Source organism: Ruditapes philippinarum, unplaced genomic scaffold (assembly GCF_026571515.1).
Source record: "Ruditapes philippinarum isolate M1 unplaced genomic scaffold, ASM2657151v2 ctg381_1_1_1_1, whole genome shotgun sequence".
In the NCBI taxonomy this organism is placed as follows: domain Eukaryota; kingdom Metazoa; phylum Mollusca; class Bivalvia; order Venerida; family Veneridae; genus Ruditapes; species Ruditapes philippinarum.
In genome coordinates, this window is record NW_026864809.1 from 160,220 (window position 1) to 232,308 (window position 72,089).

Sequence of the window (72,089 nt, forward strand, 5' to 3'; positions counted from 1 at the left end):
GCGTGCTCGCATCTATCTATCTTAACTCTGTTTTAAACTAACTAACATAAAACAGACTTACTTCGCTATGTTCTGAAAATGTTGTAATTATCCTTCATTTTTGTATCATATTAAAAAAATAATGATAGTTTACGGTTGCGTCATACAAACGTTAAATGCATTACATTTGTGAAAGTGTCAAAAGAATAATAATCAACTTTAAATAATATGAATCATAATATCGGTTAGGATTTTGATCAGTTTTGTTACCTGCGAAAATTATCAAATATTTAGAAAAAGTACTTTATATCACATTTACATTCGATAAACGTAATATCTAAGTAATGCATAACAAAATATCAAATTTTTAACAATTCAGTGTTAAACTATATTGATTTCTTTGTAAGTTGTATAAGATAAGTATTAAATAACCTTGAAACTACCGAATGTGTAATAAAACACTTAGATAGGCGACTTACAACATATTTTTAGATGAAATTGGCATTTGACGGAGCCGCAACAGATACGATCCGAGAAGTGTTTAATAAAATACGTGTAAACATTGTTAAGGATATATCAAATGGTTGTTATTCTCTTTGATGAAAGCAATATACCCATCTTAATTCATACCAGGGAGTGCCGACACTAGCTTCATTATAGAAAAGCGCTATTCATAACTTCTTCTTGAGTATTAAAATTAATAATGATATGTGTTGAAACTGGGATATGATAATTTATTGCATATTTAACGTTTATTTTGGTATTTCCTTTTCATTTTTATACTTTGATATCCAAGTAACTACTATTGCTCTCTTCAAAGACGAAAAGATGTTAACATTATCTGTATTCATATATTTAAAAATGCATTACACTTGGCATCATTTGAATGATACACCCTGAAGAAAATATAACAATTTCATATCATAATAGCGTTCACCTACCCCGTCCGACGTCTTGTTTATATGCAAGGACCTCTGTCTAATATTATACATATAGCAATCCGCACATGGATGACCAACTTCGTTCCTGTATGCTAGAATAATTTCCATAAACTCAATGGTGAAGAAAAATGCAATCAATATTTTATCCATCTTTTGTTTGTGTGCCATCATATTTAAAACGTTTTTTTTTTCTTCTGATTTTTGTTTAATTGAAAGAAGTCAATATTAATGGATCTTATGTTAGATCATCAATCGCAACTTAAATACAGAACACATGATTCATGTTATAGTACTTTAAAACACTATGTTACAGTAATTAAGTGTCATCAAATCGTGTTTCATTGATTACTTTCCAACATAACTTCAAACTGTAATTTAAAAGTATGTCACAGTTTTAACCATTTAGTAGCCGCAACAATAATGCTTTGCTTTTCATGTGTCATCCAAACTAAATAATAGGTTACTTTCTTCAACGATATCTAATAGAATCTGCAATACATGTAACTAATTTTAATTCAGAGCATATATAGAGAAAACGTGTTTCTTTATACATAATCCTTACTAAGTATAACCTTAACTAGCTTTGAGTGATCATTTAGATTCAATGACCTTTTTTGTTCAACAATCGAAAATTTCTATTCATTTAGAGCCCATTTCTCTGGTATCATTGAATCAGATAGTTTCAAGTTCTTACTTCCTTACTATAGCAAGGATTGCTATTCGATATTTGTATCTGGTCCAAATCACACATTACTAGATTGCTCTGATTCTGTGTACAAGCTTCTACCACTCTAGTTATACATGCCGCTTTATTTGTTAGAATATTATACAACTTATAGGAGTTTCACTATAATTGTTATCAGATGTTTAGAAATTATAAATTGTTTTTCCCCCAAGTTTTTGGAATGTTTGACAGTGGTTCAAACAATGTCTTAGCTTTGTAATAATCAACAAATAATAATTGTGTTTTTTATAGAAATCAAAGATATATGTGTTTGAACTTAAATATTTTAACTATATGTTTGAAAAAAAAACAACATTAATTAATACAATATTAATAGTTACACCAAGAATATGGCAATAACAAGGACGCCTTATTGCTGGATATAGAGGTGTTTCTTGATATCCCAGTATCAAAAATAGTGCATATATTATTATCCTCATATATTATGTACATAGCAGCTTGACTTGTAAAATTATATATGTTGTGTTTTTTTCGTGCAAAATAAGTTAACATAAACAATCATTAGTTCGTAAAAGTTCACAAAAAATATAGACTTTTATTGCCTTATGCTTTAATACATTTAAAGTCAGTCTTTGTTAGCATAGACACTGTTTCCTAAAAGGTATTTGTTTAGGGTATAATCAGATTAATTTTTATTGCATTTTCTTTTTATTTATAACATAATTTTTTACTTATTCACTTATTTATTTATTTATGTATTTTATTTTCTATTTTTTTATAAATCTCCAATTTTAATATTTTACCATGTCAAAAACATGAATCATAGTTATGCAACAATTTTTACATTACGTCATTGTGTAATAAATAAATATAATTCCAAACATGTGAATACAAATGTCAATAATAAGCACATATACATAGTATGTTGATTCGCATTACCAAAGTTTACCGACTTTTTTAAATATTTGATTTATACTCACAACAGCAGATGTCAAGTGTTGTGTTGATGCTGTAAAAGGATGCCCAGGACTTCACTTCAGTGTTGTTATGTTTTTTTATGCTATGGTCCTTCGGTATCATTTATTCCAATACTTAATTGTGTTGTAGATTGCATACTTCCCAAGCCGTTGCTATGGGTGGTGACGTGGGTGATGTTGCTGTTTTTGTTTCTGTCGTGAACAGACTCAATCAAACTGAGTCTGTATTGTTTCCCTATAAAACTTTGCTTCAGAGGAATTCACGTATTCTAGACTTATATTTTTTTAATTCAATATAATATATAAAAACGAGAAGGTTGTAGGTTTAAGTTCAAATATTGTTTTATATACAGACGTGCCAAAATACATATCGATATCAGATGATCTATAATGTACTTGTATATGATGTACCTACTTGATTCTGATTAAATGAATTATTTACAGAGACCACATTATCATTAACTTTCACGCAATGCTCCCTTGACGTGTCAAATACACGTATATTGAAATAGTAACTAATCAAAACCATGCAACCTTTAGATTAAGTCTGATTTAATTTGAATAAGATATTATTTCGTAGAAAAGATTGAATAAGAAATAGTTATGTACATTGAAAAAAGTATGTCTTTAAGAATTTCTCTTACATCACTACTAACTCAGATAAACACTTTATACATTTAATTCATATCACTGGACGGGATAGATAATTAATGAACCCTTTTAGGCTGCTAACACTCATTTAAATTATTCAGGGTGCCACAATAAAACTGTTATGCTTTTGGAACAGATTCCCATGCTGATTCACCTTTGTTTTAACTTTCTTTTTAAGAAAATATAGTGTTTACTCTAGTTGAATATTTCTATTTGGCGTCCGCGCCGAAGCGCGACGCCCTTTAAGGAATGAGAAAGGGCAATTGCAACTTCTCGGGCCTTTTCGTCTTTTTTAATAGCCGACCATTAGGAAAAACAGCGAACTGGAGAATGCAAACAATTAATTGCACTCTATATAAATCTATAGAAAAAAATTTTAAAAAGGCCATTTTTTACGAATTTTTATGTCATAGTATTATCATTTTGAAATTGTAGGTCTCTCCGATTTTGATTGCAATTATGACATTTTTACCGTATATATTTAAATAGACATAGTTCATAATTTTAAATGTCGCTTTTATTTTGACGTTGTGTGACATTTAACAGGTCTGACAGTAGTATACTATTAAACCTATTCGCTGTTCAAGTCTCTTGTTGTTTGAAGGCAATCGATTTTATGGTAGTTTGAGTGGAATGTTCATTTGCCGAATATTGTGACATTTTAACAACAGAAACGTTCGTACACTTTTAACATGAGTTGTTATGGGTTAATTGATAGGAATGTAAACACATTGGTGGGTCAGACGAGGTTTTGAAATACCACATGAACTTGAAATTCTATCAAATAACCAATATTAATGATAATATCCAAAAAACCCTCTATATAATATAAATAAATTTATACCATATAGATCTAGTGGCATATATTTCGGATATTATAGACCTGTATATTTTGAATATTATCGTTAATATTGATAGAACTTCCAGTTCCTGTGGAAAAAACATTCAATATTCTAATCTCTAGCATGCCTACCAAAGTTCATGATGAACAATGTCTTTTGTCTGCCCATTCATAAATGATATACAATTCCGGTAAAAACCAATTAACCATTGAAAAGTTTATAAGAATATCTGGTCATCAGATGTCTACTCGTTCATCACCACTTGCTGCATTTCTTGCTTGGACGCCAATTTGATGCTTTGCATCAATGCTTTTCTTGTTCTGAATACTTTGAGTAGACTATCATAGTCATTTTATGTTAAAATATATGTGTGCGCTAGTTCATTATATTTTATCACTATAGTACATTAAAAGTAGTATATATATTATATTATATAATATAATATCATATTAGTATTTATATTATATAAGTATTTATATTATATTACATTAGTATTTATATTATACTATATTACATTAGTATTCATATTATATTATATTACATTATCATTTCATATCATATTATATTAAAATGTTTTATATAATTTTGTATATCTTAGGCAGTTTTTATATTCTTTATCCTGAACATTTTCATCAATGATCGGTCATTCGCCACTATGATAGTCATTCTTTTCACATACTTTGTAAATACAAGTCAACTTGACAGCGAACAGGATATGCATAACTTCACTTTAAGCATATGTTACAAATTTTGTGACGGGTGTTATTATGATATCTTCATTGTAAGCAATTTATCAGTTTGGGTATATATTTGTATACCCATATTTATATAAATATATTGACTAAGAAATTTACACATTTTTCTGAACAAACCTTACAAAAAGAAAACACTTTTTCCAAGAATGCCTTGAAAGTTTCGATTTATTGTGATTCTTAAGTACAGGGAATTATGAGTCGGTACCATAAAATAGACAATTTCCATGGCTTTAACTTCCTTTTTATAAAGACATTTTGATATCGGACTAGAATACAAAAATAATGAAGACGAAACTCCGTCATGGGAAGGTGGTATGCTTGTTTTCCAATCCATATATACTCGTATTGTGATCTAAAATGATATGTTTATTAAATATGATAAAACTAAATTAATACAAATCATAGTTTTTTATGTCTTTGTTTCCTATATATCTCATCATTTAATACATCATGAATAATACTATATCTGACAAGTGTCTGTTCTTACAGACTTGAAAAACGTCGTTTTCAATTGGTATTTCAATCAATCAAAACGAATTTCCGCTTTCACTTTACTCAACGAATGAATCGAGTAATGGTGTTTGAACATCGTGTTTATGTTGGTGATATGTCAATAATGCTTTGCAACAATCAATTCTTTGTATTCCCAAACGAAACATATTTTGTTAAAAAAAATCTTTTCCTAACATTTAAAGGGGATTTGAAATATAAAATATCGTTACAAACTTTGTTTGTATAGACAAAAAGCATCATGAGATAATTTTCCATTAAAGCAAACATGCCAATTAGTATTTCTGTTATGGCAGTTTTTTCATTTAAACCAACAATATTGTTTTATAATATAAAAAATAATTTAAATTAACCTATGTGCATTTTCGAGCGTCTAGAAAGATATCAATAAGCACACCATAACAAAAGAAAATAATCATTTCAATATAATAAACAATTCGGCAATTTATTGAAATGTAATGCTCAAATCTGGTAAAAAGATCCTGAAAGCTGTAACCTAATAGTTCTTTATTATTTGTAAGCGGCACATGATAAATCTATTGATATATGTTTTATTATAGATATATTTGTTTTGCAATTTGCGTACATGTAAATGTTTATCATTGTTGTTAAATAGACTAGTATTTTAGGATTTCAAATCCATGAGGCAAAGATATTTGAAGCGAGTCGTATGTTATAATGCATATCATATAAAGAAAACGCATTGAATGCCATCCTTCCTTGTTGATCATGTTTTTCATATTCCACTCAGATTAAAGGGACAAATAGAGAAAATGCGAATTCGTCAACAAGACTGTTTTCAAAAACTGCAGCGCAATGAATATATTTAACTTGTTGATATACAAGCGGATATATTAATGAAATATTGACGATATTTGAACTGTATCTCGTGTTCCATTTCAGAAACTTACAAGGTCGTAGAACACGGCAAAATTAAAATGTTGTGAGGTCGCTTTGATTGCGCTTGTTTATGGCTGTTAAGATTAAAGTTTAATGCAGGATAAGGTCCAAGCTCCTAGAACCGTCTTAAGTAAGATCCAGGCTTTCATACTATAATATGTGGCACAGTCATGAACTGGTGAACAAATAAGGGCGAATATCATGACTCCTCCAATTTATCTTCCGTGTTAACCTATGAAGTGCCGCACATGGTCCACAGTCATGAAAAATTGTCCGCAAAAAAAAACACTAGAAATAATGAACAATTCTATCATTGATAAAATGAAACGTAATACACGTATTTGGGTTGTTGTGGGGGAGGGGTGTTGACAAGGGTTGACAAAAATGAGGCGATCAATTATGTTTTCATAGTGTATAACTTTATTTGTAGGTTATAAAAAGCCCTGATAAATTCATTCAAAAGTATGGAATATATTAAGGTTTTCAATGTAATAATAAAATCCTGATAAAAATATTAAGACCTAACAACAGTAAAACAGAGACATGCTGTCCACTATCTAGAATAAAACTCAAGATCCCATTGTATATGAAACTTATTATGCCAAACACCGATTAAGATGATCGAACGTTATACAATATGTGTTACTATCCCTTCTGTGGAAAGTTACGAAAAGACCAAATCGTTTGACAACGTGTTTAATGCGTTTCTCCTCAACCGACATACAGCTATACATAATTTAGAGGACCCATAGGGCATCCAATCTGAAATGAGTCGTGATATATTATTGAAATTATCATTATGTGGCTGTTGCTCTTCTAGCAATGTCTTAATTATTCATGTCTCATTGAATTAGTCTGCATTAATGAATACAGTTTACTCTGCATTATAAGTAATGTATTACAACACCGTGTATATCCAAGAACGCAGGAATGTGCAAAAAACACGCAACACTGTGTCATTAGGTTGCTTAAACCAGCATCAAGTAAAGTAAATTATACAAATTGTTTAATTGCGCTTCAAATTGAAAAAAAAATGCATTAGCGCATACGATTGCTAAGATATTTTTAAACATCATTAAAAAATATTTCCATTAAAGTGTTTATTTTTCAAGATCATTCGTGAGAACGACGACTTACAAGCATATTGATGGCAACTTTAGTGTTTTGTCAATATCTTTAATTACAATAACTTATACTTTACATTATGTTGTTTTTATATTATGTGTACCTGAGACATTTGCCAAACTATTCGTGTGATATTACACTTTAATTCGTAGATAAAATGTGACTAAGACTATTTTACGAGGTAACGCCGAAGTCGTGAATGATGCACTGGAGCAACGCTGGTTCCATCATAAAAAGTAGCTGAATCTTATTTTACCTGCTTCCTTCTAGTGTAAAACAACAAAAGTAGTTCGGCAGATTCTGAGGATATTCTGATACTGAATAATGCTTTAATATACTTATCAATTTCGACAAAACACAAGATGTCGCCTTCAAAACGGTAGTCAGTTTGTCTTCTCCGCTAATAATCTAAAAAAAAGGTAAACTTATGCCTGGGAAAATGTGTATTGCTGGTTTAAGTATAATGCCATACCGCCGTATGCGCTTATTCATATTTTATTTGAGGCCCGGTTTCACCGCAAGAACTTTGCTGGAGCGTTCCTTGAACGGTAAGGACAGGGACAGAATTTCGGCAACGCTCGTCACCGCACACAAAATTGGAAAATAAATCGAAAACACGGCGTTGCCTTTGCGGTGCACCGCTGAAGCCGGTGTTGCAAAAGCATGGCTTAACGGTAGCAAGCGGTGGCGAGCGTTGGTTTAGCGGTGACGCAAGCATTGATAGAGCGGTGTTCTGCGCTCGCGGGCGTTGGCTCGGCGGGGGTTTAAAGTTGGTTCAGTGGCATACTGCTTTTGACTACGGAGCTGAATGAATCGCTTTGCTCATTCCTCAGATCCACCATCAACTTGTCATACAGTCCATGTTCAGGCCGTCTCAGTATCCACTGTCGGACCCACATATCACTGTCTCTCCTTCTTCTCTATCAACAGCTTATGGCGATCTGAGGAGATTCTGATTCTGCTGCTAGACTAGTGCACCAATCATAGCAAGTCTCTCAGCATCCATGATAGTACAGTTTTACAGTAACTTTGAGATAATTTGATGTAAATGAGGTCTGCACTCAACGGCAGCTCGATTCATTATGGGCTATTGGTCCAATTCTCTTCGTAATTATACATGTAGTTAAATTCTGGCCTGCTCCGACAGCTCCTTACCAACGCCAAACCAAAGTTCATCACCGCAATGGATCGCTGCTTCAACGCCCAACACCATTCAGCAATCCAGTGTTCGCTCGTTAAACGCTAACAACCCAACCGCTCCACCATAGTGTGTGCAACGTTTAATCATCGCTCGTGCAAAGCTGGCGAAGCAGCGGTGGTCCAGCGTTCAAGATTTCTGCGTTTGCCTCGCGGACCAAAGCGTCCACGAAATTGCGTCTAGCGGTACCAAACTTTGACTGGGCGTTGTTGGAGCGGTGGTGAACTTTGTCGGAGCTGAAAATGTCCCGCTCTTCACTGCTCGCAATATTTTGTGCAGCTCTAAACTTTCGGAGCGATAGGAGGGACCATATGCGGTGACCGAGTGTATACGACGTTGCATTATCGGAGGCCAACTTCTGATGAACTTTAAGGAGCGGTGATGAATTCTTTTCAGAGCTCCAGAGACGCTCCAGCAAAGTTATTGCGGTGTGACCGGGCCTTAAAATAAAATAAAGCGTTGCACTGATTCCGCGTAACTTTTGCGTTATTTACCCACTGTGTGTAAGCACCATTGTTATTACAATGTACTGGAAAGGAAAAAAGGACTGTCTTGTGAAAAAACAATGTTCTTTTTTAAATTGTCGATGAGAAGCCTCTGCATATTAATTTTGTATATAAATAGATCAATTACTTCACCGTTTACATCTGTGGAGAAAGTTACCTAAAACATGTCATATTAATGGTCATTGAAATTACATACCCAAATTATTCCGGCAACTTTGGTAAAAATGGAAAATTGAGCAGAATAGTTTTAAGAATGTGACTTTTCATAAATTGAGACTTGCTGTTACTTTATGGTGTAAGTTATTTAAAAAACTACTTAATGTCTTAGATATTGTCTACATCTCAAATTATTGACATTTTTTCATATAACGTTTATATTTTTGAGCTTCCATGGGCAATCCTAGTTTTTTTTTATAAATTGTGTTGGTTTTGTACCTATTTCAATTCACAATGAAGATGCAATTTGTTTCTATAAGGTTGAAGTTGTTCTGCTCCCTTCTATGTAACATTCGCAAACAACAGGTATGATTTGCCTGTACATATTGTTGTTGAGGAAAATGTTTAATAAAAAATTAACAGAGTATTTTATTCTTTAATTGAAAAACTACTAAAATATGATTAATAACATAACGTTTCATAATTTTTATGTGACACGATAAGCATCAGTATTGTTACTCACGCATTAAGTGGCTAGTATAAATCATAGGACACAGCAAAACAGATGATACACTCAAGTGTCTTATTCTCGTAGAGTTCATTTTCCTGTTCTCAAATTGGGAAATATAAAACAGAGGCATGGTAATGCAAACAGACATGCCAAATATTTTAACGATAGGTGCTCAGACAAATTATACTAAATGAATTACAAAGTCGCTGACTCTATATATCTCATGAGGCTGTTTTCAACATTTTGGTGACATAACTAATTTACCACGCAATATCCCATGGGACATATGACACGGCTTATTTAGAGACGTTCAGAAAATTTCAGAATATTTATATTGGTAAACTGTGTTGATGTTATACGAGGGATGATCAAAAATAAACCGGACTGTGACTGGCAATTGAAGAATTTTCATCCTATCACTTATTGTTATATATAACACTTAATCGGAAAACAATACCTGTAAACTGATACTATATCTAATCTGATAACGCAAATAGCTTGTCCGTAACAGCGAATTCAAAAACCATGGTAACGCACACCCGGTGCAGTGCGTAAATTCGCCTTGACATGAGGCGCTTTATGCTGTGTGTATTTTACAATATGGCACATTTAGATTTCAAAATATGCCAAAACGTCATGTACCATATCTTTGAGGTTGTCAGTAAAAATGACTTCATTTAATTAAACCATATTTATATTTACAATCACAATTCAAACGCCACATGTTAATGAAATACTCGCGTTAAAACTATGTCGTCGGAATGTCTCGAAAATCGATCAATAGGAAAAATTTGTCAAATGTAAGACGAGAAACTGTTTAAAACGTAGAAAAAGATTATGGCTATCAAGGGAAAAGTTCCAGAAAGCCACAGCATATTTTTTGATTAGCTTAAAAGATTAAGAAAGGATAATAGAGAAATAGAAACAAGTAAGGGAGAGACAGAAAAAAAAGACATTTTCAAGGACGTTGGTGACGTCAATCGCCAAGACGTTGCAAAATGACAGTCGATTGACTGCGGACATTGTCAACGATGTTCGACAGTAACTACGGGACGGTGCAGTCAACTCTGAGGATCTTAAAATGATTTAGGTAATGCATTAATGACATGTATTGTATTCTTGGTTTACAATTGTATCAATTATTTTCTTATTTTACGCAGAAGTCTTATGGAGAAATTGTGTCAACAATTTAACAGCCACTGTTCAAATTGGCTATGCGTTTTATTTATTTTAAAATAATGACAATTTTGATCATTGTTGTATTATTCTGTTATTTTTTCGTACGTATGATACATTATCATTCAGCAACATTATTTTACATTACTTGTAATACATAATATAGTTAATTGCATGTGCGATGTTTTCAACAATCAAGTTACAGAAGGAAATAACGGAAGTTTGCGTCATTTCAGGAGCTCTTTATCACCATTCATTCTATTACAATACAATATGATACCCACTTGTACAGAAATATATATAGGCAGGGGATCCGCCGCATCAATAACATGACTGTACCACATATTGGCCTACTCCGTGAATGAGTAAACATCTGCTCCGTTAAGGACAATACGCTTGTGACGTCGTTAACGTCAATTTTAAAGTTATACCGTGCGCCGCATTGCTTTACAATTTTCACAATGATAGAATTTAGGCGGTTAACAAACCTTTTAACAAATTAGGATACTTTAATGCAGGCTTGCTGAGATATCAAGATAAGTCATTCTGTTTTAACTAACCTAAATGCATCATTCAGGAGAACTATTGAAACATTTATTCTCTTTGCAATAGAAACTTTAAGTGTTTATACATCGGCTTTGTCTGTTCAACGACCAACTTTTATTGCGTTATTCTCTCAAGAAATATCAATGATTTGTCACTCTAAGACAATAAACAATAGCAGCATTGTTTGGACTTACAAACGACAAACTCGATTCTCTGTTCCTTAATTGATTGCATTGGCGAGTTATGAGGCATGTTGCTCTTGCAATAACAAAATGAAGCACTTTTTATAGTAGAACAGAGAAAGTGCTAAGTGTTTCGTTTGAAGACGGCCTGTGGAAAAATGATATTTAGGAAAACGGTACATTACAGACTTTTCAAAATATAGTTATAAGATTTCAAAACAAGTATTATTTTTCATATTACTGAAACATGTGTAGGTTAAATTAAAAGTTAAAATGTCGCTGACTTCGTTTATCTCTTGATAATATTTTCAAATATTTTACGACATAACTAATTTATCATATAGATCCCAGTGGAAATGAGACACAACTCATTGACTTTTAGAACATTTCAAGACAGGATCAAAGAAATATTCAAAAGGTTAAAAAAAATTATTTCTTTCAAAAAAGATATGATTACGGTGTCTGTGTGAAGTAAATGTGCATTTAAAATGCATGCATCATACATACTTTTATGGTTCTGCTTAAAATAAAGTATGAATATACTTGACAGCGGTGTATCTGGAAAAAAAACGTGCCGAGGTAAAAAAAAAAACAGAAAATAAATCAATGTTCATAGTAAACTATAAAAAAAAAACTTAACAGTGATAAATGCTTGTATGGGACCTATTTGTGTAGTTTCTTATAACGGAGTTTACGCTATAGGATAGTATACTTTGATCATGAGATACAGAAGAAAAATAAAAGAGACCAAAAGGAAGTGTTCCTTAAAACTGAGTTTACGTTATAGAGTGGACCAATGTAGAGTGTGTTGCATTTGTATTCAACATAATTAAATATTTTCCCTAAAATTTCAATTCCATTTTAATTAGATGTGATAGTATTGCTTTTAATCTTTATTATCAACCGAAATTGTTTATGAATTGTTACAGTAAGGGAACTTCGTCTCTAATAGCTACATTCTTAAATCATTTTTGTCTTAAAAGCAACTTTTATATATGAAAAACATGTATATCTCCTTCTGTAATACGCAATTTTTCTGACGTCTGACGAGTGTTTGTTCTTACAGACAGGAAACACGTTATTCAAAATTTTAAAAAAAATCAATAAAAACGAATTTCCGTTTTCCGTTTATTCTACGAATGAATCGAGTAATGGTGTTTCAAGGGCATGATCTTCCAGCTTTACATCATTATTGTATATATGTAATAGAAAATGCATTGAAACACGAGGCTATCTGATTTGTACGAGGGGCGTAGCCGATTGTTTTGATGTTCTTTCTCTTTTGTATCATAGTCAAACATAAAAACACGTTCCCTGTTGCAACAATATTATTCCCCAGAATCCCAGAAAAAAAGTATCCAATGAACGAGTATCTGAATATGATATTTCTATCTCTTTCCTTTTCTCTGCCGTCACAATAAGTGAACCAGGAAAAATGAGCCAATCAATGGGCATGCTCTGGAATGCGGGTAACTAATACCTGCACTCCAGTTAACGCACTGCCCATGTATATGTATACGTATTCTATTTAACTCTGACACATTTTCAACAGAAAGGTCCCCAAACTATGATACAACATTTAAAATTATCCGATTGGCGCGAGTATATAGTAAGAAATATCTGAGAAGACATTTTCAACAGATTTGTGTATTGAACACCATCTACCAAACATGTCTGCTAGACAAAATATAAACAAAACATACTATAGATAGAAAAATGTTTAAGTATATATACATAGATACATTTTAGAAATGAAATTATGTACAATTATACTAATTAGTTCCAGGGAACGGACCCAACAGTTGTTCCAATAAACTTTGATTATTTTTTTTTCACTAACATTTTAATAAACATTCCAGGAATACAGATTTTTCACACAACAGCAGAGACAAATTAAAAAATTCTCAAGAGTGATTGTATATTATTCAAGTAAATATATGTCATGAATATATTTGTCATGAATTAGAGTTTACTATTTCATGAAATATTGCAGATCTTATTACGTGAATTTTCAAAAGTCGCAAAAAAACATGGAAAATTGAAATTCTGAAGTTTCCGTTTAATGGACGGCAATGGTAAATTCATACAAGCACACTCCACGCCCCACTATAGTCACGGCTTTAGCATAATTCATATTTAATCATTTCATATGGTACAATAACGTATCTATATATGATTTTAAAAAAACTCACTACAGTACCTATAAGCATTTGCAGATACAACAGTAGTTATAATGGTACAACACATGTGACACTCCCGAACCTTTCAACAAAAGTCGGTGTTTGGTACCAAATAAATAATAATTGCTATCTTCTTTTTATAAAACATTCATCAATTTACAGAGAAAAATAAAAAACTGTTTCCTACTAGTGAAATGACACGCTGCATTTTTTTTTTTGACAACGATTGCTCTTAATGGGTTAAAAAAATAAGCGCTTCATTTGCACCAATCATAATGAAACAAAGCATGGCTAGATCTATATGTTGTTCATTATAATTATTTGGTATTTACGCGCGATAAATTATGATCGAAGGGAAGTAAATGCTTATGCCTGTTAAAATATATTTATCACAGTTATTCGTCATTTTACATTTCTGTCATTGCACTGTCTAGTAAACCGTTATTTCAGGGTTGTTGTTTCAACAGAAACAACGCCGAACGAAAAAAAGCATTTCTCCGCATTCGCTTTATGTTAAAAGTGTTACAATTGATATTAATAATCCAAATTAGGTTAACCGATAAAACCAAAGCCAATACCGCTTTAAAGAAACCTAAAGCTAACATAACATCGTATTCTGGATCTGAAATTACGGTTCTTTGTATAGTAAAACTGTCCTGAAGATACAATAAATGTATCAAAAATTGTAGAATTTTATACTATGTAAGAGCATATACAAGCCCCTACTTCTTGCAATGATGCATTGATTGATTTTAGATTAAAAAATCCAAATGAATAAAGATCTGTTTAACATGGCTACCTCAATGTATTCCATGGTATTGAGAAATTACCTGATGCTTGCACGATCAAAATATATCACAACTATTCCCCTCTAGATCAACCTCCCCGACATTGTGCCAGTCTCCCTTCGAAGGAACTTAATGCTATGAAAAAAGCTGGCATTATAGAAAAGGTCACCACACCAACATATTGGGTGAATATTATGGTCGTAGTCAATAAGTCACATTCAGATAAGGTTCGAATTGTAATTGACCCCAAAACCATATCCAAAGGTCACACTATCCCTTAAAAGCTGTAGATGATAATTTCCGCAGTTGAATTCTGCATTTTTTTCACAAAACTTGACTGCACATCAGGTTAATTACTGGTCAGTTGTTTTAGATGTCAAATCATCACATCTTACCACCTTCAAGACACCCTCAATGACGTTATATGCATTTAAGATGTCCCATGTGATTAAAATAATAAAATGCAGTCAAGCTATCTTTAAACAAAAGATGCATGATTGTTTAGAAGGCTTATTTGGTTGTTGTGGTATACGACACTCTAGTTTATGGCTCATCTCAAGAATATCGTGACATAAATCTAAGAAACTTACTTGATAGATGTTCGCGAAAAGCTCATAAGGTTAATGGCAGGGATTTTTTTCCAGGATTTTGGGAACATGACCCATACCCATGGAATTGGAAATTTCAGCGGTGTTGTTTGTTTTTTTTTTAATTGGGAAAAAATGCATGACTGAAATTTTACATTGATAAAATCGATGCAAAGAAAAACTGTCTAGGATGGCATCTTCAAACATTTAAGCAATATTACAGTGAAGAAGCCCTTGTTTTCAAAGATTTTAGAATTTTTATTCAATATTTTTATTTTGTAACTTTCAAATGGGATTTTTTTCCTGTGATTTGGAAAATAATATACTATTTTCAATTGGGAAAATGACTCAATAACGGCAATAGAATAAGCCAAAAAATCCCTGAATGGGGACAAACTTGTTGATGGTGTCTCAGAAGAAAAGTATTTCGGTCACATCCTTTCAGCAGATGGATTGAAATCAGACCCAGACCACTTTTAGAAATACGCGCTATCCTACTTCTGACACCATGCTACATGTATATATGAGCCGCATCACGACAAAACCAACATAATGGGTTTGCGACCAGCATGGATCCAGACTAGCCTGTGCATGCGCGCAGTCTTATCAGGATCCATGATGTTCTACTTGTAATAGAGTTGGTAAGCGAACAGCATGGATCCTGATCAGACTGCGCGGATGCGCATGCTGGTCGTAAACGCACTATGTTGGTTTTGTCGTGACGCGGCTCATATTATATTACATGTTGTAAGATGAAAACAAGATAATTGCGCTAAATAAATATTATATTTTTCTATTATTTGTAAAAACAGCTATTGTTAAGATCAGAGATGATATATACTATATACTAGTAGCTAGGGGCCTACTATAGCAGTTTATAACACAATTTAACTAGTTAGAAATGTTACCAAATAAGTTATATTTCTTGATACAATATCCTGACAAGATTACATCTCAGATAATGTACATTGATGAATTAGCCTAAAAATAATCTCAATTTTCTCCGTCGTTCAAGACCATGAAGACATGAATCAGGGAATAGCAGAATCAAACAACTTGAATCAAACAACGTAACTGCTCATCAATTTGATCAAATTTATATGTTTTGACAAAAGCGTTTTTGTCAAATCAGAGATAAACTAGATCTATTAATATAATGGTATAGAAGTTCAGATCTACGCCAATTTAAGGGCAACTTACAAGATTGCCACGACACTACTGTACGAGTATGACACTATGGAGGGCGTTTGTTGCCAAAATTCCATACATGTAAAGTGTTCGGTACATGTCTATGGAAGGCGTTTGTTGCCAAAATTCCAGACATGTAAAGTATTCCTTTTGAAAACTACTTTTGAAAATGCAAACGTGCATGTCTAGTTTTTTTTTATTGTATTCGTGCACAGCAAATAATATGCCTCTTAATCCAATCTTTTAATTGAAGGCACCTGCTTTAAATAACAAGTTTACATGTAGATCTTAACAACTGACTTAACAATAAATTTACAAGTTCGTATCTTCCATTGCATATAATACATAAGCATGTTTGCACGCTTATCATGCTTATATATATATCTAACCGTATCTAAGACATATATAAATGAAATGTAAAACTCGAATACAGAAAATAGAGTTTAAGAAAACGTGTTTCCAGTTGTAGAACTGCAACAGTACGTTTACACTGTAACATGTTTAAAATAACAAAATTAGATTTACAAGTAGAGTTTTTGATGCTAAAGCATCAAGTCGCCGGATAGAAATATGATTGTATTATCGAAAATAAAAGAAAATATCAGTTTAATGGAAAAGAGGAACAATATTATAAGTTGAGTAATGTTTATTCATAAACATGTTTTCATGTACTTGTCACAATTATATATTTCTTGCTATAAAATTTGTAAAAGAGTTTTATGCAATAAATTTATGTTATGTTCTAACAAAACATCATATTTGAAGCAAACATGCTTAGCAATTTTGTCAAAAAAACTGTTATCATTGTTAAATGAGCAAGTATTGTTTGGCAATATTTACACGAGACTAATTAATTTTCGGGTGGTGTTTCGTTAGCTTTCATAACTTATTATGATAAATATTATGGTAAGTATAATTACATGAATATAACAATTAATTGAGTGACGAAGTTGTAACCTAGTAGGCGCAAATTCGAATCTTGGACAAATCCTGTTTGTAGTTTTCATAAATTGATTTTATTATATCTTTCAACTATATGAAACATAAGTTGATAAATCGTGTGTTTCATTTCTATAGCACTTTTTTATTTCATAATTTTGATAAATGGTCAAATTTTGAAAAAAAAAACAATATCATAAAAGAAAACATAAAAATCACTTATCGAACCTACAGTCTTCAATTTGAAACTAACAATAAAACTAACACCTTGTCATCGAGGCTTGTAAAGCAAGTGATATGCTTGTAATTCTACTTGTAATTAGATACTTTATACATATACCGTTGTACTTCAGAATCCGATAATTACCGATCATCGAATATTTGGAAAGTGACTATGAAAATATATATGCTTAATTATTGCATGAAACAATGCAATTCTACTGTAAAAGTGGTGTGTGCATAAAAAAATGTTCTTATGCGCTATCGAATAAATATATAATTTAGTTGAAATCAATATTCCCGTCGTTGCATACGATATAGTTAACGTTTAATTGTCTTTCAGTGCGATAAACTATCAACACAAAGATAATTTATTAGTTTTCTCTGTGTATCCAATACGATTCCGGCCCCCTACCGTCATACCGAGATTTTGCAATTATTCATATCAAATTACTTTGATTTGCACTTTATTTGTCGCCGGTAGAAACCGGCGACTATATTTGTAACAGTTTAATATAATATCTATTTGTAGGAGAAGGCCTTAAAATCTGAATATAAAAGCAAATCAATTACTAAACAATTAAGGACCACAATTATTTTTCATAATCTTAAAAATTCAAATACAAAGTAACGTTGCTAAATGAAATGAAATATACAAATATTGACATCTTAAAAAGCAACATTACAATTTTCATAAAATGAATTAATAACGTATCCCTATGGACCAGTCATTGAATTTATGGATACTTTTACTTTTTTTCTAAGTGTCATTCGTTGCTATTTTATGATTGATAAATCATGAATGATATTTGAAATGACACATTTAAATTATTTGGTTGTTTATATCTTATGAGACCTATTATATTTCATTATTTTATCTAATTATAAACAGATTCTCCCTGAATCACGTGACTACACGTTGTGTGTTATCGTTATAAAATCTATTAATAGTAACAGATTGCTGATAAGACATACAGGTAACTTGTGAATAGTTGAAAAGGTATGGCGGCTGATTAGATGCAAATGTATAAATAATTACAAAGTTATCTTTCATTAATCAGTTTCATATTTTATATCCTTAGAAAGGTCTGTATACTCATACTCATAATTTACACATTCAAGAATAAGTTTTCAAAACCGTTTCGTTTTTTCTTGGTAGAGGGTTAAACTTGGCCCTTTCTGTCAACGTGCAATACTTTAGTTTAGGTTGAACATCACAAAATAGATTTATGCTAAAGAGGCACATTAGTGGTAATCGTCGTCTTCGTTATATTCCGTCGATTTCCGTCGCGCTGGTTCCCAAAAGGTGTCGGCCTGGTGATTTTTCGTATTCTTGATTCTATAGTAAATCAGTCACATTTGAGGCTTAATTCTGGATTCCACTGTTCTTGATGAATTATATACTGTCTTCAACTTTAAACATCAACACTATCTGAGTCAAATGAGGCCCAAAATATAATAGGTTAGCCATCTCCTTTTTTCAGAAATCTTCATTCTGTTGTAACACAGTTTAAATTCACCACTTTAAAAACTCCTGACTGCTGGTGGGTGGTACATCTTTAATCCTTCCGCCAACAAATGAGTTCCTGGAGAATACACAAAAAAACTACTTTTAAACTCATCATATAACACACAAAAACTACACACATGCAATAAATACACTTAAATTATGACCAATAGAGATGACTTAAATTGGGCCACTTCAAAATTTTAAAGAACTACTTTCTAGACTACAATGAGCTGGGTCTAATTCCGTACCGGGTTGAGACCAAAACGGTATGACGGTAGGGATCCGGAATCGTATTAGATACATAATAAAGAAAACTAATAAAATATCTTTTTGTTAATATTTTATCGAACTGAAAGGCAATTAAACGTTAACTACATCGTATGTAACGACAGGAATATTGATTTCAACTAAATAATTTATTTTTTCGATAGCGCATAAAAATATTTTTTATGCAGATACAACTTTTACGGTGGAATTGCATTGTTTCATGCAATAATTAAAACATATATATTTTCAAATATTCGATGACCGTTAATTATTTGGCGGTAATTATCAGATTCTGAAGTATACAATACGGATTTCGATGTCTGGTATAACGTAGAATTACAAGTAGAATTACAAGAATATCACTCGCCTTACAAAATTAATTAAAATTATCAAATAAAAAAAATGCTAGAAATGAAACACGATTTATCAACTTATGTTTCATATAGTTAAAAGAAATAATAAAAAAATAGTTTTATGAAAACTGCAACAGGGATTTTCAAAGATTCAAACTTGGCCTACTAGGTCACAACTTCGTCATACTTACCACCACTAGGCCATCAAGCAATATTAATTGATTTAATATCTTTACTATCAATAAAATCTTTAGCATTAATCATAATAAGTTACGTACTAAACTAACGAAACACCTCCCGAAAATTAATGAGTCTCAGCAGGTCAATATTGCCAGACAATACTTGCTTATTTAATAATCATAGCAGTTCCTTGACAATATTGCTAAGCAAGTTTGCTTCATATAATTATGATGTTTTATTGTGAATGAATAGTTACTCAACATATTGTTCCTCTTTTCTTTATACTTGAACCATTAATTAAACTGATATGTTCTTATATTAATGATAATACAATCATTTTCTATCCGGCGACTTGATGCTTTAGCATCAAAATCTCAGAATACAAGTTACCTGTATGTCTGTCTCAACAGCCATTTGTTACTAATAATAGATTTTATAACAATAACATACAACGTGTAGTCACGTGATTCTTACAAAATAAACAGGGAGAAATAGTTTATAACTAAATAAAATAAAAAATAGAATAGGTCTCATAAGATAAAAACAACCAGATAATTTAAAGTGTCATTTCAAATATCATGCATAATTTATTTATCATAAAATAGCAAGGCTTGACACTTTGAAATAAGTAAAAGTATCCCTAAATTCAATGACTTATCCATAGGGATACATCATTAATTCATTTTATAAAAATTGTATTGTTGCTTTTTAAGATGTCAATATTTGAATATTTCATTTCATTGAGCAACTTTGTATGTTTGAATTTTTGAGATTACTGAAAACAATTGTAGTCATTAATTGTTCAGTAATTGATATGCTTTTATTTACAGATTTTAAGGCCTTCTCCTACGCAACGGGATAGCGGGGGCGTTATTGTGTATTTCAAAGAAATTTACCGTAACGCCGTCGAGTTAGTGTCATTAAATGTAAACGGTATTCTTTGTATTAAAAAAATAGATAGATATTCTTTATTTCCTCCATTTAGAAGAGCATATTGATCATATGTACAAATATAATATAATCGTGACATATTTACAAATATTACAGTTACATATATAACAGTTTTATATGATATTAACATTGTTTCAAACATATTCATACATCCTGTAATCGTATATGGTTTTAGAAGCGGATATTTACAACCATTACAAACAAATTTGAACAATTTTCAAGTGATGTAGCTAGAGATAAAACTTTTGTAACAAATGCGAAGAATGCGGCGTGTTTCCTTCAGTTTTATTTAGAAATATGGGAGAGACGCCTGTCCGCAAAAGTTCGTAAGTACTAAAGAGGGGCGGGGCGTCATGCATGATGTCTGGAATTTTGGCAACGAACGCCCTCCATACATGTCTAGCATTTTTGATTGTACATACAAACTTGTAAATTTTTTGTTGTATTCCATGTTAAGTAAACGATCTATATGTAAACTTTGTTATATAAAGACGGGAACCCTCAATTACAGGCATATTATGTGCTATGCACGGGTACAATAAAAAATGGTAGGCATACAAGTTGGAATACTTTACATGTCTGGAATTTTGACAACAAACGCCCTCCATATGACACCATGGGTCAATTTTAAACGGGGTCAAAATTTTATATTCCGGCCCTGCCCATGTGTTAGTGCATTCTCAAAGAAAGCTATACCATTAGATGCGGAATTAATTTTGGAAAAAAAAACATAAAGCTCAACAACCGTGCGATTATTACGCGACACCAGTCAATGAACTAATAAATGACTAATGTATGCTGACGACACATTGCATTGTGGGTAATTCACTGTTCAGAACGAGGTAAAGTAGGGCAGTGTGTATTGGAAGAGGAAATTGACAACGTCACATTTCTAAATTATTTTGCATCTCATGTGTTTACATGTACAAAACAATGGATGACAATGCCATGGGTATGTACATCTTAAATAATTATATTATAATTTAGTCTTTGATTAGATGTTCATTGTCGTTTAGAGAAGCAAACTTAGATTTTACTCAAAATTCCCCGATGTTTGTGGTCGCCATTTTGGATCGGATTGAAACGAAATTTTCTATCGGCAGACTCTTGCTTACACATATAATATGGCTAGGTAGAATGTTACGATCATCATATTATTGTATTTGTAACATGTGCAGTTTGTGCTAATTGGATTATTTATGCATGCTTGCGGTCAAGACAAAAAACTTCGTGGGTCAACAGAGGTCATGTTTTGGTTCGAGTTGCCCTCGGTATGAACCGTTGAACTTATGAACTCTAAATTGTTGTGATTCGATTACGCAATATATATCGCCACAATGCAAATTTTATATGTGTACTGAGGTAAAAAGGAATTTCAACTTTTTTGCAATGAGTTTTATTTCAAAATAGATACATCTTTTTAATTCTTAATATATAGATCTAGATACATCAAGAACAAATAATATGGTGCTAAATTATAGTATAGTATACAAGCATTAGTTAGTATCTTGGTGCAACCATACCTTCCATTCAACTTGACTTTAATGGGGTTACTCGACAATATCCACCAGGTAGACATCCACGTCGAGTAGGTGAGGACTGTACATCGGTGTAGAGTGGTGTGTTCCGACATAAATTTTAAAACTATATTACACAATTCTATCTGGAGTTAGTGTACCAGGTTTTGTAAAATAAGAAAATCATTTCACTCATCTTAATTGATATTCAATCCATCTTCCATTGAGTCAAAACACTGCTGGAGACCGGTAAAGAATCAACTCGGCCCTATAGGCTATACCAAAATGGCTAAGGTTAACTCGGCCCACTTAAGAAAAAAACATATTTAATGTGTTAACTCTTTCTAATGTCTTGGATGGTTTCAAGGCAAACTGATTTTAATGAAAAATAAGAGATATCTGGTATATCATTATATAATTGTACATTGTACTTCTGCAGAATTTTAGTATATTAAGAAGAAATTTGTTACGTTTATTCTTGCAGATTCGTTAAAAATAACTATAATACAAATGTGTTCCCTTTGATGCTTTTTTGTTTGTAAAGTTATCTACATTAAAATATGAAATAAAAACGTGTTTACTTATTATCATAAGCTTCTTATTAGGCCATAGAAAATTAATCTTTAGACTCTCATCCAGGTTCAAGAAATAATTGGGGCGGGTGGGCGGAATTTATAATTTATAATTTATTTTATCCATCACTTTTAAGACCTGAAAAAAAAACAGAAATGTATGAATATATTGATGAATGTCGCATCATTTCCACCCAGATTTTGATCAAAACTAAACCCAAACCAATCACAAACAGTTTTCTTGTTTTACTGAATCATATATTTCACATATGACGAACATTTTGACAATTTTACTGATCGAAAACGAACGTATTTAAAATCTTGATCACTAGACGCTGTAAACCTCAGTCTGAGTTTTATGTGTTCGTCCCGCGAATATTCAACCACGATTTTCGGACGAATTTTCGTCCACAGACGTCTGCAAAATCATGCAGGGTTCCCGCTGTCGATCGCCAATGGCTTCAAATGCGACAAAATATTAATTCTGGCGCATAAAATCTTTAAATTTGCGAATTTAACTGGCGCCAACGTAAGATAAAAGCATCCGACAACTAGTACACTTAAATGTCATAAGCGGCCGCGTCAATTACATAAGCAGCCCAAATGTGAAAGGTCACGCACTATTAGTTTGTTTATCAAACTGTATAATCGGGTACCGTATTCAATTGTGTGACACTTCGGGAACATGTGAAGATGAAACTAATTTTGACCCAGAGGGAACCCTGGAAATGAACAATTTTTTTTTATGAAAATAAATTATTTTGGGGCGGAAAGATTTTGATACGGGCGGGCGGGGATGAGAGTCTAAAGATTAATTTTCTGTGGCCTTAGTTGCAGGTGGTCATTAATCAAATTTGAATAATAACAATTAACATGCAACTTATTTTGCAATGCCACAAGGATGGCTTGTAATAAGGTTTTATTACCCAAATCATTGAAAACTCTTTCATTACCAAAAATGTTATCATAATTTAAGAAAACATCTTTCCACGTCTAAAAAGTCTATATATAAATCATATAGTTCCAACAATAAGGAGTGTATAAAACAAACCAATAAATTAATAAATTAAAAAAGTGGACCGAGTTGACCCGTACCGAGTTGGAATAGGACCGAGCTGACACTGGCGCCGAGTATTTTTTAAGGCCGAGCTGACCCTTATTCCTAGGGACTAGACTGCATGTTATTGTTAAGACGGATAAAACAGGTATAAAAGCAGAATCAAATTTTTAAAACATAAAAGAAGGGTTGTTGTGTCTAGGGTGAGACATGTTCAATCAGGGTAACAGCCATACTGAGTATAGAGAACATTTACTAGCAAGGAAAACATACTTTTTGTGTTGCCTTTACAAAGTAGTGGTGACATAAAGGAATCACTTCTCCATCGTCTGACCGTCACAAAACTGGTCAGGACTACTCCTCAAAAACTTATTGTGCAATTTCATCCAAACTTTACAGGACTGATCAGTACCAAGTCTAGTTGTGCATATCATTGACATTTTCCGGTTCAATGATTTTGCCAGAGTTATAGATTTTTATTGTCCAGATTAAGTTTGTACTTTTATTCCACTAGCGCAATTTCAATGAAACTTTGCAGAATTGATTGGTAGCTCAAGTACTTGTGCATATTAACCCTTTCCCCCATGAGCATATTGTGAAAAATGGCCGTTTTCACTGAAAAGCCTCCTGTTACAAGTTCAAACTGCTATGAAACTATGAAAAATGCTTCAATACTAATCAAACTTGGCACAAATGTTGACTGGACCATTGCCTTTGTAACGACATGCTCAGTCTTAAATTTCCTGTTACCATGGCAACGAGGGGTCATCTCAAAATTGCCAAAAATCACTATTTTGCCTCGATTTTTTCCATCAAAATTTATTTCAAAGTGCTGCAACTTCTCAAGGGATTGAGATAGAGTCAAAGGCTTTTCAGCGTTTGTTACACGTTACATTATGATCAACCTGGGGTCATTTTTAGCCTCTCACAAGTCCAAAATTTTCTTGGTGATGAGGGGGACTCCGCCCCCCTTCAAACCCCCCTAACAGAAGGGGGCACATCCCCCTTCTGGCAACCCCCTGATGTATCTTTTGGATGGGGGGCGGCGCCGAAAATGTGCTCATTTTTTTAAGCAACATTTCTCAAACGAAAACTTGTGTTTGGGGCCCAAATAGGACATTTTTTCACTATTTGAGGCCTAAAAAAAGGGGGGGGGTCGAAAGTGCGTTGTTTCGCGTATATATGAGGTAAAGGGTTAAACAGAATTTCCGGTTGAATGAGGAGTTATGGTCCTCAAATAAATAATGTGTTTGACCTGTAAATATTTTTTGTGTCTCCTGCTACACAATAGCTGCAACATGCAATTGGCTAATATCAGGTGACAGGTGATCATTAATATCGCTTTTGTCATTGCTCATTAAAGAATTGTTGTTTTTTTTCTTTCAGAGTCTTTAGAAAGTAGTGTTAGCAGTGGTCCCGGGATGTCAATGGGAATGGACATGGGTGGTATGGGGATGACAAGTCCCATTTCTTCTGTCGGTTCAATGTCACCCGGAATGTCTTCACCTGATATAAAACCCGATATTACGTCATTGTCTGTAACATCGCCTCCCGGATCCTACTTCAGTTACGGAATGCATCAAGGCATGAATTCACAATCTGGTTCAATACATTCTCCACCATTACACTCGCCATCATCGTCAGTACAGTCTCCTACAATGATGTCCATTGGGTCGCCTGGCTCTGTTGGTTCACCACCAAATCCTCACATGCCTCATACAACCCTGAGTAACAAACACATATGTGCGATATGTGGGGACAGAGCTTCTGGAAAACATTACGGTGTTTATAGGTAAGATCATTCAGTTCACTGAATTTCAGTTTTTTAAAGCCTGTTTTTAGAAAAGATTATGATCTATAGGCAATGTTAAGAGCCTCAAAGGTAAAACAGAGCATTGTTAGTGATTTATTGATTTCACTTATATAACAGAGACCTATATAAGGCCTCTCTGTAATGGAAATTTTCTTTATTATCATGCAGTTTTACCAAAAATCTTAACCAGGTTTTTTAATTCCCAAATTAGCAATTTTAGTGATAACTTTTCCTAAAATCATGAGGGTAAGGCCTGTTCCCATTTAAAAGAGAAAAACAGCTGACTATTAATTTACACACTAAAATGACATTGTGCACTTAACTTCACAGAAAATGCATAATAATTGTTTCCAGTACATGAGGATGGAAAATAAGTCTCAAGTTTTATCAATAAATTATTCTTTTCTTTTGTCACAGTTGTGAAGGATGTAAAGGATTCTTTAAGCGCACAGTAAGGAAGGACCTGACCTATGCTTGCAGGGATGACAGAAATTGCATGATTGACAAACGACAAAGAAATCGTTGCCAGTACTGTAGATATATGAAATGTCTTTCAATGGGCATGAAACGTGAAGGTATGTCTATATGTATATGAAGAGTGGAATTTTTTGTGTGTGCTTTCTTAACCTGGATACATACAGCTCTCTGTAAGCTTTTTTGGTTGCTAGAATTCTGTTGTAATTCCTGTAGCTAATTTTCTCAAACTTCATTGAAAAATTCATTTGCAATCAGGTTAAATTTTTAATCAAATTTATGCTTACGATTCCTTGATCATTGTGCCAGAATGAGAAAATTATATAATAAAGATAATAAGTAACCTCTTAGTCTTACCATAAAGCAGTGCATTACATTTATACAAACATAGATTACTTTAAAAATTGAGCATTACTTTAATACAAACATTGAATTACCTTAAAAATTGAGCATTACTTTTATAGAAACATTGAATTACCATAAAAAATTGAGCATTACTTTTATACAAACATTGAATTACCTTAAAAATTGAGCATTACTTTAATACAAACATTGAATTACCTTAAAAAATTGAGCATTACTTTTGTACAAACATTGAATTACCTTAAAAAATTGAGCATTACTTTTATACAAACATTGAATTATCTAAAATATTGTGCATTACTTTTATACAAACATTGAATTTCCTGCAATTGTTACCAGTATTCTTTAACATAAATAAGAGTTGACTTTACCTTTAATAAGTTGTGTTTAATTTGTTGTAATGAACCTGCTTTTTATGCAGACATTCTGAAAAGTGTCAGTCTGTTGCCAATTATAGAAATAGAATAAAAAAAAGTCCAAAATAGCAAAATTTTAAATGTTGCAGTCTCATTGTGATTACTGATAGCATTAAATTGTACTACAAATTTTTGTTAAACTTGCTAGCTCTGATCCTAATTTGCTTACAGTTGCTTGTTGTTTGAATGTAGTTTTGTAATAAACTTGTTTTTATCATGGAAGATATTGATCAGTATTTATCACTTAAAATCTACTGAAATTTGAAATTATTATTAGTATAATGTTACCACTCGAAAATGAAAAACACATCAAGACCAGTCTAAAAATAGCACACAATGTCCGTGATTGTTCATGTACAAAATTTAATTAAGTTGATAAAACTTTAATATTCAGATGTATCTTATGATCTTTATCAAAACTTAAACAAATAATAAAAAAAACAACTTTGTAAATCTTGCTCAAACAATATCAAATATAATTACATTAATTATGTAGTACACAAAATAACACCAGACAATTTTTCATCAAATAAAGTAAGTGAATAGACTTTTCTGAAATGCAAGCATTAAATGATTGATATTCTGGCAATGCACAAGCACAGTTCCAGGCTCATTCTTTACCTTCATCTGTAGTTTTCCAAACAAATATAAGATCTTTTGTGAAAATACTACTATGAGTAAAGCAGATTTACAGAAAAAGGCCATGATTGATTTGATTTAAGATAAACAAACCTATTGTAAAAATACTACTGTAAGTAAAGCAAGATGTAATACAGAAAAAGGCCATGGTTCAGAAAACTGATATAGAAATTCATTTGAATATTATAAAGTATATACGTCATGTCAATAGAAACACTAGTAACTGTTGTTTACAGGAACGGCTGGACTAGGCTTGCTACATTTTAGCATCTTTAATTGATTGTTTTCATAAACCTTGCTATTTTGATTTATGATGAAGTCAGTGAACTCTAGTATCAAGCAGTTAGTTATAATAGTTGAGAGAGGTGGAAGGCAGTTCAGTGAACTTCTGACTGGTTAGTAATATATTGAATAGGGCACTGACCAATCATTCTTTATGTTTATATTTACTATTTATATAAGCTGAAACTTGTATAGACTATTAGTGAATGTTGTTTTTACTTGTTCATTTATATACTTTCCTTTATAACTTGAAAGCAGTTAAAAGTTTCTTTTGATTTCATATCAATTATTTTCTAAGTGCTGCACTCAGGTTTTCATCATACCAGTTGTTTTTCTTCTTTTCAAAATCCCAAAATGTACTTGAGAATTTTAGTATGATGGAATCAATTAGGAGAAATTTTCTAAACTTTATTAGTTTTGCCTTTATTGATCTCACTTTATCTATTATGTTGTTCATATTTTTGCAAATATAAAAAATATGGTATAATAAGTATTACAACAATCTTGTTTCTTGAATATTACTGCTTTTATCGCTATGCTTAGCTTTTTTTTGCTTTTTTGCGAATAACAGAAATTGTTACTATGCTTTTTTTATGTTGCGCTTCATTCATAACTTTTATTTATCTTTTACTTTATCTATGTGGTTGTTCAACTTGTTGTATATGTACAGTAGAAGTCATTTTTAGCCACTTTGTTATTGAACTTGCCTGTCACTTAATGCAAAATCACTTATATAAATCACAATCCATTTAGTTCCTTATACATTTATAGAAGAACAATACAAGTGTAACCTTATGAATAGACTAAATGCCACAGACTGGTATATATAGTGGAAAAGGAAATTTGTAAATTGCATTCATCTTCAAGTCATAGTGAAATTAAATATCTTGATTATGCAAGAAAGGGTTATCTTTTAGTCTTGAAACAAGTATAACTTTACCAGGATGGATACTTTGGTGGTAGATTTAAAACAGTTTTATTATAACTTAAATGCAAAAACCACTTCAAGGAGCCTGCTGACTTTGTGCTTTAACTAACCACTTTAGATTGGTCTAGTACTTTTCACCGCTGTAGGCACAGAGTAAAATCGGGACACCAGCAGGCTTACAGGAGTGAATTTTTCCCAGGTTTGTGATAAAACACTATAAAGGCATCTATGGTTTTCCTTTACTAGGAAAGCTGGACAGTTAAGCCTTATGGCCTTTCTTTTTCAGGGGTCACTAGACTTAATATCAGGCAAAAAGAAAACACTTTTTGTATTGTGTTGTGAATATACATTTTGTTATTTCAGCTTTGATTGACAAATCCACCAGTCCTGCAGTGAATTCCGGTACGTTTGTTAACCCAGTAAGCAGCAGGCAATTTCCATGTTTCATAATACACTTCTCCAAGGCAATCTCTTTTGATGAACATATATTAAAATAGGAATAATTGAATGGAAAGCCACTTTTGCTAAAGGACAGTGCAAATATTTTAGCTGTTGGGAATCAAAATTTTATTAACATCATACACGTTTTTGAAAAAGCAAAAAAATTCTTTTGATATCAGTGGTCAACAATTTTGTAAATACTAGCTTACTTTACAATTTTTGTTTGTCAATTTAAAAAAAAAATAAAGATTTTTTTTTCTAAATTAAAGATTTAAAAAAAGGATTTTTAAAAATAAAGAATGTTTTTAGTAAAAAAGATATTATAAAACTATAGTGTTCCATCTTATGAAAATAAAATAAAGAAAAACAAAGCATGGGATTCAAAACTTATGGGAAATTTCAAAATAGGCTGTTCATACACACACAATTTTGCATGTTCAAAGTTAATAACACGTTATGAATTAATCTAACTTCACTTTTGGACAATGGTATTGTTGTAAATTACCCCTTACCCTGCTGAAACCGAAATAGATCACTCTTTGCCGCCAAAATATATCAAAGCTTGTCTGCTTTTTAAGTAACTTAAACTTTTCATCTTCATATCTGTACAGTTCCAAAGCCAAGTCAATTTCAGAAATTCAGCAGGCTAAAGGGTTTACATGCAGATGTTAATGGTAACTGAAATTATGAATTTTATTTGAAAGTTCATCTGAAGGAAAAAAATTTAGTGCCAGCATAAAATGATCTGCTTTCAATTTAGAATAAAAGTCTTGTATTTAAAATAAATATCAAATGATTTGTTTTCCAAAAGGAAGCATTTATAATATGCATTTAATGATTTTAGAACTGTTTGTTTTCCATATATAGAATCTCTTAATAGGATCAGGTGCTGTTAAATTTACTCATGAGTAAAATATAGCAATTCTAGCCGGAGAGGAAATTAAACAAAGGGGTTTAATTCTATTGATAGAAATAAGTTGATAGATTTAGAATAGATAGTGCTCAGAACATTAACCTGGATGTTATTATTTTTTAACTTTCTTCTATGAAATAGGACAGGATGAAAAATTCTCCTTTAGCCTTCCAGCTGCTACTAAATCTACTCATGTGACCAGTGCAGACCAAGATCAGGTGACACATCTGTGCCATATCACTATGGTCTGCACTTTTTGCTCTTCTATCAGAACATATTTTGAGAGTTTTCTTCAAAATTGTGATTTGTATTTCCATATTGAAAGACTTACAAATCTATATCATATTAAGTATGAAAAGGGTTATGTAACACTATATGTTTAAACAAAATAATTAAATCTCACTAATTGCGTTGTCACATGCAGACTATTGGAGAAATTGCTGATTTAAAAATACATTTTTTTTTCCATAGGCAGAAAAAGCTTGATGTGTTAAATTCATCCTATAAAATCATGTTTCACATTTTATGTGATTGATATGAGATTGTATCAATAAGAGAAAGCCTATAATAGACAGATAAAAGAAGCCAGAACATAATTATATTTGCTATAAATAGAAATCAATAATGATAAGCTTTCTCATTAAATAAGCAAGCTTTTAAGATCTGTAGTCAAACCATATTATGAGAGTCATTCAAACATTCATAAAATGAGAATAACTGCAAAAATATTGTTTAAGTTTATTTTTAGGAAGCATTTTACTACTAAGAATGTTTTTTGGTTTTTTTTGATGGATGGATGAAGGAGTTCTTGATCATGGTCTTTCTTTTTTGATTACTTTATTCGAACATTTACTTGAAATTTATACACAGCTGTCAACACTGCCCCAAAGAAAACTCTGTGGTCTAGCATCTGTAAAGTTTGTTGACCTCATTTGCCACTGACCTCTGTGGGTTTGAATCCCACCAGGGACTTTATAACCCTCCATGTGAGAAAGCTATCTAATTAGGTTATGGTAGGTAAGGTGGTTCTATTTAGGTTTCTTCTGCATTTTGTTTGAAATAGTGCATGAAGAGGCACCTAACATCTTTCTCCGAAATGAAGTTGCAAAGTTGGCATACAGTGTTTATGAGACTTAAAATCCAGTCAAAACAAAGGATTATCCAAGGGGACATGATATTTGTTTTTCAGTAACAATAAAAGATTAAATACTTACATATATTAAACAAATTTACAATTTTTCTTATTGAAGAAAGGTTTACATTTGAGATTCATATCTTTCTAAAAGATGAACTTGAAAGTAAAATCTATGTATATTGTGATATACTGGTACATGTAGAAAAATACATAACTGTTTATTTTAATGTTATTATATGGTAATTTATTGTTTACACCATGCAATAAGCATACCAGAATATTCCAGTATGCCAAATTATAATGTTTTATGAATACTTGCCTAGAATACCGTACTATAACAGAATAATCAGAGAATTCCAGTCTAGTGAAAAAATAAATATGTTCCTTTGATTAAAAGCTCTCTTGATTACTTACAGAGATATGTTTTGATATTAAACAGCTTATGGTTATATATTTTTAGATATTATTAAGATTCTGTTACTAAGCAACCAACTTAAACCAGCGTAAAAATATCAAGTTGTATGGGAAATGATGAGAAATATATTGGTAATTACAGAGAAGGGCAAATTATAAGAAAAATTCAAACTGTAGAAAATATAAAATATAAACCCCAGAAAATAATGTTATGTTTCCCTATTGAGGTATAGTACCGTTAACCTGTACAGTTGATGTACATTTAGGGTGAAATTTTGTCACTGGCTTGCAGGACTGGTGGATAATGTAACTAGGAAAGTTGTGCTTGATTACTGCTTTTTTGCTTTATATTTTTCTGTATCATATTCATATTATAATTGGTCACCATGGTGTTCCTAAATAGTTTTTATACATGTTATATAATTTAATATGAGTTAACCTGTTACTTCACTATGGTGACAATATATAATTTGCTATGGTATTTTAAAACTATTTTCATCAAAACATTAATATTTCAGGGCTAAAAATTTAATAATTCAGGGCTAGAATGTAACATTTTTCTTTCTACATGAAAATTTAATGTACTAGTACAAGATATTGTAACTCGCAAAAAAAACAAGCAAAACTTGTACTACTTATATAGTATGTATACAACATAATACATGTATGTATATTCGTATTTATTTATGAATTGCTTTTGGAGATGACATTTTTGTTAAAATTTGATTTCTTTTTCCGGTTTTATCAATTTATGTTTATTTACTAACTGCTACACAAGCAAACGTTTACATGTGTAAAGAAAAATTACAGGCATACTTAAATTTTGACAAGCATTTTGCGAGTTTGCTGGTGTTAAAATCCAGCCATTATATTTGTTTTCAGCCATTTTTGCTTTGTTAACATGTAAAAGACATTTTCAGTCTAGGGAATAACCACGAGCAAAGAATAAGCAATACAGCTTTGGAACAACTTTAAATGAATTAAGTTAGTTATTAAATAAGACATGATAATATTATGTCTGGATCTTGAGGTAACCAATTCTAGTAATAATGGAAGTCAAATCACAGACACTCGTATAAAACAACAACTTGTCTTATTAAGACAACTGTCTATGAAATACTTGTAATTTGATTTACATTGGTTTGGTATTTGTGGAAATTTACTAGACTGAGATATGTGAAATTTAATATATTGGTCTAGTCCAAATCCTCGTTAAGATGTTAATTTACATGTATTGTAGATATACCATTATAAATATCTATCTATTTGAAGCTTTAAACGGAAGCATATTCACTTTGAAGAATAAAGAATTGATAGATTAAGATTTATTTGAAGATAAAACTTTGTCATCATAAATTAGTACATATATATAAGGCACTTGCATTTTAATTGCTAATTAGGAATCATTTCATCATCAAATATTGTACAAGCATACTGATTCATTGACATTTGCTCTTGGCCCACATTTACAGCATTCCTGTCAACTTGATTTTGAAACACTTACTGGGGCAGGTTATGATTTGATTTTGACCCAATTATGAGACATTGCTTTTGCTTGATGTAACTTTTGGCCATTTAAGAGTTAAATCAATATATACATGTATATACATGCAATGATCACATTTCTCCTTTAAGCTACTTACAAAATGTTGATATTTTATTAAAAAATGTTGGAATTTCTTTGAAAAAAGTATAAAATAAAAGTAAAGATTAGTTTATACAATTTTCTTTAGTTTGATTGTGTTGGAAAATATAGCTTTAATTGAAACACTCTTGAATCTATTGCTTTTTGCATGCCTGAGTGTTAACTGCATATTGTTTTCTAAGGATTGTTGGCCGCATAGGTTCAAACCCTATCAGGGGCAAGAAACTTTACACTCATTGCTTGTTACTGGTTGGTTAATCCAGGAATAGATTTGAAAGCGCAGTTTGGATTGTTTCATATGATACTGAAAGTTATAAAGCCAATACTCAATACTGGTCAGTGGTTCTATGACTGAAGCAATTTATATAGAGTCAACACCTGAGATCTTCCTCCACTGAAATAGCTAGATTGTCACCATATCACCTGACCAGTGTTCATGTGACATCAAACACAAAGAAAAAGAAGGAAAGTTTAGTAATAATGAGGTTGGTTTTTTTTAATAAATTCATCTACAGATGTTGATAGCAGATGGTTAAGATTTATGACATATGATTTATGATGTTTAACTTGTTAATTATTACCCAATGCATATTTTATAATAAAGTAAAAGCTGATATGAGATGCCTGTTAGTAGGTTATTTTAACTGTGTCTATAGTTACATCTGACAAGACTAGTTATACACACAAAAGAAAACAGAAAAATATTGCTCTTATCCATTTATGTAATCATCCAACTTGACATGTATTTGCATGAAATCAAGGTTAAGTTGAGATTTTTTTCTCTTCATGTTACATGTTGGGCTCCTTGCCAGTGGTCCTGTGATGCTGGGTCGTTTGGGGGTTGCGTTCATTGAAAGCTGCCCTTCCTTGTCGATGATATATATATCTTTTATTGTTAATCAGACCCTGAAAGTGAAAGTACTATAAATACACTAAATTTCATGTCATTTGACTAATAATGAATTTGTATAGGGATGTTAAAAGTCTATTGTATATTTAACATGTTTATATGATATATATTGTTGTGTATTTAACCTGTTTATATGATATATATTGTTGTGTATTTAACATGTGTATATGATATATATATTAACAGCTGTGCAGGAGGAGAGACAGAGAAACAAGGAGAAGGGGGAGAGTGAAGCAGAAAGCACAGTTAATGCTAACTCTGACATGCCAGTTGAGAAAATCCTTGAAGCAGAACTCGCTGTTGAACCTAAGACTGATACTTACATTGACGCTCAGGTAAGGCAACATAACATTTAATACAGGGAAGAAAATTTTGGTCATTTAGTTCAAAAAGAAGATTGAGATTCAATTTGCTGTTGTTCACACATAATCATTTTCTTAAAAAATGAATGTGGTTAACAAAATTGTGAAGATTTTATGATAGAGACCTACTTATATTATAAGTACATTATTTCACATTGAAAATTGTGAAGAATGTATTTTGTAAATGAAAGTTGTAAAAAAATTATTTTGGATACATTCTTTCAAGTAGTTCACACAAAGAAAATAGTTCTGCAATAAATGTGCTCATGTAAAACATGAATAAATTCTTAGTCTTGAATCATTTGAAATATTTCTTACCTAAAGTTCTCAGCTTAAGATGTTGGACATCCATTGAACAGAATAGAGCTGGTCAGTCTGAAGGGTTGTGCAGGCTGACTGGCCCTATACTGGTGGCAAAGACTTATCTATCTTGGCCCTAGCAGGATAAGGGTCAAGCTGAAGATGTAAACTATGACTAGGTCTTCAAGTTTGAAATACAATTCACTCTCTCAAGAAATCTTAGGAACCTAAGTTGTTTATGAAGTTGATTTTAAAAACAATAGTGATGATTGTTTAAATTAATTTACCAGTACTGAATAACCTTGGGAAGCGTTCTAGACATGATAATAATCTTGCTTCAAATCAATACAACCACACACAAAAGGAGGTCTTGAAAAATTAACAACTTTAGTATGATGATAAATAATAGGTATGGTTGAGAGGTGTCTTGCTTTCAGATGAGATTTCCTCATGTAATATGGTAATCTTACAGACTGAATTTTCTCCCCAAATTTTGTTGCCTTTGTTTTGCCACTGCTTTTATATAAATCAAAATATTTGAGAGTGTGGAAGATTAATAAATGGATTTTAATGATCCAGAGACAGAGGGTAAACTTTATAGTTTTTATGCCCCCGCCATGTAATGGCCGGGGCATATAGTGTTACCCTGTTCCGTCATTCCGTCATTCTGTCATTCCGTCATCATCAGTTTCCGTTCATTATCTTAAGAACGGTTGCACACATTCAACTCAAATTTGACATATGGATATGTCATGAGAAAATACAGGTCAAGTTTGAATTTGGTCATGGTTCGATGATTTTTGGCAGAGTTATGCCCCTTTTACTTTGAAAATAATATGAAATTTCAGTTTCCGTTTATTATCTCCCCAATGGTACAACACATTCAACTCAAACTTGACATATGGATATGTCATGAGAAAATACAGGTCAAGTTCGAATTTGGTCATGGTTCGATGATTTTTGGCAGAGTTATGCCCCTTTTACTTTGAAAATAATATGAAATTTCAGTTTCCGTTTATTATCTCCCCAATGGTACAACACATTCAACTCAAACTTGACATATGGATGCGTCAAAGGAATGCGCAGGTCAATTTCAAATTTGGTCATGGTTCAATGATTTTTGGCAGAGTTATGTCCCTATCACTTTGAAAGTAATATGAAATTTTCAGTTTCCGTATATTATCTCCCCAATGGTACAACACATTTAACTGAAATTTCACATATGGATATGTTTTTTGAATGCCCAGGCCAAGTTCAAATTTGTTCATGGTTCAATGATTTTTGGCAGAGTAATGCCCCTTTCACTTTGAAAATAATATGAAATTTACAGTTTCTGTTCATTATCTTCCCAACAGTGTTACATATTCAAATTAAATTTGACATATGGATATGTCAAAGGAATGGGCAGGTCAAGTTGGAATTTGGTCATGGTTTGATGATTTTTTGGCAGGGTTATGTCCCTTTTTACTTTGAAAATAATATAGATACATCTTAGGAATAAGCAGTTTTAGTTTGAATTTGGTCGTGGTTCAATGATTTTAGACAAACTAATCTTTCCTGAATGTTGGAAAAATTTTGAACTTTCAGTTTCAGCACTCATACTTTTAGCCATTATTTTGGCTACAAATATGCGATATGCTATTTTTAAAAGGTTAAGACTGAATATTTTCAGTGCCTTGAACATTGTATGAAAATGGTTTGTGTTAACATTGAAAAGTTTTAAGGGCTTTGAGCTTAAAATGAAAAAAATAATAAATGCACCATCTGAAATTTTGGCTGCATGCGGGGGCATCCGTGGCATGATGACACATTTCTAGTTTTAAGATTATAACTGAGACTTCAAGCAATTTGCCTGAGATTTTGGCTCTAAAATTATTTATGTTTTGGTTTATAAATATTAAATTTTGAAAGAGGATTTTTTTTGTCAATTAGATATGTAGCAACGATGTCATAACTTAAAATGGTTAGGTACTTGGTTGATATCTCAGCACACAAATACTGTAGTCCTGATTGGCCAAATTATTAAAATCTCTCCTCAGTTAAATATCTGGAAAAAAGTGATCTCTCTGAAGCATTGAAATCAGCGAAATAACATAAAAATTGCTGACTCGGTTTGATTGAACCTGTACATGAGGGATAATGAATGTACAAAAATGCAAAATCCCTCAGACCCCCTAGCACAGGCTTGAGCAGTACTCAATTCTTAATACTTAATAGTGCTGGCATCAATGATCCCGAAGGACCAGGAAAATATAACAACACTGAAGTGAAGTACAAGGCAACTTTTTACAACTGCCACACAGCACTTGACACTTGCTGTTGTGATGTATAAATATCTGTCAGGGAAAAAAAAGCCTGAATATTTGAAATAGATATCAGTAAGATTTGACATTAATACAATTATATTTTGTATTGTCCAACAGAAAGATGCAGTGACAAACATATGCCAGGCAGCAGACAAGCAGTTGTTTACACTGGTAGAATGGGCAAAACGCATACCTCATTTTACTGAGCTGCCATTGGACGATCAAGTCATTCTACTAAGAGCAGGTAAAATTTGCAAATTTTAGTTGACTGATATAAAATGGAGCTAAACTATTACAGTATTACCCCATGCATTTACTTGACACTTGGTTAGTTTATACAAGCTAATTTTAGTTCCGTTGCGTTGGAAGCTATAAGCTTAATGAAACACTTGCAAATCTTTTTCTGAAACCAACCAGTACTTAGCAATGAGTGTTAAGTTTCTTGCTCAAAGAAATAATGGCTTGTCCCTGTCAGAGCAGTTTGAACCAGCAATCCTTAGATTATTAGTCTGAGGTAATAACCACTCGGTCATGCTGCCACACTTACAATTGATTGAAGTTTGTGTGCAACTTAAATTCTTGTCAACTACAGTATCATATCTTGTCAACCACTGACTACAGGGATTTCTTTTGGCTTTTATAGCTGATATTCGGTCATATTCCCTATTGAAAAAGTACTTCATTGTAAATTATTACTAAATTTACAGGCTGGAATGAGTTATTGATTGCTGCATTTTCTCATCGTTCGATCTCTGTGAAAGACGGCATATTGCTAGCCACAGGTCTTCATGTACATAGAAGCAGTGCACACCAGGCTGGTGTAGGTACCATATTTGACCGAGTTCTGACAGAGCTGGTGTCCAAAATGAGAGAGATGAAAATGGACAAGTCGGAATTAGGCTGTTTACGTGCGATTGTACTGTTTAATCCAGGTAAGAACTGATTTTCATTTATTTGTTAATCAGGAATTATATCTGTTGGTCTTGAAAAAAGTTTGTCTTACTGAAATTATGTGCATTGATTAATCTACAAATTCCCTATAATGAGTCGAAGGTTTACCATGTTTGAATATTGGCATACAAAATACCGTTGACCAGTGACAAATACCAGAAGAATAGCCAAGATGTCACAAATAATGTACATGCAAAGAATAGCGTTAATATTGATATTTCAGCTTACAATGTACCAATTTTGAATGCATTATATGGTATGCACATATTGTAAACTATTATGTCTCTCGGATACATCTAGATTAATCACTGTATGTTAGTTGTTGACTTGTGCTTGACCTTCAGTTTCAGTATTGATCTTGGTCATAAAATTTCAATAAAGACATAGAAACACTTGATTTCAGCATTGGTCTTAGGAAACAGATAGTTTACATAAATTTTCAGAGTCTTTTACATATTGAAGAAAACTTTAATTTTAACATTGATACCATTAAGGGTTTTATCAGCTTACTTGATGATGACAGTATTTTATGAAGTGTTTATTTTGTCTTAAGCATAAAACATAATGGGAATTTCCCTTGGTATAATGGCCATGGGGAAAATGCATGTTATGTGAAAAGCATTTGTACATAACAGATTAGTACTGATACATAGTATCAGAATGGTATCATAATATTCTAAAGTTAACCTGCTGGTGGCAACTGAATCTAACCATGTAATCAGTGCAGACTGAAGATTGGCTGGCACGGCACATCTGTGCCATTTGATCATTTTCTGCACTGTTTGCTATTCAATCGGTACATAATTTTATTTTGATATTTTCCCTAAAAATGATCCATGGTTTTGGACAGATGGAAAGTTGGACATGTCCATTTTAAATATTTAGTGTGGAATAGGTTGATTACATATTAAAGAAACATTTTATCATTACAGATGCTAAAGGACTGACAAGTGTACAGGAAGTGGAACAGTTACGGGAGAAAGTGTATGCGTCGCTGGAGGAGTACTGTAAAACACGTTACGTGGACGAACCAGGACGTTTCGCAAAGTTGTTACTTAGATTACCAGCTCTAAGAAGCATTGGTCTCAAATGCTTAGAACATTTGTTTTTCTTTAAACTCATTGGCGATACACCAATCGACACGTTTTTAATGGAAATGTTGGAAACTCCAAGTCCGGCATCATGAGTGACCATGTATAGACGTGATGTGTATGAAATTGCTCTTGGCGTTGTTTTTTCTTTTCTGTCGTAACAATTTTTAACATACAGTCAGATCATTAAACTATATTTGTATATATAGAAGAAAGGTATGTGAAAAAAAAATTCAACCTTCTCAAGTGTGCTGAAAGGTGTTTTAGATATAACTGATATTAAGACTGCTGTTAGTGAGGTTTGTCGTATTTTCTTGTTAGTTTTGGTTTTGCTGAAAGAATAAATTGGATCTAGGTTATTTTGTGGTTAAATCGTGTGGAGACTATATGCCTGAAAATATGTTTTCACTATAACGTTTACATTAAGATCAGGATTGTAACTTGGATGTGAAGATGGCAGCTTATTAAACAGACCAGAATCTTTGTTAACTCTTATATAATACTTGCAGAATACATGAAGCCTGTGCTATATACAGGAACTTATTGACAATGAATATTCATAATATTAGTACAATATTGATAAGATTTAACATGAATTTTCATAACATTGGTACGATATTAAGATATAACTTTCATTTTACATGAAGGGGATATAAATCAGGGCTAAGAAATGTTCCCTCCCTTTCATGTCTTATATTTTGTTCTGGATCTATATAAGAGAATTTAAACCCACTTTAACTTACATTGTTGTGTGTTTTATATTTTGTTTACATTATAATTATGTTTTCTTTGAGAATGCAGTATGTTTTACTGTTTTTAGAATGCAGTTAGTTGTTTTACATTAAAGCTTTTACAGACAATCTTTGTTTCATTTGATGAAGTATTGTTTGAATTGTTCATGTCAGCTTTGTGCTTTTTGATTAAAAATTATGTTGGCAAGAAGACCATGAAATTTAAACATGCTAAATGTTTGATGTACATTTGCTGATCAACATCATCAGAATTTTTTTTCCTCGCAAATTATCAATGTTTTAAAAAAATTTAGAAATTTTATGGTGAGGATTTATAATTCATATAAAGATATTTCAGTCAATTAAGTCTTGAAAATTGAAAAAAAATCCTTATTGAGAATATAGAATCCTGAAGCCCCTGGCTCATACTAAGATTTTTTGATTTGGTAATTTTAGGTAGAGTAATGTATGGTGTATTTTGTTATTTTTTAAGAGTAAAACCTGGTTTCATGACAAATTTCCTGTGGTTTAGCGGCCTATTTCTTTTCTTCCTTTCAAATATTAACATATGTAACTTCTAATGCCATCCTTAAGAAATTAATAGTTTATAGTTGTGCAAATATAACCCTATTAAAATGACAGACATTTTTATTAGAAATTAACTATAATTATTCAAACATCCTGATGTGGCCATAAACCTATCAAAATTACAGAAATTTTTAGTATGGAAATAAATAATAAATATTTAATAACCATCAAGTGGCCTTTAAATGAACTTGTCCTACTTTCATTTTGGGACAGTCCAATATCAATTTTTTTTAGGTTATCAAGACGAAAATATAAAATAAGTCGGTCAACACTAAAGTGCCTAGTACGACTGCAAGGCTGTGCAGGCTGGCCTGGATTTATACTGATGGAAAAGGTCAAATGAGGTCAAGGGTTAAAATTGTATTGCTATAAATTAATGCATTTCTTAGGATAGCCTGATGACATGTATTTGAGGAAATACAAATTAAAAAATTGAAAGTATTTCTTTGATAGTCCCATTATTTTAAAGCCACTGTCTTTGACTTTGATAACATATTACTGTGTTCATAGTGATAGATATATAAAAATGACTTGTGTTTTTTTTCTGTATTGAAGTGTGTTACTTTTGAAGTTTTTTAGGTGCCTTAGATTTAAATATTTTTAAAAAAGTATATAATTGTATTATATGTTGAATTAATTATTTTACTTGGATCATAAATTAAAATGATATGGCAATATTTACATTGATAAAGATTAAATGGAAAGGTACATTTTTTTTTAGCTTTTTTTTTTTACTTGTATGAAAATGGTTTGACTGTCAAATATTTTGCTAAAGTATTTAATGAAATAATTTCTGAGATATTTTGAAAATCAAATAAACTTGTGAGTAGCCGTTAATAACTCTTTATTTAACCTGTATAAATTGTTATTTTAGATATCATATTTTGATTGTTGGTACACGCGTGTCAGTGTAGCAATCTTATTTTGATTGTTGGTACACATGTGTCAGTGTAACATCTGGGTACCTGTACTCTGACAGTATCACTAGATGTGTTATAAAACCTAGTTGAGTAAGTCATTAGGTAAAGCTTTTACTGGAAATGGAAGTTGACATTTTACAAGAATGCTTTTGAACTTTGGTTTAGAAAAACAATGCTTCATGTAACAGAAATTGTTTTGCATTGTTATGATAAACATTTAGATAGCTTTTTTTTGTGAAGAGTTTTATGAGGAGATTTACAATTGTGTCAAGCATCAAATATTTATTGAAATTTTGACAATTTTGATACTATTTATCTTTCTTTTGTTTTTAGTAAGAACTTAAAAAATGAAATTAGAATTAGGGTGCTTTTGTAGGAAAATATAAGATTTTGTTTAAAATGTTACATTGTAAGTGCTAACAAGTTAAGATTGAAGTTTGGATATTTTATAGACATTATTTTGTTCTTTATATTGTATAGTTACATTGTACATGAAAGTGTTATGTTTAGGTTTGTACAACATGATAATGTAAGATAGATGTTTATATATACATATATTATACCTTGTTGTGATATTTTCAATGAATTGTGGGTGGACACTTTTTAAATGAATTATTTTAGAGGCAAAGGTCTCTTGTTTGAAAAGAGTCATTTTGATTTCTTTAATACACAATATAATATAATTGTGCTTAAATTAGAAGCATATAATTTCAATATTTCATTTAAAGTAAGGTTAGAACTGTTTATTATTCTAACTGTCATTATTTGGGAAATTTTTCCTTTTTAATATTTCAAAATGTTTTTTTTTTAGTATTTATATGCTACTTCTGATTGAATTATGGGACACTGAATACATTGGTGTTTGAATTCATTACTGTACTATTGAATCTTCTCATTATGAATATAGACAGTTAATAAAATACATCATAGGGCTATCATTTGCTCATTTTTGAAAATTATTTTGCTTCAATGTTAAATGAAATCCAGATTTTATTTTGTATCAACAATTTTGACATAAATTAATTAGAAATAAACACACTAGCAATCTTGTATCTTTAACTATTTTTTTTCGTATATGAATAGAGAAATGAAAATGAAAATTTCAGCTAATTTTTTCATTAAGCTTTGGAAAGCAAATAATCAAACGGAGGTAATAGCAGTAATTTAAAGCCTTTTAAAGGGAGGTAATATAGATGATTACATTAAGTATATAAAGGTAAAAGTGTTGAAAATTATAATTGTTAATTTCTTTTTTGCATAATCAGGAGACTAATGAAAGTGCTAGATAAGAATATAGAAGTTACTGATTTATTTGTGTATGTATTAAACTTGATTTATTGAATGATTTGTATATATAATACGTTGTGAAATTTATTCATTGTTGACTTTTTATGTGGGGTGAGTTTAAGTAAGCATGTAAAACACAAAATCTCACCACCAATGATGATAAAGGGTGATATTAAATTTAGCGCACTGCTTGAGAATTTTGGTCCAATTTTCTGTTTCGTTGCTTCATCATGTATTAAATAATAAGATACAATCAAATAATATTAAAGGGACTCCACTGAGGTTTGGTTTTAAAAAAAAAATTTGAGATTAATGTTTCATTTTTATGTAGGTCTAGACCAATAACATGTGTGCAAAATTTCAGATCATTCGCTCACTCCATTTTTCCAGAATGACTATTTCAATTGTAAAAAAATACTGAAATTGAAAAGCATTACAACATTTTTGACTCATATAGCACTAAGAATAGCATAAAAATGTGACTTTTAATTTATTTCTGAGTTTATCTAGTAGTTATCTTTTGCATATTTGTCTGTTTTACTGCTCTATAGCTGATCTATGTAAGAAAATTCAAAATTGAAGGTCTATAGGCTTTGTACCTCAGTGGAGTTCCTTTAAATATAGCGTTTTGTCTTTCATACAGTTAGCCATTCTTGGGGTATATATTTAAATATATATTTTCCCTGAAAACCATTCTTGAATCTGTAATACATAAACCATTTTAAAAGTGTTGCTGCTCAACTTGATATTTGAACTATTTTAAAGTGTAAATCATGTTTCTTAGATGTAAATATTTCATTATTAGCTCATTGAAACAATATGTTCAGGGTGAACACTTAGTAAAGGGTGAATGATCTATATTGATAAATGTCACTTGAAAACATCAATAAAATTAATGTAACAGTCTTACTTCATGTGAGGTGTCTCTCTAATTACTGTTTTATTTTCATTTTAAAGAGGTCAGCCAGGGTCGAAGATAGCCTATCTTTTAAGACTGATTTATGTCATCATTCAGAAAATCACCTTTAAATAAATACAGATGAAAGTCTAAATGAAAGTACAAACACATTTTTATAGATAAAGAATAGCGGAAAAAATACATTTTTTTTAAAGACGTATGTCAGAATTGCATCATGGACTGATGAAATACACAAACCCTTAATAGTGATCTCATATTTTATGATATTAACTTACTGATTTGATTTAACCTGTAACCTGCTGTATTTTCAACACGGTCATGACCCAACTTGCAATTTTTTTGGTAGTGTCCATATAGGGATGAAAATTTTAAGTAGGTAAGCAGACAGAATGGACATCAGCTGTCCTTGCGTTATACCAATGACCTTGCATTATGACGATGGCATTCCAATGGCTTTGCATTTACCAATGGCCTCGTGTTATTCCAATGGCCTTGCATTATGCCTATGGCCTTGTGTTATGACATTGCCCTTGTGTTATACTGATGGCTTTGCATTATACCAATGATCTTGCATTATGTCGACGGTCTTACATTTATGCCAATGACAATGGCTTGTGTTACAGCATTGCCCATGGCCTTGCATTATACCAATATATTGTGTTATACCGATGGCAAAGGCAAATCACCATCTGTACCAGCAGTGTAAATCACGGTATCTAGCTGAATGTTTTCAAAGATCTCGGTTTTTAGTCTGATTAATTGTTATGGAATTTGCAATTTGGAATAATCTTTTTTTTATTTGTAAAATTAATTGTTCTGTCTACAAATTGACAAAAAAAATTAATAAAATTGTTTCTCTCAGCGTATTTCTATTAAAGACTAAATTTTTCTTACAATGGCATTCAGCTCAATATTGTTGTTGTTGTTAAATTAGAGATACCATTTATATATACATGTACACTACTTTTCAAAAGTTTGTAATAATGCTGGATATTTTTAGCAGGGTTTTTTTAGCATGTGTTTAAACTTTGATGAAAATTTAGATTTTTTTTGTACAAAAATTTATTTGTTACACACATTTTGCCAGACTGCTTTATTTCATTTTAATGAGTTATTTGTATTATACACTCACAGTGGATAAACAAAATGAGCAGTGCCATGACAAAACCAACATAGTGCATCCGCGCAGTCTGATCAGGATCCATGCTGTTCGCTATCAGTTTCTCTACTTGTAATAGGGTTTTTAAGCGAACAGCATGGATCCTGATCAGACTGCTGGTCGCAAACCCATTATGTTGGTTTTGTCATGACGCGGCTCAAATCACTGTTATGTGTCTATATCAAGCTGATACCATGTCATGCTATAACAAGCACCTGCATTTTCCGGTGACTATATCTTGGGAGCAGATATATTTTAAGTTATACTGTTCTTGCGAAAACAAGGGGGTAGACATGTTTATATGGATACACATTTAAACTTTCTATATCACAATAATTTTTGGATAAAGGTGATGTGATCATTTTTCTGGTAGCAGTTTAATTACATTGTTAGATTTCTTCATTGAAATATTATTGTCGGGGCTTTAGTTTTGAGCAATTTGTTGTTGTAAATGAGGTCTTGTGCTTGATTGTACAGTTGATGGTTTAGTTACACTGTATTTCAGCTAGCCTTTTTGAACATTGAGCTTGCTGAAGGCAACTGAATATGATGAATTTTGTCTTAGATTAAAAGATGCTTACTGTTGGTGTGTTCAGCTTGATGCCTGAAATGATGAATCATCTGCGGGTTATGCCTTCATCAGCTTAATACTCCATAGTAGTTGCCATAAGACCAAAACAGTGCCCGTGTTTATGAGGTTTCAAAACTATATGCTTGATAACCAGTTCTATGTATCAATAAAATGGTGTAAAATATCTTGAATGTTGTTGAGTTAAATTGTTAATTATTAGAAGTTTTGTTATTGATAAGGTATATACAGTGGATTGGCAATAAAACACTTAACACTATGAAAATATAGGCATGTTAAATCATGAAATCATGGTTCAATAAATTTCTTCGCTGTGCTTAAAGAGTCTTTTTTAATGTAAGACTGTATAGATACTTGTTAAGATATAGTATTTGTGAGAAATGAAATATTATTTTGTGAAATACTGTTATTATTAGTATGTATATTTAAAAGAGAAACAAGTTTGTTTCTTGTATTTTAGAAAACGATAATGCTTTTATTAGTTGTATTCTATCACCCTCATCAAATAAAAAAGGAAATGAAAATGTTTTAGTTTGTTGTTTAATTGGCTCATATTTAAATCTATTAAATTTATGTAATAGAGAGTGCTGACAGTATCTGTCACACACTTTTGGTTAAATTTTTAGCTCACCTGTCACAAATTGACAAGGTCAGCTTTAGTGATCACAATTATTCCGGCGTACATCCGTTGTCCCTCCGTAAACTTTTACTTTAAACAACATCTCCTAAACCACTGAGCCAATTTTATCCAAACTTCACAGGAATGTTCCTTTGGTGGTCACCTTTAAAAATTGTTTAAAGGATTTTATTCTATGCAGAACTCTGTTGCCCCTGCCAACCGAAAGTAAAAACTTAAAAAAAATCATCCTTTAAAAAACCAAAGGAGCTAGAGCTTAGATATTTGGCATAAAATATCTTCTAGTAAGTGTCTACCAAGTTTGTTCAAATAAAAGCCCTGGGGTCAAAATTGGCCCGCCCCAAGGGGACATTGATTTTCCTTATATGTATATAGTAAAAACTTTAAAAAATTTCTTTTAAAAAAAACACAAAGAGCTAGAGCTTAGATATTAAGCATGAAACTTCTTCAAGTGGGTGTCTACCAAGTTTGTTCAAATTAAAGCGCTAGGGTCAAAATTGGCTATCCCGGTCAGTCATTGATTTTCCTTATAAGTATATAGTAAAAACTTTAAAAAATTTATTTTAAAAAAAACACAAAGAGCTAGAGCTTAGATATTAAGCATGAAACATCTTCAAGTGGGTGTCTACCAAGTTTGTTCAAATAAAACCCCTGGGGTCAAAACCGGCCCTACCCAAGGGGGTTATTGATTTTCCTTGTATTGTTAAATTTAAAAAATCTTCTTTTAAAAATCCCAAAGAGCTAGAGCTTAGATATCTAGCATGAAACATCTTCTAGTGAGTTTCTTCCAAGTTTGTTCAATGGATCTAAATTGCCCCCCCCCCCCCCCCCCCCTCCCCGAAATGACATTGCTTTTTAGCTCACTTGAGGACAATGTCCTCAATGTGAGCTTTTGTGGTGGCCCATTGTCCATCATCCGCCCGTGCGGATCATAAAGAGGTAGAGCTTAGATATTTGTCATGAAACATGTTCTAATGTATGTCTACCATGTTTGTTGAAATAAAACCCCTAGGGTCAAAATTGGCTCCACTTTCACCATTTGATCTATTTCTCAGATGAGGGCCCTCTGGGCCCTGTACACATCTTTTGGAACTGTTGTTTTCCCTAAACAATAGCAACCAGTTATGTTTTTACACACACACACACTATTTCAGATATAAATATGAACTTTGTGATATCAGTTTAAGATTTAAATTTTAAATCTGCTTTTGTTTATAGTTTACAATATTACTTGTTCCTTGTCATGGAGAGTTTCTGTATTCAGGTGAGCGATTTCAGGGCCAACGTGGCCCACCATCATGGCCTACTTGTTCATATGAACCAATTATGTCCTGTAATCTCTGAAATATTGCTTTGAAACTTTGTATATTTGTTAGTGACCATCATCCCCAGTTCCAGGCAAGAGGACATAACTCGGTCATAGATCATAAATTGTGCCCCTTTTGTAAATGTTGTACTTAGTATTTATGGTAAGTTTTTCCTTATTTCTTATACTAATATCATTTACTGTCCGAGACCATGAAATTTTGCATCCTTGTTAGTGACCACCTCAACCATTTCTATGCAATAGGACATAACTTCGTTTAGGATAATGGCAAAATCTTGTCCTTTTGAGCTCGAGGTATTATTACAGTCACTTCGGTGTTGCCGTTGTCGTTCGCAAACTTGTACCATGATCATAATTTGTTTTAATTTCTTTGTGTATTGTCTTCACTCTTAGCCACAACAACTATTGGGACAAGACCGTTTAGAAGACCAGACTAACCATGGGCTTCATCCATAAATGACATTGACCTTCACGGATAAATGTCTAAATTTTCCTTGTATTTTGTTATTCGTGGCTATTTCTTTGTTATTTTTGAATGGATTGTCTTCGAATAATAATCTTTTATGATAGATCTTCAAGTAAACTAGACAGACCTTGACCTTCACTCATAAATGACCTTGGTCTTGAAGGTCAAATTATTGAAATTTTCATTTGTTTATGATACCATTCTTTATAAGACCTTCATGTATATCAAACACAAACTGATCTTGGCTTTTGAATAAGCTTGACATTGAAGGTTAAATTATTGAATTTTGACTGATTTTTGCTATAATTGACAAACTTGGTAATTAAGAAAGGGGTTATCTTCATACATTGACAAAACAACCTTTTTGGACAAGACCTTCAAAAAGTTTGAACTGACCTTGAAATTTAAAGAAGGTCAAATTATTGAATTTTGGTTAAATTGTCATCATTTTGGTATTATCCCCAGCCGAAAAGGCGGGGGATATAGAAATAGTCTCCGTCTGTCTGTCCTTCCGTCCGTCCTTCCGTCCCACATATTTGTCCGGAGCATATCTCAAAAAGTATTTGAGGTATCAACTTGAAACTTCATAGGTGGATAGATCATATTGTGGAGCAGTGCAGTACACAAGAATGATAACTCTACCCTGCATAATATTTAAGTTATTGCCCATTGTTATTTTTCAAACTTAATTTTTCTCCAGAGCATAACTCAAAAATCCTTATAGAAGTATCAACATGAAACTTCATGATCTCACTCAGGAGGTGTGCAGTGTACAAGAATGATAAATCTACCCTTCATAATCATATCTATGTGTCGTAAATATTTCGTCAGCCATACCAGTACCATATACAGACCACATGTTGACTTGGATTCACATACAGGAGTAAAAAGGTCAATGTTAATGACATTTAATTGTGCTGTATATGATACATACTGTGAAATCATAAGTTTCCTTTCAGAACAAATTTCGTGTAATCATTATTTTTGGATTTCAGCTGCTTTGAATTCACGCATCTCCAAAGTTTAAAAAAAGCTTTCACATGTATTTAAAGAAGATTAAATTTTTACGGCGGTTTTATACTTGCATATTAATTGGAGCGCAAAAAAGTCAACATTAGACCAGAAGAACTTTATATAATAAGGGGCTCACAATGACCTTAACATTTGACCTTGAGATCTGGAAAAAAGGGAATTGGTATTCACATAGGTTTCAAATCTGTAATCACTTCAGCCATCAGTTTTCGTTACCAAAAGACCTCATAAAATTGAACTATTCTGCTCTACTACATATTTATTCTTCCAATGAGCAAACACATTCGGCGGGGGTGGCCATGTCAACATGGCTGGCTCTTGTTTATGAACAGATTTGATTTAAACTTGGACAACATAAGACTTGCCACCAAACAAACATATTGCATAATTTAGACGTGACCTTGACCTTAAATTGACCTTGAATATCAAGATAAAATTAATGAAGTTCTCTTGTGTTTTTCTTTTGTGTAACTGGCTATAACTTTGTTATCTATAAATTGATTAACTTCAAATTAAGACACAATATCTTTTGGGTCAGGTCATTGGGTATGACCTTGAAAGTCAACTTATTTTAGACATCCTAAAAAGTTGAACTGACATTTAGCTTTGAATGACCTTGACAGCAAAAGCCAAAGTATTGAATTATGTTTAAGTTGTCATAATTTTGTTATTTATGTACGAATTTGATTCATATGTGGACAAAACAACACTTGTGACCAAATGTACATCTGAAATGATTTTCATATGACATTGACCTTTAAATGACATTGACTGTGAAATGATTGAATTTTGATTACACTTTCTTAACTGTGACATTTATTTATGGAAAGGATTTGGACAAAACAACAAGTGTGACTCGCCAGACATATTAAAGTTAAAAAAAGGAAAACACTTTATTCTTTAATTTTCTTTTAAAAAAATTCTTTAAACCGTTTATTTGTTTGCTTTAAAGGAATAGGAATGGATGGATTGATGTCTGTCGGAAATAAATATTCATCATTTAAAAAGAGGAACCATGACAGTTTTCCTATTGACATCAACCCTATAAGAGAGAAATTCTTGTTTTAAGACACTATTTTTTACTTGAGAAATATGTTCATGGGCGCCGCCATTTTGGCGTTCTGTCATTCTCGCGAGACAGACGAGACCGAGATTGTGACGTGTTATACCCATTTCCGGTATAGGTGTACACGCTGGTACAACTGAAATATATCTTGATGAAGAACTTATTAATTATATTGCGTACATTATATATTATTTATGAAAACATCATATGGAACTGAATTGCTTTAATTAATTAATTGAAGACGCCGCGACATTAATTATCATTTGTCCGATATTCAAGCTTGCTGATGATCCCACCACATAATTTAAGCAATGACTGCTTAATTTGCAAAGATAAACAATAAATTTAATTTGGGTACTATGAAAAACTTCTTCAAATTGACGATATATCCTTTTATTTTGTACTTAATTTTCGCTAGACAAGCTGTCCAAATAGGGTACATCGCCGGTCATGTATCTTTTTTCAGATAAAATATCAACTAAATCCAATATGCTGAGGACGCGAGTTTCCGCCATTGACGCTTAAAATGAGAATGGCGCAGGAAAATCGGCAGCCAGACTAATATCGTATGAAAACAAAACTGTCCGTTAATTAGGTTATTTAGGCACCCAGTCAACACTGGTACCAACAGCAACAGGTTGCCCATTCCCCAATAATTACGCATATTGTTCACTAAAGCTTTTTTCCACGTTATCTACTTACCAAATTCCTTTCCCCGACAGATACGCATTTCTACTACCGTAAATTTAATCCAATAAAACAAAAAATCATAAATCTACTTAATATTTAAAATGATTATTGCTAACTGAAAAAAAATGTGTTGCTATTTTATGACGTGCTGTACTTTACTGACAGGTGTGGAACCTAATTCCCCCTAAGGTCATTCAGTTCACATGAAGCGTAAAAAATAGATGTCTATTTCGTCATTAGAATATTTGACAAGGGTGATTAACCAATCAGGGCAACATTGTGCATGATCAAAAGGTCTGTCGGCACAGAGGCATACATAGAGCAATAAAAATCGTCAGTACACAGTGTGACAGGAACATTTGGTGCAAATTAGGAACAATTAAAATGGACAATGCGCAGTATTAGACACAAGTAGTAAGAACCAGCAATTGTGTGAATAAATTATGCAAATTAGATTTTTGAGCAGCCAATAAGAATGATTTGCCTGCAGTTAATATTAGGCTACGACAACGATGCCCAGCTTCATACGTTGACAGACATGTTAACAATTTACTTTTCAAAAGAGTTGCTTATATTTTTGAAATGTGTACATCAATTATAACATATGTTCACACCTTTCAATTTTAAAGTCAGAGTCAAACTGCAAAAATTTAATTATATGTACTATTAAGAACACGTTTTAGTAGGGTTTTTATAATGGAAGTGGCTAGCGTACGGGCCCGTAAAATTTTGATAATAATCCTTTTTTGTTTCATTAAGTTTAATTTTCGACACCTTTAATACGAAAAAAAAAAAAACAAACAAAAAAACAAACACTGAAAATGATTGTTGTTAGGCTCTTGATAATTGCGACAATTACCGACGGTTCTGTATAGAAAGTTTGCATGTTCCGTGAAAGGCATTCTAAAATTCTATTGTCAGTCCCTGGATAGGTTTTATTTAAGGTTAATTAATTGATTGACTGTGCTTTTATGTTCGATATTTATCTACTGTTTTGAAAATTATATAATTATTTTTGCATTTCACCGTTGTTTTTTTTCCATTCAATGTTCTTTTTATTTATTTATTCCACTCCGATCATTTTTTATTCGATCCATGTGCTTAAAATTAACAAAAATGATTTAATAATTCATACAAATAAAACAACAAATGATAAGCATTAAAATCAACAATTTTATAACGTTCGATTTCCATATAATTTTGAAAAGTGCCGTACGGCTAGACTAGATGGGCTAGACAATACAGTGCGTCCTGGCTAGTCGTTCGTGACTCACGTTCGGCTAGAACTTTCGGCTAGCCGTACGTTTCTTTATTTATTTATTATTATTTTTTTTTTGATATTGTTGCGTATTTTGAACCATAAAAAATTCTCCTCTACACCTCCTGTGAAAATTAATTTGTCTGGTCAATACTTTATTATATTAATATTTCCTTACGATTCACGAATTCGAAAACCTAGCTAAACGCCGTTTTCCGGTACTTTCTGTACATAGCTCTGGGGAATTCACCTAATGGAGTGTAATAGCGAACTCGATGTTTTCGGCCTTTTTTTAATTAAATTGAAATAAAACAGTTATTTCTTTATAAAAAAAATAATTAAATGTCATTGTATGAATAATTCCATACAAAAAATAAAGTAAATACACAAGTTTACGCAGAAAATAACCTTATTTATTATGGAAGATTCCACTACGTCTGTTTTAGTTTTATTGATTTTCATTATAAACAATTAATTTTTTTGAATAATTTGCAATAGATATTAAACAAATATTGATAATTTTCAAAAACATCATTTTTTTCACCTTAAACGGTTAAAAATAGAAATATCTCGTAACTATGTTATGTACTTCATTTGGTGTAATTCCCCAGAGCTAAAACGGTAATGTACCGGAAAACGGTGTTTAGCTAGGTTTTCGAAAAGGTCAATTCAACTAGATTTATCATGAATCTAAAGATGTGGGGAAATGACATCACGCGCACCTGTTTTTATACGGCCAATACACAAACATGGCCGCGCTTACTGATTTGTAGAAATCGGTGATTTAGCGATTTAAATATTGATATCATTCGTTTAATATTATTATTTGGCGGCAGAAAATTTGCAGATTTATTATTTATAGTATTCTTTTTCTGAAATCAAGTTTCTATTCTAACCTTGTCTTTCCCTTTAAAAAGTCGAGCGTCCCCGCCCGGCGGTGGCTCTTGTTTTACTTGGAATTCTGGTTAAGTATTTTGTACTTTTCCACTTTTTCCAATACCATTTGAGGAATTGCTTTTAAAGTTTGTATACTTGTTAGTGAGCATCATTCCCACTTCCAGGCAAATACTTGCAATAGTCGAGTAAGGCTGTCTTACGAACAGCTCTTGTTTTAGCTTGACTTTTCAAAGAAGTGTGACATTTCTACCCTGGCTTCGGCCTGAATGTAATATGTTTTGTGGGAGACTACTTGTACCTCATCATATCTGATCAAACATTAAAATGTTTACTTGTTACTCCAAACATGCCTTTGAAGCCTAAAACTCAGACATGGAATTTGTCTTAATTTAATATTACTGGTTAAATTGTCAACAAAGTAATGCTACATGTATTATAAACTTGCAAAACAAAGCTAATCTTTGGGGCGAAAAAGCTCAAGCGTGATTTTTGTAATATGACCTTATTTTATGTATGTCATAGATCATCTACAGTATCTTTTTGTTTTTTTATTGTCGACAGAATTTGATTGCATTAATTAATATGACTTCATGCTTTTCTCTTCATTGTTTATATGTTATATTGGCGATGAACATTTATATGTTTTTGCCGAATAAAATATTGAATTGAATTGGTTAAAGTTTTGAGTACAATGTCAATCTTTATAATAACTGAAGGTATTCACTTGAAATATAACACACTGTTCAGTCTTAATTTGAGATCATAACCCTAGTACGGATTTTAATTGATTTTAAATGTTCCTTTGTGAACATAGATAATTCCTAGTAAAGTTCTGTCTTTTAAACAACTTAAAAGTATTCTTTTCAAACTTAATCTTAAAATGTAAGGTTTCCTTTCAAGAAATGGATGTATACTTAATTATTGCTCTTTGTAACCATAGTGAATTTCTGGTTTAACCTTTGCATGCAAACTTAATTTTCACAACTACTTACCTGGAAGCTTCACAGAGAGAATTAAACGCCACTTTCAAGACATATAACCATGTTGGGTGTAATGAATGAAATCTTGCACTATCCAAATATTTAATATAAATGAGTAATTAAGTTCAAATTACACGTATCTTAAAACGTAATAATTAAAGAAATATGTATTAAAAGCGACAAGGTCATGATTTGCTACACAAACTGCAGTTCACAGCTGATGTTTCATACATCTATATTGTAGAACTTTATTGCATTTTCCCTGAAGAATTTTCTCGAGTCATCATCGTTTAATTTAGAGACAAGTTTTTGCATTAAAGCAAAATATTCATCATACGATGCTTCCGCCATTCCGAAAACTGGCCAATCGGATCCGTAAATACACCTGTCTGGTCCAAATATAGAAAGCACGTGCTGAAACAAAGATAACATCGAATTTAGTTTCGAATTTTTATATAAAAAATAACATTAAACCATGCATAGCGACTCTACTGTCATTTATATCAATAATAACGATAACTTTTTATTACATACTTATAAATGTAATATTGAGAAATGTTGATGAAATGAAGTGTGTACATGTAAAAAAGATTTTTCATTGCACTGAAATATATTTTCCGTATTTTAACCGGTATCTTGTCGGCCTACTTTCTTCTAAATTCAGCCGATACGCAAAATTTAAGTGAAAGTCTTTCGAATCTAAGGTCTAAAAAGTGGAAAAGTATTTAATAAACAGAAAATTCAGGTTTTGCTATAAATTTATGCATATGGGAATTACATTTCATCTGATGCTATGAACATTATCATATTCACTCGTGGTTTCCGCCACTCGTGAAATATTTAATTTCATACCACTTTATGAAAATAAATCCAGTATTTATGGTAGAAAACTTAAACATCCCCTATTTATACTATCATTTACATCAATAATTACATTTGTTATCCCATTATTTACAGAAAAACATAGTATGCCTAAGAAACGAATGATTTTTCCTTATTAAGAGAGGGCATACTTGAGTTTTAAATTGTTTAAATAATAGTTTTAGAGCATGTTAAATGCTTATTACCTGAAGAAAGTAGCGCTGAATGTGAAATTATTTGTCATTTAAGTAAAAAAAAATGTAAGCAAAGTAGTATATTGACTTCCATACAAAATAATAGAACACTATAACTGAACTTATACCTAGAAAGCAACAGACGCAAATATGATTAAGGTGATTGGCCAACCTTTTGGAAACTTTAACAAACACAAAAAAAACAGCTTTTTCGGGAATAGAAATAAAAGCATTTATGGGACAATACGGGACTATAAATAACCATATATTCGTTATCCCATTATTTAGATAAATAACAAAGTCGGTTCTGACAATAATTGTATTAGTTCTCCTATTTATACCAATCTCACCATTGTTTACATCAATTATTCATATTGGTCCGTACCATTATTTACACTAATGATTATATCGGATCTACCATGATTTACAAATATAATCCTATAGCATTTTCTTGTGTTATCCTAAACATATGTTGAGCGACATAGCGTTTATAACTAATGCCTTGTGTACGTAATATGTAAATGTACATTTTCTATTGAAATGAATCTATATCTAGCTGTACCATCTTTTACATCAATATAATCATATTGACCAGTATTGACTGATCAAAAATCACATTACCTTAATTTTGCTAATATTCACTGTGATATATAACCAGTACATAAACATATGATTATTTATTATATACTTATAAATGAAATAATGAGAAATATTGATGAAATAAAATGCGTATTATCATTTTCCGTATTTTCAATGTAAAAATTTATTTTTCACTGCAGTGAAACATATTTTCCGTATTTTCACTGGTGTCTTCCTGGACTACTTTCTTTTAAATTCTGCAAGTACACAAAATTTAAGGGAAAGTCTTTCAAATTTTATCGCAAAAAAGAGAAAAATGTATATAATAAACAGAAAATTCAAGTTTTTTCTATAAATACATGATTTATTTTCATCTTGTGGCATGAAAATTACCATATTTCACTCGTGGCTACCGCCACTCATGAAATATTTATTTTCATACCACTTGATGAAAATAAATCATGTATTTATAGAAAAAACTTGAATATCCTCTATGTATTAGTTCTATTCATATACCATTTTATACATTATTTATTATATTAGTCTATTTGACAACACCGATTCATGCATAACAATAATTTGAAAAAGTGTTACCAACTTTTTTTTCGCCTTCTAAAGGGAAGTTTGACATGAAGCAGACGGTAGTATTATGGTGTGGTAGGTATGGTGCAAAATCTTGATAGATGCTATATCTTGGCATGCAACAGAACTATTATGATATTTCCAGTGTATGTGTCAAAAGAAATAGACTTAAACAAATTAAGAAAATAAAGGGAGACAAACTGAAAATCATTTAAGATGTAGTTATGGTTTTCTTGCAGTGGCCTCCCTCTCACTGTTATACTTTCGGAGTTATTATCCGGACATGGAAAATACAAACCATGTTCACATTTGACCTGTTAGTGTGACCTTGACCTTGAACGTTAGGGTCTTGCTGTTTTGTGGAAAATTGTGAACATTTTTGCCAAGTTATTTTAAAATCCTGTGATGAATGACTGAGCTATGGAGGATAACACATTGTTACGAACGAACAGACGGATGAAATTGATAGCCAGACGAACGGAGCCCAATTGGTACATCTCCTTTTTTCCGAAAAGGTGTGGTACAAAAACATTATTAGCTTTACCATTATTTCCGCCAATAAATTGTTCTACCTTATTAGGTCTACCATTATTTCCGTCATTCCAATGGTTATCGATCAATAATAAATATATCCGATACCATACATCAGTTATCTATAGATGTTAAATGCGCTTGTTCTATTTTATACATCATTTTAACGATAATTAATAACCATACCGGATGTAAAATATCAGAATTCATAATTTGCAGTAGTACAACTTACATCAATAATTGGCTGAAAATCCACCGTTTTCCATGTATCAGGTGTCAGTCCCGAAATAATCCCTGATCTGTAAAATAAGTTATTATTCAAGCATGACAAAAACGCAGCAGATTATATCAAACATTGTATTAAAGTGAAGTTTTAGAGATTTGGTTAAAAGCTTCTGCTTGTTAAATTAAAAAGACGTCATTTTTTGTAGCGTTTAAAAGTTTTAAGTTGGCACTGATAGATTTGATTTTCTTTTGAATTTTCTTTTCTACAGTATCTATGAAACTATACATGTATATCAGGGAGTTGTTTCACTTTCAACATTTTGTACATGTTAATTATATCATTTAGATAATGATTAATTCATTACGGATTCCGTGCACCCAAATAAAAATGTTACATGAATAATAATTTATCTGAACAAAGAAAATCTGGATACTGACACTTTACAATATACATTTGGTATTTTAGCAACATCCGCCATATCTCTCGTCCATAATTCCATTCTGTCGGTGTTCAGTGGTGGCACTGCGATATGGTCGATCATAAATTTTGTACTAAAATGATGTAAACCATCTAAACAAAAACTATAACAACTCCACGTTAAAACCATTTTAGTTAATTTTATTTGGATATCAATTGTTTTGCTACCTTTTTTCCCCATAATTTTTCAATGACCATTGTGTATGTTAATATACACAAGTCATGTACATTGTATAAAGATTGAATATGATTATAAGTAAATATTGTTTGCACATCCCTAATTTTCTGACGAAATATATTCCACGAGTGCTCGCGAAACATGTTCCATGACGAAATATATAATATTTTTATCTCCCGAAAAATCTGAGATAGATATTCCGAAGTCATAAGACGAATTTCGTGTTAAGAAATGACATGCAATATTTATACGGCGGGTAAAAAAGAGTTATTTCACTTTGACACCCCTCCTTTATTACGGCTTGAGTATAATTATACTGCAGTATACAAAAAGCTGTTTATATAGAGCCGTAAAACTTGTCGAGAATGCTTATAACACAGTTATAATACAGCGAATATTCTTTATGAAAAGATGTAATTACTTCATAATTTCACAGCAGTCGTGTATACAGTTTATACATGTATAAACGCCATTGTTATCCAATGAAAAGCGACGTCACAAACATGCAGTATTATAACACTTTAAATGATATAAACATGAGACACTTATTTTTAATACATGTATATTCAATATGTAACACACTTGATTAATATTCATCATTCATTTTCCCCAAAGAACGAGAAGAAATGACTACTTACTTAGGATGCTTTGGACAAATATCTCGAATATATTTCAAATGTTCTGGGCTGTAAACATAAGTTGAAAAATAGTAGTAATGTATAGTAAATGTGTTTTTTCTCTCATATAATTTACGTGTGTTGAAAAACAGAATCACTTTTTTGTTGAAGACACTCTCCAGATATGTCACTAAGAATACTTTACGTTAAAAAAAACGTTTTATATATATAGTATATTTTTATCATTATTTTTTATTTTAAATTACTTTTTGTTAGTTACAATCTTAAAATGATATTAAAAAGATAACCTTTCATATCCTTTGATATATGTGTTTGTTTTAGGTACAATGCACACGGCTTCCGCAAAAATGGCTGGAGAATGTCAAAATATTGAGGGATTGTTAATAAAAAAAAGCAACATAATATTATCTCAGTTAAATGAGCCATGGCCAGGTTTTCACGTGCAGTTTGACATGTTGTCAACGTTAGAAGTTCATACCTGGCCTGAAGATCGTACGGTATGTTATGTTTGCCAAGAATATCAAGCCCCACCCCAACATCGTCCCTGGTAAACCAGTCTTCCCTTTCCTCCCAACTAAACAGATGTCTCACGCCCTTTAATAAGCCGCTTGGCTGAAGTTTAGAAATCACTTCCTCTAACTGAAGAAAAATGAATTATTTCAATACAATATATGTTCAAATAAACTTTTTCAAGTATAACATACAGTGAATAGACACATCTAAGAAGATTACATTACTGGTTCCCACCTATGTATTCAGTTTAAAGTTCATGTTAGTGTTTTAGTAAGCATTAATTAAATTGCCGATTTAATGGACTGATAAATGATTTGCCGATTTACAAAAAAAGTAAATGTCATTTGATATACTGTAATCCTGTTGGAAAAATTATTTCAAACACTAATACGTCTTGATTAAGACCTTAAGATGGTACCAATCTAAGTTTACCGTTTACGTAATGAAAGACAAAATAATTATCTTTATTTTTGGAGACGATATGCTTATTTGATAAGCAATAATTTCAACACACACACCTTTGGACTTATGATATCTAATCCCGCCACAATTCCTTTAATAGTTTCATGTTTTTTTGTGCCGTTTCTACCATCCATTCTGGAAAATAAATATAAAATATATAAACAGCAACAATCATAGGTTACCTATGTTGTTCCGGTTAAAATTTTAACAATTTAAATTGATTGAAAGAAAACGGCAGCATTGAAACACTAGATATGAATGTATACCTACCGGCCTCTTCGACGCTTGCGTTCAGGCATTGTACGAAAATTGCGTGCTTCACCGGTGTATTTGCAATAGCTTTTTCATAATCAGTAATATAAAAGTTCTTATATATATTCTTCATATCGGGTGTAGGCCATGGATAGGAAAACTTCTCCAGTTCCCAGACGTCTGAAATTGAATAAGAATGACAAAAAATAAGGGGAGCGATGGAGGGAGAGCAAACAAAAAACAACCGCACAATGGCTATTTATTAATCGAAAGCAGTGGTCAATTAACAGCACTTTGTGAACGGGTAGGTTTTGGTTGAAATGTAAACAAAATAAGTTTAATTATATGTAGATTTAATATTACAGAATAACCTCTCGGAAAGTGTGTTAATACATACGAGTGACACATTTTATATACGTTACTTCTGAAGAACGATTCCCCAAGGTGTATAAAGATTAGTTGTTGATACAAAATGTGTCGGTTAACCCGATATGTCTAGATAATTAGATATAATGTGAACTGTTCTGTTTAGCTCTTGTTTACAAATGTCCTCCAAAGTTGAATAGTTTAAATTTTAAGTAAAAGAAATATCGTACCTTCTACAATTTACTGTCATACATGTGTCATAAGTTAAGGTTTAATGTTACGTGACAGCGTGGTGTTAAATTTACTGATATTGTCGTTGCATTTAAAGTTGAGTCAATATACAAATTAAAACAACAACTTACGAAAATGCGTATCAACTACTTCCATGATTTTCATACGTGTAATGATTTAAGTTGTGGTAGTACACATTACCTGTTAACATTGAGATAACATCCGAGTGGGTCAAAATTATCCTCTCCACCCTCTGATACTGTTAATACTGCTTGACGGATGGCATACTAACAGAGTTTAAATGTCAAATGTACATATTACATAAGTTCATGAGTATTTACATTCTCATTATATTTTTTTTCCTGTGATATACTTTAGATGCTTGTACAGCTATCACTGATGCCAGTATCGTATTTCCTTTCTAAAACAAAATTATGACAATGCATATTTTAAATAGTACCGTCGTCTCTGCGAGATTTGTATACATCGTGCATTTTAATGCAATAGTAAACATATGCGATTGCTATTCTTAAAAATGTTTATGAACATTCCTGTTTTGTAATGATAACAGGCGTCTGCCTATAAGTTTTTGAAACTTCGTTTCGCTATCACTTAATAATATTTCTGAAACCTTCTTTGCCAAATAAATTATACAAAGTTTTAAACAATTCTTCGCGAAAAATGTCCATTATATTACAATTTACAACAATATGTTTTATGATATCATAGCAGAGTGTTCCACAATCAAGACACATTGAAATGTTTGTATCATTACATTTGCTTATCCATAATTTGCTAATCTGGACAGCGTGTTCTAAGTTTGTTACGTTATAAGAACATTCCCATAAAATTGACCTCTCTATGTTTGTATGTAAAAAACGAAATCTATTAAAGTCATCATCATTAACCATCCGTAGGGTCCATTTTTCTGTTTCGAAAAATATTTATTTTCGTTTTGCATAGTATTTTCCATGACCCTTTTAATTGACGGAATAACACCACTTTCTATATACTTTATTAAGTACATTGAGAGATTATATTTCCTAAGAATAGTTACGATATCTGGGACAAACCCATGCTGTTTTTCCTCTGCGGTACATACATAAATTGATAATCTCACATTGAACACATGTTTTGCTAAAACTGTGTTTGGCATGTTACATAATTGTCTTAAAACCCTAGTTTTCTAAATTCAATATTTTTCAAGGCTAACATACTAAGACAAATATCCGTTCCTGTTAGCACAGAGAACCCTTGTATCTTTTTTTGCAGCTATTCTAACAAATCTATCAAGTCGGTTATAGTCAGTTTTCTTAAGGTTAGACATGAATTCACAACCATACAATAATCTAGGTATACACATTTTTGAAAATAAGCGAAGCCGATTTGATTGGATTTATGTGGGCCGGGTCTATTTTAAGTGATAGTAGAGAAAAAAGGGATGCTTTTGCTTTTTCGCATGCACGCTCTACCTTGTCTGCGTCATTTAGTTTGTCATTTAGGAAGATTCATACATGTTTAACACTATGAACCTAATAAATAGGACAACCTCCTATTAATAGTTGAACCTGGGGTGTTTTTCGTTTTTTACCAAATACTATAATGTCACTTTTCAGTGGGTTTATGTTGTACCTGTATCTACATGTATATTTATGTGTAATATCAAGCATTTTTTGAAGGCCGGTGGGGTTAGTTGCTGATAGGGCTATATCATTTGCAAGAGTTGTCGCCCCTACAGAAAGATGTAGGATGTTTAATTCTAATTCACTATTTTCTAATTCGTTTATCAAATCATCTATAAACAATTTATATAGCCAAGTAGAAATCGTCCCTCCTTGTCTAATGCCTTGTCGTACTGGGAAGAACGTAGATTGAAGGCCATTAGCAGCGATCGACACAACTAGACATATTTGTGTGTGCGTCAACTAGAAGTCTCCAAATTTTACCAGTTATACCTAATTGTGACATTTTGTAGAAAGCACCATCTAATCAAACCGTATCAAAAGCCTGTTTAGTATCTTAGATGCATACATATACATTACTATCAAAACTATTTCAAACACTAAATTAGCCAGTGTTCATAAGTAAGCATTTACCAAATTGAATTGGTTGAACTGTGTGCCGTTCTTGACCAATTAATTTTTGTAAATGCTTACTTATAACACTTACCAATACTTAGTATACATGAGTGGAAAACATGCAAGGTTGCGACCCCAGTGCGTGTGTGGTTTTCTTGGCTGGACTGGAAATATTTTTCGAGATTTTTTTTACCATTTCATGTAGGTCTATATTAATAATTTGTATGCAAATTTCTTCTGTGTCTAAAAATAAAAAGTGTTTAAACACTTTTAACTAAAATGATTAAATAACACCTTTTACAATATAATTCTGCAAATACTCCTTTAATATCTTTTTACTATTTTTTCGTTTTAAGTGCCCCGGTTGATTAAGATTTTCAAATTTTGTTTTCGTTTCAGTTGAGCTCTATACATGTATACACAGTTACATTGAAAATTCAATTTTACAAGATTTTCGAGTCTAGAGCTCCATATATACTACTCAAAGTTTGGTAAGAATCATTATTTGTCATTACCTATTTTATTCTCATCAGTTTGTACAATTAAAAATTTCAGTTCGTTGAACACGCTACATTTGTTCAAATGGATTGGCCAAGAAGATCCCCTGGCCTAAATCCTTTAGAACATGTTTGGGAGGCAGCTTTGTACGGAAGCGTCCTGCTGCCATTTCATAATATTATATAAAAAAACTCCTACGTAGGAGATAAAAAAGCCTAATTAGGAGTTTATAACTCCTACGTAGGACTTTTAAACTCATACGTAGGACTTTATAACTCCTACGTAGGACTTTATAACTCCTATGTAGGAAATAAAAAAGCCTAATTAGGAGTTTATATCTCATACGAAGGACTTTTATACACCTACGTAGGACTTTTAAACTCCTACGTAGGACTTTTAAACTCCTACGAAAGACTTTGTAACTCCTACGTAGGACTTTATAAGTCCTACATAGGACTTTATAACTCCTACGAAGGACTTTGTAGGACTTTATAACTCCAACGTAGGAGATAAAAAAAGCCTAATTAGGAGTTTATAACTCCTACGTAGGACTTTATAACTCCTATGTAGGACACAGACACTTGGGGTTTGGAGCTCAAAACGCCTTTAAAATCCAAATAAAATGCATATTTGTCAATCCCAGCACATGTACTGATCATATATATCAAAAAAACTTAATATAAGCCGTTTTGAAAAAAAATCATATTTCAACATCTATAATAATACACAAGATAAAAATGTTCGCCGGAAAAAATCCGCACCCCTACCGTCATAATCACCATGTATTTTAATCCATTTCCAATATTTTCACATAATCCTTTGGTCCATCAACACAGAACATATAATTCTTCACGATGATGGTCAATTTTAAACTTCAACGGTAATATAAACAACGCAACAGCCGAAATAAACATCAATATTATATATCGCCGTTTTTTTTCAACGACAAAATGTTTCGATAAATTCAATGGACCAGACGGCTATGAACGAAGCTATCCGATTATGTGGTTCCCAAACTTAAAAGCGCTGCGCATTTTGCACACGGCAAAGCTGGGGCCACATAATCGGATAGCTTCGTTCATAGCCGTCTGGTCCATTGAATTTATCGAAACATTTTGTCGTTGAAAAAAAAACGGCGATAATATTGATGTTTATTTCGGCTGTTGCGTTGTTTATATTACCGTTGAAGTTTAAAATTGACCATCATCGTGAAGAATTATATGTTCTGTGTCGATGGACCAAAGGATTATGTGAAAATATTGGAAATGGATTAAAATACATGGTGATTATGACGGTAGGGGTGCGGTTTTTTTCCGGCGAACATTTTTATCTTGTGTATTATTATAGATGTTGAAATATGATTTTTTTTCAAAACGGCTTATATTAAGTTTTTTTGATATATATGATCAGTACATGTGCTGGGATTGACAAATATGCATTTTATTTGGATTTTAAAGGCGTTTTGAGCTCCAAACCCCAAGTGTCTGTGTATTATTATAGATGTTGAAATATGATTTTTTTTCAAAACGGCTTATATTAAGTTTTTTTGATATATATGATCAGTACATGTGCTGGGATTGACAAATATGCATTTTAATTGGATTTTAAAGGCGTTTTGAGCCCCAAACCCCAAGTGTCTGTGTATTATTATAGAAGTTGAAATATGATTTTTTTTCAAAACGGCTTATATTAAGTTTTTTTGATATATATGATCAGTACATGTGCTGGGATTGACAAATATGCATTTTATTTGGATTTTAAAGGCGTTTTGAGCTCCAAACCCCAAGTGTCTGTGATGTAGGAGATAAAAAAGCCTAATTAGGAGTTTATAACTCCTACGTAGGACTTTTATACTCCTACGTAGGACTTTTATACTCCTACGTAGGACTTTATAACTCCTACGTAGGACTTTATAAGTCCTACGTAGGACTTTGTAACTCCTACGTAGGACTTTATAACTCCTATGTAGGAAATAAAAAAAGCCTAATTAGGAGTTTATATCTCCTACGAAGGACTTTTATACTCCTACGTAGGACTTTTAAACTCCTACGTAGGACTTTTAAACTCCTACGAAAGACTTTGTAACTCCTACGTAGGACTTTATAAGTCCTACATAGGACTTTATAACTCCTACGTAGGACTTTGTATTTTCTGGTCCTTCGGGATCATTGATGCCAACACTATAAAGTGTTGAGAATTGAGTACCGCTCAAGCCGGTGCTAGGGGGCGTGAGGGATGTTGCACTTATTCATTATCCCTCATGTACAGACTCGATCAAACCGAGTCTGCAATTCTTATGTTATTTTGTTGTAATTAATGCTTCCGAGGGATCACTTTGTTTCCAGAATTTTTTATAACTCAAACGTAGGAGATAAAAAAGCCTAATTAGGAGTTTATAACTCCTACGTAGGAGTTTTAAACTCCTACGTAAAGGAACACTTATAAAATCCTACTTAGGAGTTATAAACTCCTACGTAGGACTTTTAAACTCCTACGTAGGGCTTATAACTCCTAATAAGGCTTTTTAACTCCTACGTAGGAGTTATAAAGTCCTGTAGGAGTTATAAAGTCCTACGTAGGAGTTTGTAAGTCCTACGGAGGACTTTAAAACTCCTAATTAGGTTTTTATATCTCCTACGTAGGAGTTATAAAGTCATTAGTAGGACTTATAAAGTCCTACGTAGGAGTTATAAACTTCTAATTATGCTTTTTTCTCCTACGTAGGAGTTATAAAGTCCTACGTAGGAGTTACAAAATCCTATGTAGAAGTTATCTTTTTTTATAGAACATGTTAAATTGGCACCAGGACGCTTCCGTAGCTTGTCCCGCAAATCCAACTATAATCTTTTCAGGAGCTCAGATAGGCTCTCATAGAGGGATGGGCTCAGATCCCGCAACATAAACTCAGAAGACTTATAATAATCTATTATAATATGTTATATAAAATGTCACATTACTTCAAGTATGTAAATAAATGTATGTATGTATGTATGTAACGATGAACTGTTAATGTTCAAGTTTGACAAATAAATTTTCTGTTCAGCTCTGTTCTATAATCAACATGCGGAGGCGATATCAGACTGTGATGTATGCTCTCGACTACCATACACGATACTAGTATTCAATAAGCTAACAATCTTAAATGTTGGATTTTCCCGACATACATAATATAAGGATGTTTTGTAAAATTGTTGATTTTCATACATCGCGTTCTTTTTATAACAATCACACATCAATAAACACTTCTACGATCTATTTATATATCAAATCAATAACATGTATACTAACGTTTCCCGTACAAGAAACATTTTTCCACGTACTACACATATTATTAATTTTATAAAATGTGATCCTTAAGTTGGCAAAATTTCGTGTGGTATGTATATACTGATATACAGTTCGGAGACATTCCCATTCCATTTTACCTTCAAAGGTTCTAATTATGATGTCCGGAACTATTATTCATAAGTTATCCCTTTGACGGAAAGGACTATATATAATGTCCGTGTGTCTTGGCACCGCTTTTTTGAATGTAGGCATAGACTTCCATTTGTGGGTTGACAATAAAAAGTTGGGCTCGTCCGGGAATTGAACCCGGGACCTCTCGCACCCGAAGCGAGAATCATACCCCTAGACCAACGAGCCGTTCACATGTTTGTCAACAATGTATATCTTACTAAAACTTACCTTATCTTTATTATCTTTTACCTTTATCGTGAATTAAATGACAGCTGTCATACCAAAGGTTTCGCACCAAAATATGTAGCTATGCCTGATTCAAAAGCAGATAACCATTTAATGATAACCAAATTACGCATATTGAACATAACACAAACAGTATATAGACACATTTTTCTTTTTAATATATTGAAGATTTGATTTGTAATAATATAATATGTATCAGTCTGCTCTGTGGACAAATATATATATAAACATTTGCTATTTTGGTAATATTAGTCATATAGATACATTGTCCAGGCGCATGGATAAATTTCAATTTTACACTTATTCAAATTAATATTTTTAAAAAGTATGTGGCTTATTAGAATTTCATCAAAGTGAAGAGTGAACAAACTTAAAACCGATTTATTTTTCTGAATTAAATATAAATTAAATACAGGACAGAAAGTAGAAACATAAAGAGAAAATATCCGTAATTATACTGGAGAAGAATTTACTTCAAACAGCTTGGCTATTTTAACAAGGACAATATAAATATAAAAATGTTCTACACAATAGCCTGCTTTCTTCAAACATTCTCCTGTTTATTCATCGTTATCTAGTCTGGGGTCATTTAATGTATGGGTATGGTGAATGTTCTATTCAATCATGATCCTTCGGTGGGTTGCTTAGCTTTGTTATACATGTATCTAAGTAGTAGTTATCTCCCTTTTAATAATATAATCATTTGTACAACGATTGAATACATTCGAAACTGCCTCGGCTATTATCTATAACAAGTTTGCTTCTTTAAAAAGAAGCATGCGAGAGGTCGTTTTGCTGCTGTGGTTCGAAAATATTTGGGGATATTTTTATAAATTACAAATGTACAATTATTTAACAAAATAGAATTTATTAAATATATTGAATATAGTATCATAATGAAAATTTGTTTAACACTTCATTTTTTAAAATGTTTTGAAATATTATATGCCGGAGAACTTGGCGCATAAATGTGTCAGAGTTAAATCATATACATACACATGCACAGTGAGTTAACTGGAGTTCAGGTATCAGTTATCCACACTCCAGGGCATGCCCATTGATTGGCTCATTTTTGCTGGTGTTTACTTATTGTGACGGCAGAGTATGGCAAAGCGACATAGATATCATATTCAGATGCTCGTTCATTGGTTACTTTTTTCTGGGGTTTCATATGGTGACAACAAGGAACGTGTTTATGTTTAGATATGATACAAAAGAGAAAGAACACCAAAACTCTCGGCAATCTGATTAATACCACAATATTTGATGAAAATCAAACTTGAGTAAAATGTGTGCCATTTGCGCCAAAAAAGCTCCGTTGCGTTATTTAATTAGTCATACCAGTTCAAAAGTTAAAGGAGCAGCAAATTTCGGTACATATGGTTCACTCTGTCATATGATAGTACATGGTGATACTGTAGCTATAATGTTCACTGTTACTATTTATCGGAACAGGAAATAGTAAAACACTATTCAGAAAACAATACGGTAATCGACCTATAGTAATGCAGTTTAAAATATTAAAATAGTATGAAACATCGCAATGAAGAGTCAGTGGGTGCTATGGAAGTCATTGGTCACCGAGAAAAGTCGTTGTTTGCTACGAAAGTCACCGGGTGCTATGCAATTTGACGGGTTGCTATGCAAAGCCGGCGGTCGCTGTAATGAGGTAATGGCTGTTCCGAAAAATCGGTGGTCGCTATGAAGAGTCAGTGGGTGCTATGGAAGTCATTGGTCACCGAGAAAAGTCGTTGTTTACTACGAAAGTCACCGGTTGCTATGCAATTTGACTGGTTGCTACACAAAGCCGGCGGTCGCTGTAATGAGGTAACGGCTGTTCCGAAAAATCGGTGGTCGCTATGAAGAGTCAGTGGGTGCTATGGGAGTCATTGGTCACCAAGAAAAGCCGTTGTTTGCTACGAAAGTCACTGGTTGCTATGCAATTTGACTGATTGCTACACAAAGCCGGCGGTCGCTGTAATGAGATAACGGCTGTTCCGAAAATTCGGTGGTCGCTATGAAGAGTCAGTGGGCGCTATGGAGGTCATTGGTCAACAAGAAAAGTCGTTGTTTGCTACGAAAGTCACTGGTTGCTATGCAAATTCACTGGTTGCTATGCGAAGCTGGCGGTTGCTATAATGAGGTAACGACTGTTCCGAAAATTCGGTGGTCGCTATGAAGAGTCAGTGGGTGCTATTTAAAACGTTGGTCACCACGAAAATTCGTTGTTTGCTACGCAAGTCACTGGTTGCTATGCAAATTCACTGGTTGCTTTGCAAAGACGGCGCAGGCTGTAATAAAGTAACGGCTTTTCCGAAAAATCGGTGGTCGCTATGAAGAGTCAGTGGGTGCTATGGAAGTCATTGGTCACCAAGAAAAGCCGTTGTTTGCTACGAAAGCCACTGGTTGCTATGCAAATTCACTGGTTGCTATGCAAAGCCGGCGGTCGCTATAATGAGGTAACGGCTGTTCCGAAAAAAATGTGGTCGCTATGAAGAGTCAGTGGGTGCTATGGAAGTCTTTGGTCACCAAAAAAAGTCGTTGTTTGCAACGAAAGTCACTGGCTGCTATGTAAATTCATTGGTGGCTATGAAAAGCCGGCGGTCGCTATAATGAGGTACGGCTGTTCCGAAAAATCGGTCGTCGCTAGGAAGAGTCATTCGGTGCTATGGAAGTCCTTGGTCATCAAGAAAAGTCGTTGTTTGCTACGAAAATCACTGGTTGCTATGCAATTTGACTGGTTGCTACGCAAAGCCGGCGGTCGCTGTTATGAAATAACGGCTGTTCCGAAAATTCGGTGGTCTCTATGAAGAGTCAGTGGGTGCTATGGGGGTCATTGGTCACTTAGAAAAGTCGTTGTTTGTAACGAAAGTCACCGGTTGCTATGCAAATTCACTGGTTGCTATGCGAAGCTGGCGGTTGCTATAATGAGGTAACGACTGTTCCGAAAAATCGGTGGTCGATATGAAGAGTCAGTGGGTGCTTTGTAAAACGTTGGTCACCACGAAAATTCGTTGTTTCCTACGCAAGTCACTGGTTGCTATGCAAATTTACTGGTTGCTTTGCAAAGCCGGCGGTCGCTGTAATTAAATAACGGCTGTTCCGAAAAATCAGTGGTCGCTATGAAGAGTCAGTGGGTGCTATGGAAGTCTTTGGTGACCAAAAAAAGTCGTTGTTTGCTACGAAAGTCACTGGCTGCTATGTAAATTCACTGGTGGCTATGAAAAGCCGGCGGTCGCTATAATGAGGTAATGGCTGTTCCGAAAATCGGTGGTCGCTATGAAGAGTCAGTGGGTGCTATGGAAGTCCTTTGTCATCAAGAAAAGTCGTTGTTTGCTACGAAAGTCACTGGTTGATATGCAAATTCACTGGTTGCTATGCAAAGCCGGCGGACGCTATAATGAGGTAACGGCTGTTCCGAAAAATCGGTGGTCGCTATGAAGAGTCAGTGGGTGCTTAGGAAGTCATTGGTCACCAAGAAAAGTCGTTGTTTGCTACGAAAGTCACTGGTTTCTATGAAAATTCATTAGTTGCTATGCAAACCAGGCGGTCGCTATAATGAGGGTATGGCTGTTCCTAAAAATCGGTGGTCGCAATGAAGAGTCAGTGGGTGCTATGGAAGTCATTCGTCACCAAGAAAAGTTATTGTTTGCTACGAAAGTCACTGGTTGCTATGCAAATTCACTGGTCGCTATGCAAAGCCGGCGGTCGCTATAATAAGGTAATGGCTGTTCCGAAAAATCGGTGGTCGCTATGAAGAGTCAGTGGGTGCTATGGAAGTCCTTGGTCACCAAGAAAAGACGTTGTTTGCTACGAAAGTCACTGGTTGCTATGCAAATTTATTGGTTGCTTTGCAAAGCCGGTGGTCGCTGTAATGAGGTAACGACTGTTCCGAAAAATCGGTGGTCGCTATGAATAGTCAGTGGGTGCTATGGAAGTCCTTGGTCACCAAGAAAAGTCGTTGTTTGCTACGAAAGTCCCTGGTTGATATGCAGATTCACTGGTTGCTATGCAAAGCCGGTGGTCGCTATAATGAGGCAATGGCTGTTCCGCAAAATCGCTGGTCGCTATGAAGAGTCTGTGGGTGCTATGGAAGTCCTTAGTCACCAAGAAAAGTCATTGTTTGCTACGAAAGCCACTGGTTGCTATGCAAATTCACTGGTTGCTATACACCGGCGGTCGCTATAATGAGGTAATGGCTGTTCCGAAAAATCGGTGGTCACCAAGAAAAGTCAGTGGTTGCTTGGTAAATTCAGAGACAGTCACTTGGTGCTTAGGATGTCCATGGTGGCCATTGGAAGTCACTGTTGCTATGCGAGACACTTGTCGCTGTGGGGAGTCACTGGTTCCGACAGTTGTCCGTGGTCGCTATGGTGAGTCAGTGGTCGCTAAGGAAGTCATTGGTTGCAGGAAAAATTCAGCGGTTGCTGTAGAAGACACGAGTTTCTAGGGTGGTTCACTGGTTGCTATGCAAAACCAGCGGTCGCTAATGAGAGGTTATGACTGTTGTTGAAAGTGGGCGGTCGCTAGGGGATGTCAATGGTTGCTGTGATACGTCACTGACAGTCACGGACAGACACTTGGTGCTTAGGAAGTCCAATGTGGTCATTGGAAGTCACTGCTTGCTAAACGAGACACTGACTGGTCGCTGTTGGGAATCAGTGGTTCCGACGGTTGTCCGTGATCACTATGGTGAGTCAGTGGTCACTATGGAAGTCATTGGTTGCAAGGAAAAGTCAGCAGTTGCTATGGAAGTCATTCGTTGCTAAGGTGGTTTATTGGTTGCTATGCAAAGCCAGCGGTAGCTAATGAGACGTTGTGGCTGTATAGGAAAGTCGGCGGTCGCTAGGGGAAGCCAGTTGTCGCTGTGGTATGTCACTGACAGTCACGGCAGTCACTTTGTGGCCACGGGAAATCACTGCTTGCCATGCGAGACACTGACTGGTCGCTGTGGGAAGTCAGTGGTTCCGACGGTTGTCCTTGGTCGCTATGATGAGTCAGTGGACGGTATGGAAGTCATTGGTTGCAGAGAAAAGTCAGCGGTTGCTATGGAAGTCATTGGTTGCTAAGGTGGTTCACTAGTTGCTATGCAAAGCAAGCGTTCGTTAATGAGAGGTAATGGCTGTTTAGGAAAGTCGGTGGTTGCTAGGGGAGTCAGTGGTTGCTGTAGTAAGTCACTGAGAATCACGGACAGTCATTTAGTGCTAGGAAGTCCATGGTGGCCGTTGGAAGACACTGCTTGCTATGCGAGACACTGGTCGCTGTGGGGAGTCAGTGGTTTTGATGGTTGTCCGTGGTCGCTATGGTGAGTCAGTGGTCGCCCTTGAGGTCATTGGTTGCAATGAAAAGTCAGCGGTTGCTATGGAAGTCATTGGTTGCTAAGGTGGTTCACTGAATGTTATGCAAAGCAAGAGGTCGCTTATGAGAGGTTAATGCTGTTGCGGAAAGTCGTCGGTCGCTAGGGGAAGCCAGTGGTTGCTGTGGTATGTCACTGACAGTCACGGACAGTCACTTGGTGCTTAGGAAGTCCATGGTGGCCATGGAAAGTCACTGCTTGCAACGCAAGACACTGAATGGCCGCTGTGGGGAGTCAGTGGTTCCGACGGTTGTCCTTGGCCGCAATTGTGAGACAGTGGTCGCTATGGAAGTCATTGGTTGCAAGGAAAAGTCCGCGGTAGCTATGGAAGTCATTGGTTGCTAGGGTGGTTCATTGGTTGCTATGCAAAACCAGAGGTAGCTTATAAGAGGTTATGGCTGTTGTGGAAAGTCGGCGGTTGCAAGGGGAAAGCAGTGGTTGCTGTGGTATGTCACTGCCAGTCACAGACAGTCTATTGGTGCTTA

At 32.9% G+C, this 72,089-nt stretch overlaps 2 protein-coding genes and 1 non-coding gene across 4 annotated transcripts; 1 reads left to right on the forward strand and 2 right to left on the reverse strand.

Moving 5' to 3' along the window:
- Window positions 1-21,601: 21,601 nt before the first annotated feature.
- LOC132726881 (retinoic acid receptor RXR-like) lies at window positions 21,602-40,132 on the forward strand. 2 transcript variants are annotated; one of them, XM_060712291.1, is made up of 8 exons: window positions 21,602-21,754; window positions 25,335-25,740; window positions 26,179-26,336; window positions 29,227-29,265; window positions 34,508-34,656; window positions 37,407-37,533; window positions 37,997-38,221; window positions 39,173-40,132. In XM_060712291.1, exons 1-8 carry the CDS (start codon window positions 21,724-21,726, stop codon window positions 39,424-39,426), a joined length of 1,389 nt encoding a protein of 462 aa, XP_060568274.1. In that variant the 5' UTR covers window positions 21,602-21,723; the 3' UTR covers window positions 39,427-40,132. The 2 variants fall into 2 exon arrangements, with proteins under 2 accessions (XP_060568274.1, XP_060568275.1); XM_060712292.1 differs by lacking the exon at window positions 29,227-29,265.
- A 13,830-nt stretch (window positions 40,133-53,962) lies between these two features.
- LOC132726883 (L-fucono-1,5-lactonase-like) lies at window positions 53,963-60,245 on the reverse strand. Its single transcript, XM_060712294.1, has 8 exons — window positions 60,099-60,245; window positions 59,389-59,550; window positions 59,175-59,253; window positions 58,622-58,782; window positions 58,144-58,191; window positions 57,288-57,401; window positions 56,857-56,923; window positions 53,963-54,291 (listed from the first exon to the last, which is right to left on the reverse strand). Exons 2-8 carry the CDS (start codon window positions 59,415-59,417, stop codon window positions 54,103-54,105), a joined length of 687 nt encoding a protein of 228 aa, XP_060568277.1. The 5' UTR covers window positions 59,418-59,550; window positions 60,099-60,245; the 3' UTR covers window positions 53,963-54,102.
- A 5,871-nt stretch (window positions 60,246-66,116) lies between these two features.
- Window positions 66,117-66,188, reverse strand: Trnap-cgg (transfer RNA proline (anticodon CGG)). Its single transcript has one exon. It is a non-coding gene; the product is annotated as a tRNA-Pro (tRNA).
- Between the last annotated feature and the right edge of the window lie 5,901 nt (window positions 66,189-72,089).

Excerpts from the sequence above, each read along its gene's own strand:
- LOC132726881 (XM_060712291.1), top strand. The coding sequence starts at position 21,724 with ATGTACAAAACAATGGATGACAATGCCATGG. Across the intron at positions 25,741-26,178 it reads AAACATTACGGTGTTTATAG|TTGTGAAGGATGTAAAGGAT; the intron begins GTAAGATCATTC and ends CTTTTGTCACAG. Across the intron at positions 38,222-39,172 it reads GATTGTACTGTTTAATCCAG|ATGCTAAAGGACTGACAAGT; the intron begins GTAAGAACTGAT and ends TTATCATTACAG.
- LOC132726883 (XM_060712294.1), bottom strand. The coding sequence starts at position 59,417 with ATGCCTGAACGCAAGCGTCGAAGAGGCCG. Across the intron at positions 58,192-58,621 it reads CCGTACGATCTTCAGGCCAG|CCCAGAACATTTGAAATATA; the intron begins GTATGAACTTCT and ends TTATGTTTACAG. Across the intron at positions 57,402-58,143 it reads ATTTGTCCAAAGCATCCTAA|TACAAAATTTATGATCGACC; the intron begins GTAAGTAGTCAT and ends ACATCATTTTAG.